The 72,089-nt window shown below is 41.7% G+C and overlaps 1 protein-coding gene across 1 annotated transcript; it reads right to left on the bottom strand.

The window, feature by feature from the left end:
• Window positions 1-28,133: 28,133 nt before the first annotated feature.
• On the bottom strand, window positions 28,134-44,797 carry LOC133792160 (microtubule-associated protein 70-5-like). The gene is made up of 7 exons (XM_062230077.1): window positions 44,672-44,797; window positions 44,228-44,587; window positions 44,022-44,037; window positions 29,115-29,200; window positions 28,927-28,986; window positions 28,610-28,780; window positions 28,134-28,280 (listed from the first exon to the last, which is right to left on the bottom strand). The coding sequence occupies exons 1-7, from the start codon at window positions 44,795-44,797 to the stop codon at window positions 28,134-28,136; spliced, it is 966 nt and encodes a 321-aa protein (XP_062086061.1).
• Between the last annotated feature and the right edge of the window lie 27,292 nt (window positions 44,798-72,089).

Genomic DNA, 72,089 nt, shown 5'->3' with positions numbered 1-72,089 from the left:
ACGAACCCTCGAAGTCAATCACACATGATGTAAGCATGTCCTCCAATACCTGAATCGTCCTCTCAGACTGTCCATCAGCCTGAGGATGAAAAGCTGTGCTAAACTTCAACTGATTCCCCATGGCTCTCTGCAGAGCTCCCCAGAACTTAGAGGTAAAGATGGGGTCTCGATCAGATACAATAGACTTTGGAACCCCATGGAGACGAACTATCTCCCTCACATACAGTTCTGCATACTGTTCCACGGTATAAGTTTGACCTCACTGGTAGGAAATGAGCTGACTTGGTGTATCTATCCACTATCACCCACACCGAGTCATGGAGTCCAACTGTCCTGGGTAATCCTCCTACGAAATCCATCGTAATATCCTCCCACTTCCACTCTGGGATACCCAAAGGCTGAAGCAACCCCATTGGTCGCTGATGCTCAGCCTTAACCTGCTGACATGTCAAACATCTAGATACATACTCAACTACATCCTTCTTCATCCCGGGCCACCAGTATAATGTCTGTAGATCCTGATACATCTTCGTGGTACCCGGATGAAGTGAGTATGGCGTAGTGTGAGACTCATCCAATATCTCACACCTAATTCCCTCATCCGCCGGAACACATATCCATCCCTGATATCGGAGCAAATCTGTCTCTGAAACTGAGTAATCCTTAGATGTCCCCGCTAAGGCATGCTGCCTACTATCCTACAACTGCACATCTGTCAACTGAGCCTCCTTGACTCGCTCTAACAGGGTCGAATGCAAGGTGATATTGGCTAACTGGTCCACCACCAGTTCTATCTTTGCCCTGACCATCTCATCAGCCAATTCTCTCAAGATCTGAGTAGAACTATACAACTGTCCAGGGCCCCTCCGGCTCAACGCATCTGCCACCACATTGGCTTTCCCAGGGTGGTAAAGGATATCACAATCATAATCCTTAACCAACTTCAACCAACGTCTCTGTCTCATATTCAAATATTTCTGGGTGAAGAAATACTTCAGACTCTTATGGTCGGTGTATATCTCGCACTTCTCTCCATACAGATAGTGACGCCATACCTTCAGTGCGAACACCACTGCCGCTAACTCCAAATCATGAGTCGGGTACCTCTGCTCATACTCCTTCAGCTGTCGAGATGCATAGGCTATAACTTTCTCATTTTGCATCAGTACACAGCCCAAACCCAACCTCGATGCATCACAGTAAACCACGAACTTCCCTTCCTCCGAAGGAAGACTCAACACAGGCGCAGAAATGAGCCGTCGCTTCAATTCCTGAAAGTTGTTCTCACACTTCTCTGTCCAGATGAACTTCTGATTCTTTCTTGTCAACTCTGTCATCGGTGAAGAAATCTTCGAGAACCCCTCTACAAACCGCCTGTAGTAACCAGCCAACCCAAGGAAACTCCGCACCTCCGAGGCATTCCTCAGCCTCGGCCAATCTCTAACTGCTTCTACCTTGGACGGATCCACTTTAATCCCTTCTGCCCCAACTATATGTCCAAGAAAGGTCACCTCTGGTAGCCAGAACTCACACTTCTTAAACTTGGCGTACAACTGATGCTCCCTTAACCTCTGCAAAACCTGTCGGAAATGCTGCTCATGTTCTGCCTCTGAACTGGAGTATACCAAGATGTCGTCGATTAAGACAATGACGAACTGATCTAAAAAGTCCTTGAACACCCTGTTCATCATATCCATAAAGGCTGCTGGGGCATTGGTCAGACCAAAAGACATGAGCAAGAACTCATAATGCCCATAACGCATCCGGAAGGCCATCTTCGGTATATCCTCATCTTTGATCCTCAGCTGGTGATAACCAGATCGAAGATCAATCTTTGAGAACACCATCTTACCTTGCAACTAATCGAACAAGTCATCAATTCTTGGTAGAGGGTACTTATTCTTAATAGTTAACTTGTTCAATTCTCTGTAATCAATGCACATCCTCAAAGTCCCGTCCTTCTTCTTAACAAACAACATTGGAGCACCTCAAGGAGAGTAGCTAGGCCTGATAAACCCTAAATCCAGAAGTTCTTGCAGCTGTATCTTCAACTCTTTCAATTCTGCTGGTGCCATCCTGTATGGTGTCCTTGATACTGGTTCTGTCCCCAGTGCTAAGTAAATCTCAAACTGAATCTCCCTACACGGTGGAAACCTTGGTAGATCTTCAGGGAAGACATCCAAAAATTCACACACCAATCTGGTCTCTCCCGGCCCTACCGGCATAACTCTAGCAGTATCCACCACACTGGCCAAGAAACCTATGCATTCCCACTGCAACAAGTCCCTGGCTCTTAACGCTGAAATCATGGGTATGCGGGGTCCAGACACCGCACCCACAAAGACAAAAGAGTCCTCGCCCTCAGGCTCAAAAGTCACCATCTTCTTCCTGCAGTCAATCGTAGCTCCATATCTGGCCAACCAGTCCATCCCTAAGATCATATCAAAATCCTCCAAATCTAACTCAATCAGATCCACCAAAAGTTCCCTACTATCAACCATCACTGGCAGTGCGCTAATCCATCTTCAAGAGACTACCAGTTCCCTTGTAGGCAACAGAGTCCCAAACCCTGCGGTCCGATACTCACTAGGTCTACACAGTCTATCAATCACTCTACTAGAAACAAAAGAATGTGTAGCACTAGAATCAATCAATACTGTAAAAGGAAAGCCAGCACTAGAAAGCTGACCTGTCACTACTGAGGGACTAGCCTCAGCCTCTGCCTGAGTCAAGGTGAATACTCGAGCTGGAGTCAAGCTATCTACCTTTCCTGCCTCACCTTTCTTTACCGTTGGGCAGTCCTTCCTGAGATGTCCCACTGCCCCACAGACAAAACATGCCTTGGCTCGACACTCGCCCAGATGGCGTCTTCTACACCTCGGGCACTCTGGATAGGTCCGCCATGCCTCACCGCCACCCTGACGACCTCCCTGACTACCCCGACCCCTCCTATCAGGACCAGAAGTGGCCAAAGTGTCAGGAGTCTTTCTCTTGAAGTCACTGGGGCCTCCGCCCCTACCTGCCCCTGATTAAGGAGGCATCGCCTTGTGGCCCTCACGCCTCACTGTGCTCTCCTTCCATATCTTGTTCTCCTCTTCCTCGGCGGTAAGAGCCCTCTCAACGGCCTGGGCATAAGTTATTCCTCCAGGTACCGTTGTGATCCTGACATCCCGGGCTATCATAGCATTAAGCCCCCTGATAAAACGATCTTGCCTAGCAGCATCAGTAGGCACAAGATCTGGTGCAAACTTTGCAAGTCTATCAAATTTCAGGGCATACTCAGTAACAGTCATATTGCCCTGTACCAAACTCACAAACTCATTGACCTTTGCTGCCTTGAGAGCAACATTGTAGTACTTCTGGCCAAACAAATCCTTGAAACCTTCCCAAGTCAAAGTGGCAACATCTTTGGTCTGTGATGCCACTTCCCACCAAATTCGGGCATCCTCCCTCAACATATAAGTGGCGCAGGCCACTCTATCCTGTCCCTCAATTCTCATGAAATCCAGAATTATTGTAATCATGGTTAGCCACTGCTCGGCTTTCAACGGATCCGGTCCACCCTCAAAGATTGGGGGTCGCTGCTTCCTAAACCGCTCAAATAACGGTTCCCACTTATTAACAACCTCCCCAGGCTGCACAGCAGGTACCACTGGTGGTGGTAACGCAGGGGCAGCACTCCCTGATGGAGCCTATTGTTGCAGAATACGGATCTGCGCGTCTTGACTCTGTAATCGAGCCTGCATCTCAGCCATTAACTGCTGCCAGTTCTCAGGCACTGGCGGAGGAATCTGGCCCCGGTCATCACCCCTGGTCCCGGACCTAGTGCCGGCTAGTCGTGAAGATTTTCTTGGATGCATAGCTATCCAAGTCAATTTGCAAATAACGACTCAATGGTCAGACCACGATGACAGGGTAAAAGCTTCTCCAAAACTCATCAATAGAACATAATCAATCACAAATAACCAACCCATATAAGCATCCATACACTATATACAATTAATCATCCATATACTCATTTACATGCATGGCAATGTTAATAAACATGCCTCAATATTTTCACACAGCAGTCAAGGGCCAGGCCCTATCAGTACCTCATGCTTCCTAGCAATTCAATGGATAACGACATGCATAACTCATTCCAGGCACATAAGCACATAAACACACATATACACATTACCAAACCCTGACTTGAGCTTGTCTCCAGCAGCGAATGTACATATCCAGGCTGTCTTCAGGAACCCTTAAACCTAGGACGCTTTGATACCAAGTTGTAACGCCCTGGATAGCCAAGACCGTTACGCTGTGTACTTATAAAGGTGCAAGACTCGCTAATCAAGTCAACATTTTAAAAACGTGTCACTAAACATGTAAGAGCTAGGGTTAAAAAGGTTTTGGTCTCAAAAGATTCATTTCATATATTTAAACTGTAATAAACACGGGATCCCATAAGAAAATAGACTTAAAATAAGTTTACAGACTCCCAAAAATACATGAGTATTCACTAGCCATACTAAGGCAAAACAGACAGTCTTCAGGTTTCATGTCCTTGCCCAGACCTCAACCGTGGCGGCCGAGCACCTGGCTATGTACATTCCGCTCGCTGAGCTCTCCAGTCAAGGCTGGTCCAATTTGCCCTTGCCTTTACCTGCACCACGTAGCACCCGTGAGCCAAGGCCCAGCAAGAAAACATTTTAAACAACTCAATCAATGAAAACAGATAATTAGCTCATTATGCATGTATTCCCATCAGATAATCCCCAACAGATATTCAGCGTATATAATCAGTTTCAAGATACATTCTATCACATATAACACTCATATCACATTATATTCAGGGCCGACGACTTAGGCCGCACCCTCTGTTTAACCCACTGACTCCGACCCGCTTAAACCGAGCTCAGTGCATATTAAGCTGTCCTCAGCTACCAGTGGCCGAGCCGCGCCCTGTACGCTAGTGAAACCCTTGGCACTCTTAGGCCGTTGGTTCACTAAATGGCTTGCATGGCATAATACCAACGTTTCAAGCATTTACAATAGGGAGCCCTTAGTCCCGTCACATATATCCAACCGAGTGCAGTTTTCTTACCTTTAGTCTGTGCAGTTATTGGATTATGAGCAACACCTCTCAAGCACGATCCGTTCCCGAGCCTAAGTCTTTATCACCTAGTCACAACCAAGGTATAGGGTTCCATTAATACTCCAATATAGATTTCCAATTACAAAACTAACTCCCGGTATTCCAAATTCCACCAAGCACGATGGTGAAACCAAACCCGAGCACACTAGACCACTTTCTCGTGCCTAAAACCCTCAAAAACTCATGTGTGCAACCAAGGGCTGTGGCCCTTGAAGCCTAGCCGCGTCCCTTCCCTAAACAGAACCAACACCACCCCTGAAGGAGGACATGCGTTGCAGCCCTTGCTTTGGGCGCCGCGGCGCTTGCCTTTGATCGAGCCTCCTTGGCTCATTTCCATGCTAGGGCCGCAGCACTCTAGAACAGAGCTGCGACCCTCCCCTTTGAACCCAGAATTTACACCATTTCAAGGTTCAAAACCTCAGCCACAACCACCCTTAAGCTCCCTACTTCAACACCCAACAAATCCAATACCTTTAACATGACTTAAACAACTTAATTCCATAGAAAACTCAACCCAACACACACTAATCTTCTCTTTTCAATTTCTGATACTCAAGAGCTATGAACATTCAAACCAGCCATTCAAACCCAATCTAAAACCTCTAAACCGTGAGTTAAAGCTTACCTCTTCTGTTGAATCACCTCACCAAGCCAAAGCCAAGCTAAATCTCCAAGTTTCCTCCTTAATTCTTCCTTAAGACATCAAAACCATGTTTGCTTCAAAACTTGACCAAAACCCAGCTAGAACTCAGAATTCAAACACAGAAAAGAAGATTAGATGCTTACCTTAATCCCTATTTTTGTTCTTGATTTACTCCTGAGCTAAACCTCCAAATCCTCTCCACAAATCTCAGAAATTCCAGCTTGTTCCCCTTAAAGTTCACTGTGTTTTTCCTTCCCTTTGTTTTCCTTGAGAGTGAGAGAGAGCTGAGGTAAAAGTTTTAGTCGGTTTGTATTTTCTAAAGGCTTCCTTATGTCTATCTCACTCATTAAGTTAATCCCGAGGCTCGGGGTGCCGGAACCGTCCCCGAGGCCAAAATGGTAAATTCCCCCAATATTCCCGCCTAGACATCCTAACCTCAAATATATCTCCATGTATTTATTTTCATGACCCGATAGTCCAAATCGCTACCCGCTATCTAGAGATACCCCCGACTTATCCAAAGTCATTTCTTAAGTCCCGTTGTGACTTTTCCCGCTATCTGACCCTTGAATCATCTTGAGTCGTGCTCTGTGAACCTGTCCACATAATAATGTGGTTCTCACATATATCACATATTTATTTCATATCACATTAACACATAATATTATCAATTATTATATAAACATTACTAAACATATAATTACTCATTTAAATCACAATTATTCCATTAATGCCCTCTTGCACACTAATCAAGGCCCTTAAGCCTTGTTAGCGATTTTGGGTCGTTACATGCAGTATACTAGAATTTCTGCGAGCTGGATATCTCCTCCAAGCTCATGCTTCTACAGCTATTTAAAATTATGAGCTCGCACTTCACAGCCATTGCATCCTTAGTTTTGGATAAACTCAGGACGCCTTACATCAAGTATGACCACTATGAATCTCGAGTTGTCCACGTGGATAATAGGCGGATATTATTTCCCTTAGTCATTTCTCCATATATTTATCTGCCGGCTGTACCCAAGCTGAGTGCATGGACTCGTGCTAAAATTAGGGTACAACATTTGCCCCCCAAGCTCCTACTCGTGTATGATGTCGTCACTTTCTGACCTACATAGTAGGGGCTTTTAGACTTCTGCTACATAAGACCACGCCTGCCTACTACTCGAGTACTATACACGTGGTGTACTGCAATTGGCATATGTTTGGGTTTCGAGGACTGAAATAATTGTCTTATCAAGTTTTTGTTGCTGTTTGCTCTATTTAATCTTGGCCCATGGATCTTGAACTAAACCAATCAGATGGCCCAGATTAATTCCACCATTTACGTATAAATAGGATGGCTAAATTTCAAACTTCACCACCATTGCATTTACAAATTTCCTTTTTATGAACTTCCAAAACTTCCATTCTTTCCCAGAATCCCCAAAATCGTTCATTGTGCCCAAACATTCAGAAGATTTCCCAAAGCTTCCTGTTGCTGAGTCTACTCCCTCCAATCTGCGAACATACTTTCCTGTAAGTATCTCATTCTTTGGTTTGAAGAGTTTTTTTCCTTGTTTTTTGTTCAATGGAATTTCTGTTCTTAACCATGTTCATCTGCAACACTTATTGTAGTTATTGGTAGGCTATTTCTAAATGTTCATAGGGAATAGGTTTTGATTTTAAACTCCATAAGTGAAACAGAATATCAAGATATGCATAAAACTGGGTAATTTTCTAGGTCAATCTGGGGTAGTTATAATATCAAACAGGTTTAGGAAATACCTGTTTGGGGCATAAAAAATCATAAGGTTTCTAGGTTTAAAACTAGGTAGCTTAAGGGTTATGATTCTTTAAGCAATTTTGCACAAAGCCGCTTTTCAGAGGAAAGTAGTGGCCTGCCGTTTCTGACACACGGATCCCTAAATATTAGGGGACTGTTAAGAAATCGAGGCGCGTAGCCTAGAACATCGTGTGGCATCACGCATTGGGGCTGAGGCTAACTTTAGCCCGTATAACCAAAATAACCGCTTCGTTCTTCGTACTATCGCATCATAGTTTTAGATCATCTTAGGCCGCCTACTAACTAGGTTGTTTTGTCGTTAGGCGATCTGATGGCTCCTCACAAGAAGAACACTCTGAAGAAGAATGCCTCGAGCTCGTCTTCTCAACAGAAGAACAAGGGAAGCAGGTCGCCCCCGAATCTCCCATCCCCCACTTTGATCCAGTGGTGGAGAAAGAGCTCGTGGTCGACCCCAATGCGTATTTCGAGGTTGAGCGTATCATCTCTAAGATCACGACTCAGAGGAGAGTTAATAATATTATGTTGAGCCACAACATAGAGGTCGGAGCTAGAACTCTCCTCGCCCGACTTGCATTCGAAGGGGAAAGGAGTTGTTCCCCTCTCTAAGAAGACTACGCGACTTGGAGTGATGAGCATCTGAAGGTTGGGGCCTTCCTTCCCCTGGACCAGTACTTCGCAGATTTCTTGAATTGCGTGAAGCTGGCTCCATTCCAGCTCCCCCCAAGTTCGTATAGACTTTTGGCAGGTCTGAAGTACTTGTTCCTGAAACATGAGTGGGAGGTCCCCACCCTGGTAGACATATTGTACTTCTTTTTCCTCAAAGCAAGCCCCGACTAGAGGGGACGCAGTGATGGATTTTACTACCTCATGTGATTTCCTAACTCTGCCTCCGTCATTGAGCTCCCCAGCCATCCAAACGATTATAAATATTTATTCTTTATGTCGAATGGCTTCCAAAACTGCGAAGACCCTTACTTCTACTGACCTCGTAAGTCTTCTATCCTTGTAAATCCAGCTCGTGAATTTTGGTTCCTTTTAATATATATATATATATTTTTTGTACATGTCTTGATGGAATTTTTTTCTCGTGCAGCCATATTTGTAAGGACGGAAAAGTCTGTGACCTTCGGGGGTCAGTACGAAAAATTATCCAGACTTCCCCCTGGCGAAAAGGACTATCGCAAGATCGTGAACGATGCCACCATGTTGGCATGCAAGCTGATCAGAGAGGGGCATGCATTAGCTTTGAGGACCTGGGCTCTGCTCCCAACCATCCTCGAGCTTCACGCCGCTCCTCAAGAGGCCTTATTGGTCTGTGAGGAAAGCAAGGAGGAAGAGGCCGAGGTGCCTCTTGTGCAAATAAGATGGGCTCCCGAGGATGTTCGAGAACCCGATCCAAATCGAATTGCGTTAGGGACAACAACCAGTTTTAGGTTAGTTTGGTATAATCTGAATCAGCTTGTCCATCGTCATCCTTCCAACTCAGATCTAAATGTAACCCTGCTCCAGTGCGTAGACCACCTAGTGGTACGCCATGAAAATAGTTATCCTAGGGGCACAATCGTAGTTGACAACACCCTAAATTATAGATTCGCCATTATTGAAGAATATGGGACAAACCGTAGATCTTGGCCTTTTTATGTTATTTCGTACTGTAAAATGCCTTTGTTTGTGGGATTTTTTATTTTTTCACGAAAGGTAATTAAAAGAAAGTATAGAATGAATTTCTGCCTATGTCTAGATCTCGAATAAATGGAAATTTTATTGATAAGACATTTTCAATTGTAGCCAATATCGTATTACGAATAATTCCGACAATTTCGGGAGAGAAAGAGGCATTCGCCTATTATCGCTCCAGGGTGCATTTGCCCCTAGATTCAGACAATATGTAGATGACTCCAGCCCCGAGGAAGAGCCTGAACCCCTTAGGATCAAAGAAGTATTAACTGTAAAATCCCCTTCTCCACGATTAGTTCCAAGGCTGGAGGTTGTGCCTATCCCGGCCAAAACACCCGAGCTGGTGATAATAGACTCCTCCCCCAGCCCGGAGGGTAGGATCATTATTTTCTTTCTTTATAAATGCTTTTTGAAACATAATTTTTGTGAACTAACTCCTTTGGTTCTTTTTAGGCGAAGAGATGGAACAACCAGGAGCTCCAGACCTCCAAATTGCTTTCCAGTCTAAGAAAGTCGGTGCGGGTCCCGTCATGAAGAGGCTAGGGTGGTGAAGAAGACCACCCCTACAACGGGGAACACTTCAAAGTCCCCCGCCTAGAATAAAGACACGAGCTCGACTCGGGAGCCAGCTCCGGTGGCCAATGTCGTTGTTGGGAAGCTTCCTCCTCCCCCACCTCGATTCATGCCTCATCCTCCCCAAGTCATTCAAGCTGAGGACCCCACCGTCCGCATACCAGTAGATCCTCAGAACCTAGAGAAGATCTCTGAATCCTTTCGGGGTATCATCTATGAGACCGCGAGCCATATGGTGGGGCATGCCTACAAAGCTAGCGTGAGGGACCTGAGGACCATCGAGGAACGCAACCCGGAGAATATCATGGAATCGTCCATGGGGATGAGCCTCACCGTGAGTTCTCTTTCCTTAGTGATTTTTTTTACTGTGACTATGTGTATATCTCTGACTTTTTTTGTTATTTTGTAGTGTTCCCTGGCTTAGTACCGCAGTATAGCACGTGCTATGGCCAAAAATGAGGAGCTCCAGGCTAAGCTGGACGCTGCCAAAACTGCCCTGACTGCTGCCTAAGAAGGGGAGTAGGCCGCCAAAGCTGCTTTGACAGCTGCTCAGAAGAATGAGCATGATGTCGAAGCTACTCTCGCCATGTCCCAAGAAAACAAGCAGGCTGAAAAGACTGTACTATTTGCCTCCTAAGCTCAAGCATCACAACTTCAGGCCGAGATTGCTAAGGTCAAAGCAATACTGCTTGAGGCTGAAGTCAAAGCCAAAGAAGAAAAGGCGGCATCATCATCGGCCATGGAGGAGATGTTGCGCCTTCAACCCTGATGGGAACTTCTCTTTCATGGAACCCGGGCTGTGGAATCCGTAACTTGGAAAATTTAAGGCTCGGCTCTTGCAAGAACCGTTAGATACTGGTGATGCATCTAAAAAGGAGGTGGCGAGGAGGTCACATCTTTGGGGTGAGCTAATGGAGCCTAGTGATATCTCTTTTTTATTTGTTTTTCTTTATAATTATTTATCAGTTTCTTGGATATTAAACAATTGCCTTTAGGCTCAATTTATTTGTCCTATCTTAATATATATGTAACTTTTGTTCCATTTATCTTTCCTTTATTATCTTTCATGCTTATGAATCCTTAGACTTGTACATTCGAGATTTTAGCAATCGATTTTTAGATCGGGATAGATTTTATCAAGCTTGGTTATATCCAAGTTTTTGTTTGATTATTTTCATCAAACCTATTATGAATCAGGCCTCGAACCTAGTTATATCCATGGTTTTTTAATGATTTAAACTTAGTTCGGTTTAGGTTCATTGAAAACTCGAGCTTTAAAAAGCCCTTGAATAATCAATTTTCCAAAATTTCCAAGTTTTTTACCTAGTTATGTCCAGGGTTTTAAATGATTTAAACTTAGTTCGCGCTAGGTTTATTGAACACTTGAGCTTTTAAAAAGTCGTTGAATACTCAATTTTTCCAAGCTTCTATGTTTCGGACTTGGTTACATCCAGGGTTTTAAATGATTTAAACTTAGTTCGCGCTAGGTTTATTGAACACATGAGCTTTAAAAAGCCGTTGAATACTCAATTTTTCCAAGCTTCTAAGTTTTGGACCTGGTTACGTCCAGGGTTTTAAATGATTTAAACTTAGTTCGCGCTAGGTTTATTTAGCACTCGAGCTTTAAAATGCACTTGAATACTCAATTTTTCCAAGCTTCCAAGTTTCTTAATCTTATGAAGCAGGCTTAATTTTGCCAACCTCGGGTTATGTGCCCCCCCAAGTAACCAGAAAATAGAAACTTGCTTGGTTGCTTTTACAAATATTAGAGCACGAACTAATACAACCTTAAAAAAAATTATTTAATAATCCATCTATTATTTAATCAAATGGCTTTTATAAATAAGCCTTACATTGATTGTGGTACTACTGATAATACTTTTTCAAATGTAGGGCATTCCAGGTCTGCGAGACTACTTCCCCATTCAGCCGAGCTATCTTGAAAGTTCCTTCACGCAAAACCTCAATGACCTGATATGGTCCCTCCCAATTCGAGCCTAATACAGTGTCCTTGGGATCCTTATTTGCTAAAAAGACCCTTCAGAGAACCAAGTCGCCCAGTCCGAGTCTGTGCCTCTTAACTTTAGAATTAAAATAGCGAGTGATTTTTTGTTGATAATGGGTGAGCTGTAATTGCGAATCTTCTCGTTTTTCTTCAATCAGATCGAGTGATCCATTAAGTAGTCCATCATTCTATTCTTGAATAAATGACATTTGTCTATGGGTGGCTACCATGGCTTCAACTGGAAGCATGACCTCGCTTCCAAAAGTTAAGGAGAAAGGAGTATGCCCTGTGGTGGTTCTGTGAGAAGTTCGGTACGCCCAAAGTACTTGTGGGAGTTGCTCGGACCATAATCCTTTGGCTTCGTCTAACCTCTTCTTCAGGCTCGCCTTAAGGGTTTTGTTCATAGCCTTGACCTGCCAATTGGCCTGCGGATATGATACTGGGGAGAAAATCTTAGTGATGCCATATTTTTCATAGAAGTCAGTGAAGATATCTTTGTCGAATTGTGTCTCATTATCTGACACGATCTTTTTAGGAAGCCCAAACTGACATATAATACTCTTTACCACGAAGTCTAGGACTCTTTTAGAAGTGATGGGTGCTAGAGGCTCGACTTCTACCCACTTCGTGAAATAATCAATCGCCACCACCGCGTTACGAAATCCTCCCTTTCCCATAGGTAGGGAACCTATTAGGTCGATTCCCCATACCGCAAATGGGCATGGGGATGACATCATCGTTAGCTCGACCAGAGCAGCTTGGGCAATTGTAGCGAAACGCTGGCATTTGTCACACTTTTGAACATACGAGATTGAGTCTTTCATTAAAGTGGTCCAAAATAGCTCTGCCTCAATATCTTCAGTGCTAGATTTTACCCCCCAGCATGATCTCCACAAAACCCTTTGTGTATTTCTCGTAAAATGGTTTTTGGCTTCCTCGGGCAGAACGCATCGTAGGAGAGGCAACGAATGACCATGTCGATACAATGTTCCATCCACTATTATGTATCGCGGAGCTTGATAAAGTATTTCTTTTGCGTCCTTTTTGTTGTTAGGTAGCCCTCGTATTGTGAGGTATTCCATTATGGGAGTCATCCAGGTTGGTCTTGTGTCGATCATTTCGATTTCTATCATTTCTTCTGTTACACTCGGACTCTCCAAGATCTCCACTGGCACTACATTCAATGTCTCAACTTCTTTTGTGGTGGCAAGTTGTGCCAAAGCGTCAGCATTAAAATTCTGCTCACGGGGTATCTGTTCAACAGAACTGTACTCAAATTCAGATAGTTCTTCCTTCACCTTAGCTAGGTAGGCCGCCATCTTGGTACCTCGAGCTTAATATTCTCCTAATACCTGATTGATCACGAGTTGAGAATCACTATAGAATTGGACGGCTTTCGCCTTGAACTCCCTTGCCACTCTCAGCCCAGCTACTAAGGCCTCATACTCAGCATCGTTGTTGGATGCTCTGAATCCAAATCTCAGAGCTGTATGAAATCGATGCCCTTCTGGTGAGATCAAGATGATCCCAGCTTCTGATCCGATCTCGTTTGATGATCCATCCATGAATATTTTCCATAACTCCTGCACTGGCTCCTTCAAGAGCTCCTCTTGAAATTCTGTGCATTCAGCCATAAAATCAGCAAGGTATTGACTTTTGATTGAGGTCCTTGGCATGTACAATACCTCCAATTGGCTAAGTTCGATAGCCCATTTTAAAAGTCATCCTGACGTTTCAAGTTTTTGCAAAACCTGCCTTAAAGGTTGGTCGGTCATGACGTTGATTGAATGGGACTGGAAATATGGTCGGAGCTTCTTGGAAGCCAATATCAGACAGAATGCCAGTTTTTCTATCAGTGGGTATCGTGACTCGACTTCGAGAAGTCTCCTGCTTATATAAAATATACTAGTTGTTGAGCACGATCTTCTTCTCGAACTAAAACGACACTAACTGCATTCTTTGTCACGACCAGATAAAGGAATTGAGGTTCTCCAGACATAGGCTTAGATAACACTGGGGCCTTGACCAGGTGCATTTTCAGGTCGAGGAACGCCTGTTCGTACTCCTCAGTCCACTCAAATTTTTTGTTTCCTCTGAGCAAGTTGTAGAATGGCAGACACTTGTCATTGGATTTTGAAATAAAATGATTCAAAGCCACCACCCTTCTAGTCAGACTTTGAACTTCTTTACGCGACCTAGGAGATGGCATTTCTAACAATGATATGATTTTCTCAGGATTTTCCTCTATCCCCCTCGTGTTGACTATGAAACCCAGAAATTTCCCAGATGCCACTCCGAAAGTGCACTTCTGAGGATTCAACTTCATGTCATACCTCCTTAAGAGTTCAAAACATTGTTCTAGATTGGATACATGGTTATCGACAATCTTTGATTTGACAAGCATATCGTCAACATACACTTCCATATTTCTCTCGATCTTATTAGCAAACATCTTGTTGACCAAGAGTTGATATGTTGCTCTGACATTCTTCTGCCCGACGGGCACAACTTTATAACAATATATGTTATTTGGATTCATGAAGCTAGTATGTTCCTGGTCTACAGGATTCATCGCGATTTGGTTATATCTAGAGTACGCATCCATGAAGGACATGAGCTCGTGACCTGCCGTGGCATCTACCAACTAATCAATCCTTGGCAGTGGTAAACAATCCTTAGGACAAGCTTTATTCAAATCTGAGAAGTCGATACAGGTCCTCCATTTCCGTTTTGGCTTTCAGAACAACACGGGATTGGCAACCCAGATCGGGTATTTTGCCTCATGGAAAACCCGTTTAATAGTCGAGCTACTTCTTCCTCAAGAGCTTTAGCTCGGACCATTCCCAAGCGTCTCCGTTTTTGGGATTTCGCAAGCACGTTCTTGTCCAAATTTAAGGTGTGCATGATTACACTCAAACTTATTCCCACCATATCTTCATCTGACCAGGAGAAAACGTCCAGATTCTCCTGTAAGACATTTACCAGCTCCTTCCTTTTATCATCAAGATTCTTCCAAACCTTTACAACTCTTGAAGCTTCTTTAGGGTCAATGTTTACTTCCTCGAGCTCCTCTATGGCTTGGAGTTCTGACCTGTCTTCACCCATCTGTGGGTTAATGTCATCGCGTTGGGTAACGTTACTATCCTCTTTTTGTTGAGGTTCTTCTGTCCCACAATTAACTTCTACTTTTTGGGACTCCTTACCTCTGTCATTTATGACCATAGCTTGCTGTGTGGGTTGTGATTTGGCCTTCATAAAAATGCTATAGCATTCTCAGGCAGTGAGCTGATCACCTCTGATGGTGCATATTCCCGCAGCTGAGAGGAATTTTATTGCTAGGTGGGGGATAGAGGTTATGGCTTCAAACGCCATCACCACAGGTTGGCCCAAAATCGCATTGTATGGAGCTGGACAATCGATTACCACAAACTCAAGTAACTTGGAAACAGTTCACGAGTCTTCTCCCAATGTCACTACCAATTCGATCATCCCGATGGCTGCCGATCCTTCACCAGAAAACCCGTACAGAGTCATTGAGGTCGCCTTCAAATCTGTTACAGACAACCCTATTTTTTTTAAAGGTGGACCTGAAAAGTAGATTCACAGAACTTTCGTTATCTACCAGTGTCCTCTGGACCCTCCGGTTGGCGAGCTGAACTGCTATGACCAAAGGATCGTTATGTGGGAATTGGACGTGCCTAGCATCCTCTTCTGTGAAAATGATTGGTTGCTTTTCCAATCATTGCTGTTTCGATAACTGCTACTCCGGGATGAACTCCACTCCGTTGTGGGACTTCAATTTGTGAATGTACCTCTTCTAGGCCCCGCTGCTCGTGCCTGCTAAATAAGGTCCTCCTGAAATGGTAGTTATATCTCCCCCTAATATCAGAGGAGGGTCGATCTGATTTGCTTGAGGTTTGATTTGACTTACTGGAGCTTTGGACAAAGGGTTTGGTCCAGTGGGCTGATTAGGGACAACTCGATTTTAGGCGTACTGGGCCAAAACTCCTGCTCTAATGAGAGTTTAAATCTCATCCTTCAGTTGTCAAAAGTCATAAGTGTTATGCCCGATGTCATTATGGAATCGACAGAACTTTGAAGAATCTCTCTTCACCCTCTGGTTCTTCAATGGCTCTGGCTTTTTCCATGGAAGGCGAGTAGAATTTTCCAGGAAGATGTGCTCCCTAGTGTCCGTTAGGTCGGTATAAGTAATGTAAATAGGTTTGAATTTCTTCCTAGACTTATTTTTATTCATCCCGCTCTAGTTTCCATCGCCATTTCCCTTCCTTTTGTTATTTCCCCCTTGGTTATTCTGAGTAACGTTTTGAGCCTTAGCTGCATCGTCCGTTACCGCTCCAACCGGCTGGACAGGGGTCTGGCTGGTTCCTGTGATGGAAGCTCACACCTTCTTTAGATTAATCCAATCTTGAGCTTAGGCCAAGAATTCATCCACACTCTTAACTCCTTTTCTTTGGAGTTCTTGCCACAGGTCGCCCTCGACGAGAATTCCTTTCCTCGGTGCATTAACTTAGAGTTGTCATCAGCATCCCTAGCCTGTGGTGCGACATTGGAGAACCTACTTAGATATGCCTTCAACGTCTCACCAGGTTGCTGCTTTAGGTTGGCCAATGAATCTGTATCAACCGAAGCTGCCTGTGAAGATTGGAGTGCTTTTTTGAACTTAGAAGAAAACTTCTTCCACGAGCTTATGGAATGCCTCTTATATTGCTTAAACCACTGTCTGGCTGGCCCGACCAGAGTTGCAGGGAATAAAATACACCTTAGATTGAGTTTGACATGGGCCATCATCATGGTGTTAAACATTCCGAGGTGGTCTGACAGATCTCCATCTCCATCAAATTTTGACAAGTGTGTTATCTTGAAGCCTACCAGATATGTGGACGCCGCAATATTTGGAGCGAAAGGCTCGAGCTTGTCCTCTCAGTCACAATCGTCTTTGTATCTTCCAGATAAAAGCCTCTTCATTTGCTCTTCTATCAGAGCTAGTCTCTCGAGGGTTTGGTCTCTGGTCCCAAGGTTACCTGGGGGCTGTTCAACAGTGCCCATCCTATCGTATGCGTTTGATGGGTTATTGTCCCTCCAAGCTCGAGATTGGTTTTGTGGGGCATTATTCCCATTATCGCATACTATGGACGGAACTCCCTCTTGTTGAGTATAACTAACATCTTCATTTCGACCTGAATTCGTTCTCTGCGAATTCAGATGATCGCACAAATCGGGCTTTGGATCGTACCGAGGGCTCTGTGCTGAACTCAACTGATTTCTTAGGTCACCCTCGGACCTACCACTACGATGAATTTTTGTCTAGTAACTCCCATTTGCGAAGCTTACAGCTCGCGGTTGGGGCCGAGGATCTGGATTTTCAACACATGTCCGTGGGATGTAAGTATTGGCAGATGGGGGAGGATTTCTCCTACTGTTTCCATAAGGTGGAATGTCTCGTGTAGGACGAGGTGGCATCATATGTCTTATAGGTGATGGGGGATGCCTTGTTGGTTAGGCAATCCTTGTTCCATCAAGGCAGACTAAATTAGCCCGCCTATAGTCTACTCCATTGTCTTTAGCTCTGTGCGCCTGACGATTCGATCACGACGTAGGAGGGTTTGTTGGAACATTTTGTATTTGTGAGTCTGTCCTAACCCCTCCTTGTGAAGGAGGCACCGAACTTGGGGTTGCAATTCTAACCGACCGACTGACATGCTGATGACCCTTATAAGGGTCACTGGGTTGAGCATTCTGGTGATCTCACCCTGTAGGTACAAAACTTGGGGTGGCAGTTCTGACTGATCGACTTGGTTTAGATCGATTATTCCTGTGGGACTTGTGAGACCCACTCTGCCTCTTTCCGACATTAATGTCGGTTGTAAGAGGGGGTAACCGAGCCAAAACCTCCTCAATCTGCCTATTTGCCTTAGCGAGATGGCTTCTCAATTGCATGCTTTCCAATTCGACGGCAGTTAGGTAGTTTGGATTTTGATTCGGTGGCAATGACGCCGAACTCCCAGTGTCACCATGACTCGCCGATTGCTTTCACAGACGTTGTTGGATCTCAGGGCCACGCTCGTTCAAAACAACGGTATGATGGGCCTCCTGCTTACCAAGATATTTTATCTAATTATCATGCATTGAGCGAGTGACACCATGATGAGAATCGACAGGGATTTTGCTGAAGCACTAATCAGCTCTCAATGAAAGCACCAAACTTTTGACGCGATTTTTCGCCAACAGTGTATTAATAAATAATAAGGCAGATTAGTGCTTAATAGTAAACCGTAATGAATAATAATATGAATTCACTCAAGAACACCGAAATTTTACGTGGTTCAGTGGTTAAAATCCACCTAGTTCATGAGTCAATATAATTGTTGTTTCTCTCTCTATTTTGGCAGAGTTTTGGTATTACAAAATCATTGTCCCTTTTCCTGTCCAATATTCCCAGTATTTATAATGTTATTCCATGGACAGGTTTGGGTAACCACGTGAATCAATCATGAATTTACATAATAATTACATTTAATACAAATAATTCCCATTTATATTGGGATATGATTTGATAATAGAATAACGGCTTCCCGCTATCTCGGATAATAAATATGACAGCGTAGTCATAAATAACCATATAAAGGGATCCCGAGTCTCTGGGGATTCGCGGGTATGCAGTATACTAGAATTACCGCGAGTTGGATATCTCCTCCATGCTCATGCTTCGACAGCTATTTAAAATTATGAGCCCGCACTTCATATCCATTGCATATTTGGTTTGGGATAAACTCAGGACGCCTTACATCATGTATGACCACTATGAATCACAAGTTGTCCACGTGGATAATAGGTAGATATTATTTCCCTTAGTCATTTCTCCGTATATTTATCTGCCAGCTGTACTCGAGCTGAGTGCATGTACTCCTGCTAAAATTAGGGTACAACACTAAATGACCCAAAAATCATCCATTTAGCCCATTCCTACACACTTAAAGGAAACACATCAAATCAAAATGACAACTTAAGGAAAACAAGCCATAACAAAAGTATAGAATTGTAAATTAGTGCATAAAATACACACCACTTCATTAAAACTATTACAATGCTTTCATTTTTATTAGTTTTAAAATCGTCAAGAAAAACCCTATTATATACTTATGTTGATTAAATTTTTTTATACTTTCTTTAATGAAATTATTGCCATTAGAACTATATGAAAAATAGGTTTTCACACGTCTTTTATGAAGCACGCAAGGAAAATGTTCTTTTGTTGAAACATTCCATGAAGAGCGTCAGCGAAAGATTTTTGAGAATGTAATGTTTTATAAATTGATTAAAGTATTAAAGGGACTTCTCATGATTGGTCCACATCAGTGTACCAAAGATGACAAACAATTGGTATGAATAACTCGATTATCGAACTAGACAGACTCTTTCGACCCTCCGCCCTTAACTCAATCAAGCCTTAGAGGATCAAGTTGGGATAATGTTATGCCTTCTTTAGTTTACCTTCTTCACTTGCTAAGTTATAGTAATTTTACATGATTAAATCAGTAAATTCATATTTAATACACATAAAGACACATTTAATTACATGCGTAAATTGGTTCACACATTCATATAATTTTTTTTCTATACATACATGTAAATAAGTATAAATATATACAATCATGTAGGGTTAGGTTGGGTACACCTATACCTGCATCGGGTACATGTTTTTGTACCCATAGGTAAATGGGCTTCTGGTTAAAATTGACACCCATAAATAAGAATAGATGCCTAAGCTTGCCTTGAGTAAGAAGACTCTGAGTAGATTATGTACACAATTTGTGAAAGTGCTCGAACAATGGAAAGATTCAACACGTACATGTAGTGTTGCACGAAGAATGTTTCAAAGGATAAGAACGCTCACCAACTCGATGCTCGCAATGCCCAAAGTCGAGAAGCTTGCTCGAGTGGGGAAATTACAGTTATCGAGGGACTAGAAGAATCCCCAAATTAATTTGGTATTGATTTGAGACCAAATTTTTAGTAAAATCAACATTAATGAGTTAATGAATGTTTGTCGGTCAAACTGCACCAAAATAGAAAATTGTTTAAGATGTTTTTCCTATACTTAATTTTCTTATCTGAATTAAAAAATTTGAACTATAATAAATCGAGTAATTAGTTCTTTTGATCATAAAACCCTAACACACCATCCACTCTATAAAAAAGAGGGTCATGATGACTATCATGAGTATGTCCAAATATTGTTAGGATTGCATTATAGATTACCAGAGAAAAAAAACAAGACATTAGTAGATGTAGGTCATCTTTTATGGGTTGAGTCACTATAAACATTGTCCCTTTTACTTTTCATAATTTTTTCATCACTACATAAATTGATCAATCATTGACAAAAAATCAATCAACACAATATATATTTTAGAGACTTTTCTTACAATTACTCAAAGAACAATATATGTGAATAAATCGAATTTTCGAAATAAAAAACTTTGAAAAGTTTGTTTTAGAATTTTTTTATAAAGCTAAAATTGATGAAAAACATATAATTCAAAATTTTTGGAAATCTTCTTTTATTTATTTACTATTACATTTTTTATTTCTTAATTACTTAATAGGTTAAAAAAGAGAAATTATCATTTCATTGTTTTTTTTTTTAACTTAGAAGAGTCTATTAATGAAGACTAGGTAAAAAAATAAAATAAAAAAAGTCTCATTATTGATTAGGTAGACATATATAAGACTAGACCAATGAGACATACAGTCTTTGTCCATTTACTTGTCTGTTGATTTGATTTTTAGACAAATAATTAATTAGGATAGTGAGAATTTTTGTGCATAAAACTATTTGTATTAAATAGAATAAAATCAAGGACACAACGGAAGGTGGGGAAGGGGAATTTAAAAAATCATTAATACTAGTCAGGATCAATACATATATGTATATGAAATCAACACATTCAAGGAATTAGAGATTACCTCTTGGAGCCTATAAAGATTACTTGAGTCTTTGTAATGACCCGACTATTTCTAAGACCTCAGACCATTAAAACTACTGTGACATAGCTACTAATTTGATACATACATAAGAAATAACATAACTTTATTTAAACCCAAAATATTGTACCAATTCAAAATAAGGTAAAAATATAAAATAAAATATGATATGGTATGGGATCCCATTGTTTATAAAACATAAAACATAAACTTTAATTGTTCAAATACTAAATGTAGAAATACATCAAAAAATAATTTAAAAGACTTTAAACGACGTCATCCTCGATCTTTACGCAGTCCATTCAATCCATTCATCCTCAACACACATGCCGAGCTACCACGAATCTTTTCCGCCTTCCATATTCATTTTCCTGCATCAAACTAAAAATAATGGAATGAGCCTAATGCCCAGCAAGAAAAATCTACAAACAACATACATCATAAACATAAGACTATAACATAAACATATACTATAAAAAAAAACGTATATCATATAGGACTACAATATTAATGGTCATTAACTCATTAACATGGCATGTGATAAAACCATCTAGGTCCTCTGTCTACTAATCGAGGTAGGTTAGATCACAAGGTAGTATATGATAACCCATCTAGGTCCTCTGTCTACTAATCGAGGTAGGGTAAATCATAACTCTAAACCATGAAAATGATAAAAAATCTTGGGGCTTGCTATCTAAGCAAGTCATATGCCCAAGGACTACAACATATTTATACATATACATATTATAGCATAAAACATATCATAACATAAACATATAAACTCAAATAATCTAACCTATTTTGCTTACCAAAAACCAGGATATTTGGGAACAAGAACTGGATTTGGAACACTCCTAAAACCAACAGTAAGTATGGTGAGCTTCTAAAGAAAGAGATGAAAAGAAAACTAAACCATCCGAGTAGAAACTTATCGAAAAGAACCTTCAGTTTCAACAAACTTAAAACACCTAATCAAGAATCATAAACAAGAGTTAGGTTCTGAAAGAAAATAAAAGACTAAAGAACTATGAAAAACTGAACTTAAGGATAAGAATACCTTGAATGATCTTATGACTTGATCTATACCCCAATGTCGAAATGACTCTATATCTCACTTCCCAAGTGTTTAGAAAAAGCTTAGTTTGGACAAGCTTTTCAACCCAAAACCCAAGTGTTTCTCTCTATAATAACCTTAGCAACTTGGAGGCTCTGAAGAATACTTGATGAATGAAGAAAATGGCTGAGTACTAAGTCCTATTCATAGAGTTCGAGAAGTGAAACTAACCCCTTTTAATTTGAATAAATAAATGAATATAAAATAAAAAAGATTTGAATTTTCGTTCAACAGACGCCCAGAACTCAGTCAAAATCATTCAAAGGCAAGTCTAAGTGGTTAAGGCCGTTTTTAAAAATTACAACCACAAACTTTTAAAAAAATTGCACCAGAGGTGATATATCGCCTACCTTGGGCGATATATCACCTGGACCATTTTCCCGAGCCCCGATCATTTGTTTGTGCGAAGTCGACGTGTTTTTCGTATCTTCCGTAGGCGATATATCGATCCCTATAGCTGCGATATATCGACATACATTAATATATCAAACACGTATTTGCACTTTTTCAGCATATTTTGAATTGATTAAACAAGTTTGACTGAGTCAAAACGTGATCCTAACAGCTGCTGGAAGGTTCTAGAGTTTCTAGATCTTTCTTTTAATTAAATTATTCATAAAAAATACTTAAATCCTTAATAAACATGATTATGAAAAGTGTCACATTCTTATTAATTCTATCTAAACCATAGGTTATAATTAAATAATATTTCTAAGACCAGCAATATTAATCAAACCTTATGTTATAATTAATATTTCTAAACTATAGGTTAAATTTATAAAATTCATAACTGTTGCTATGAGTTTTTGAACAAAAATCCACAGAAACTAACAGACTACAAACTATACTAACTACTATTACTATCTAGCTAAGTAAAATTCTTGGACACGACAGTTTTTTAGTATAATCAATGATCTTCCTATCTTTTGAAGACTCACACCCTAGCCTTCCAAGTCGTTCCTCTAACACACAAGGACGTGTGTGGACATGTAGGTTGCATATGTTGATTATTTAGGTTCTCTAGATATTTTCAACACATAAGATCTGGAGAGTTTGAAAAAGAGAGAATGTTTGGAGAAAGTTCTAGGTTTTTTCCGATCTTAAAATTTGTTATCGATACTTTATCCTGAGAGTCTGATAACAAAGTAACAACTAAAAAAATTGCTTTTTTTTTTATGTTCTTAAAGATAAATAAAACTATTTTTTTAAACTTATTAATTAAAAAATGACTAGTTATTATTAATTTAATTATTTATTTAAATAAATTTAAAATTAATAATTAAATAAAAAATTGATTTGAAATTCAAAATTAAAATATTAGGGATAGGTTAGCACCATAAATGGCGCCACTGTATAGCCTCCTTATTTTTTCTCATTTGTTTGTTTAATTAATTTTAAGACAATATATTTATTCTATAAAATAAATATCAGTTAATTCATAATTAAACTTATCTTAAAATCTATCAATTTGAATAATTATCTATCTAAAAAATTAATCAAAACACTAATTAATATTTATTTTAACTAATATAAAGTTTTTCAAATAAAACTTAATTAGTTAATTAACTAATTAATTAATTGCATGTAATTATCACATAATTATCACTTTTCCCTAGAAAATTATTTCTTTTGCAGTTAGTCACTTTATCTATTAATCTTTTTTGTGACATCCTTACCCTTGATAGTATAGGACAGGGCACTACAACATTTTTGACCAAATATTATGACAAAATCTTACATAACTTTAGAAGTGTTATTAATACATGCAAAAAAAAAAAAAAATACACGGACACAGTATAGGCGCCAAATGAAAAGTAACAGGCGCCAAATGAAATTTTACTTAACAAATAAAAAATGAAGAATGGTTTTCTCTATTATCTCGTTCTCTCAGTTTGAATCCCTAATCTCTCTCAATCTCTTCCCTTTCTCCCTTAGGCTGAGACCCTTCATCTTTGAGCTTCCAACCCATTCCCCTTCATCTTGTTCTGTCCGAATAGTTGAGCCCAAACGTCATTCATCTCTGTTCTTGAAACCCAAAGCCTGTTCTACGAGCTTGAACCCAGATGGGTCCATCTCTATTTGTGAACCTAAACATCTCATCTCTGAGCTTGAATCCAAACACCTTCATCACCGTTCACGAACCCAAACGCCTTATACCCAGAATACCATCGTTTGATTTCCAAGCCACCGCCATCCATTGTCCAAGCTGCTGCCATTCGTGGGTGTTGTTTCTGATTTTTCTTCTCTGATGTGTTGTAAATCATTAAAGCAGAAAGGCAAAAAGAGACCATGGCTTCTCCTTCTCCTTCTCACCTCACAGCTATCCCACAATGCCTCTCAAAACCCTCCCTTTCCCACTGTAAGTAAATCTCTCTCTTTCTCTCTTTATATATAATATATATATACGTATATAAATGACACTACTAGTACCCTTAAGATGAACCCTTAAGATGAACTAGTATGAGAAATAACTTAAATCCTTAATTTCATTGCTAAATTTGGTAGTAAACTAGAAGCCAGTCGAGCTCCGTGTGAGGTCGAGTTTGGAAAATGAGAGCAGTGGCACTGAGGATTCTGGTCACTCATCATCAAAACCTCTGAAGGTAAGGGCTTCATGCATTTTGGTATCTAGCTAATTATCTCTGATTATATTGTTTATTATCTTTTACTTGCAAATCACTTATGTTTTCTTAAGAACATGGTCTTAGTAGCTAGTATTGGGCCATGTTATTGTGCTATTTTGGGCAATTTTCATGTTGTTTAAACTTCATGATAAAATTTACTTTTGATGTTCTGTCTTCTTTGTAAGATGGTGTAGATTTTCTTTCTCATGGTCATGATTTAGTCTTTTGGGGAATTTTAGTTGGCACTTCAGATTTGATTGGCTTACAATATTCTTGTACAGTTAAAAAGTACACAAAATTTGAACTCAAGGGCTTAACTTTCTCTTGGTACTTTAGATTTAATATGAAAATTTTGAAACCATAGACTTCAATTTGAGTCCAATATGGGCTCCTTTCTGACCACAGGGATCTCAGCCAGCAATCAATCAGATTTTGTCTGGTCCCTGACACAATAAAATATAATTGTGTGTACTACTAGCTACTCTGACAATCAGGTTTTGTCTGATCCCTTCTTCATAACTATCAGACACATATATCCTTATTTCTAATGTGTTACAAATGATGGTTTATTTTCTTCTACTCATCTATTAGGATCACAAGGCTCATGAAGCCATCTTCCAAGCTCTTAACCTTCAAAGGTTTGTTGGATAAGTTTGAATCTCTTAGCATATAGGAGTAGGTCATATTTTTGGTTCATTTTATAGTAGTTAGAATCTACCTCACACAAAAATATGTTGAAAAACTTACAGCATAGCTAGAGAGCTTGATTTGGAGGAATGAGCTTCCAGGACTGAAACTGCTAATGTGCTGCATGAGCCAGTATGTCTCTTTTCTTCTCATCTCATCTTGCAAGTCATTTATAATTTAAGTAGTTTCTTGTTCTCTAGAGTTAATTATGAGAAATTCATAAACATTGTTTGGTAAATGAAAATTGTATTGTTCTGCTTTACTAACTCTGTTAGATCATTCCTTTTATTCTGTTAACTTTCAATTTTATACATATTTGTAAAATTTGGGCCCCTTAATCTATTTCTAAAATTTAAAATGTATTTGAATGAATTAGTTTAGTGATAGTGCTAGTTCTCTCAATATCCTATCTTTCCATATCAAGTTTGAAATTCATGTCTAGATCATTTCACTGGTAGTCCTGTGCATATTTTGTAGATGCATTCATACTGATATTGATTGGCATTGTGGCTGTTAAGTTGTCAGTTGCAATTTGGTACAAAAGAATAATGCAATTTGGTACTCGTTAGCTTGCTATAAAAGTATAAACCATGCACGAATATAATATTTATGTCCTTTAATATTAATAGTGCTTTAATATTGTTGTTGTTTAATTTGGTGATGTCATATTGCTAATATATGTATCTATCTCTGTATTTTTTTCACCCTAGCTGAGCTTTGTAGCTTGAAATCTCACATGAGTCATGGCCTTGATATTCTCGTGTGATTTTCTTCTTTTAATAGAATTTTAAAAGATTGATGCTCTATATATATATTTTATGTTCACTAGCAAAAGGAAAGTGGTATCTTTGAATTTGGATTACAAGCCACTTGATAGATGTAGTTTATTCTTGGAATTCGATTCTTTTTGACATGTTTTTGCAGAAATAATAATTTTATCATTAGAATAAGCAAAAGCCCTTAAATCAGCTTTTTCTACAGTTTATCTTTACTGGTTTGAGCAGAAATTAGTCACCATGTGCATAACAACACATTAGAAACACTATATTGAGGAAGTTATCTTACTGTTTGTCCCTGTTTTGAATATTTCTTGCTTAATTGAGGAAGTTTTAATGTTCACCATGTTCATGACTAGAATTTTCATGTATTAATGATCTTATTGTTTGAATCTTGTAATCGATCCCTATGTGTCAGAGCAACTTAACATTTTGATTTTGGGATTGGGGTCGTGAGTTATTCTCACTGCTGTCTGGTGTTGTTTTCTGGTTTGCTGGTGTAGTTTTCCTTTTAACAGGGGTATGCATTGTTGTAGGCATTGTGAAAACCAATATAGAAAATTATTGAGGTTGGGTCTTCTTAATGTTTGTTTTCCAATTGAACAGTTCAATCTTCATATGTTTGATTTTGTTTAAGTTATGTGATTGTTGAAAAAAAAAGTTTTGAGTTATGTGTTGCATATTTAGAGTGCTTTTCTAGTAAAATGAACTGTACTAAACTTAGAGACAAAACATTTGGTATAGGTGCTGCTTAGAGATCCATTCGATGACAATGTAATCCCCATTGTAGAGGAACTTCAAAGACATTTACCTTTAACAAGCGCCAGTCCTAAAGGCCATGGTGAAGAAGAAGAGAAAGCCTCAGGGGTACGAGATGAAACTAAAACCATCGAAGAAAAAGGTATGCCAATCCATAAGGAAATTATGGTTTTATGCTTAGTTTCCTTGTCTATTTCTTGTGCTTACATTGAACCTTGAATGTGGCATTGCTAGAACAAGTGTTAGAATACTTATATAGTGCTTTCTTTTTATATTAAGCTATTTGTGCTTTCTTGTTATCATTTTAGATAATCGCTTGAGCTTAATATTTCTGATGGTTTTGGATACCTTGAGTCATGCAATGCAGAGTTTCCATTCGAATTATGGGCCTTAGAAGTTGCACTAGAAGCTATGTGTAGTTGTCTTGATGCTCGCACAAGAGAATTGGAAGCTGAAGCTTATCCAGCTTTAGATGAGCTGACCTCCAAGGTAACAGAAAATAGTTCTTTTGCCCAAAACATAAGAAGCTAAATATAAGTGACCATAATTTATGTGCCATTTTGAAAGGTTTTTAGCCTAAGCTCTTTCTGTCCTATTAGTGTATTCCATTGCCAGAGCCAAACCGATTGTTTTCTTAAATTATGACAATAGAGTTGTCTAAGATGATAGTGGGAGTTGTAAAAAATTGTAATGCATGATTCTTAGGTCATGTTTGGAATGTGAAATTGGATTGGATTAAAAAATATAAGGTAAAAAACATAAAAGAATGAATAAAATAATCATTTCTGAATGATAAATTAGAAGGAAACAAGTTGGGTATAAAGTTGTAATTTTTTTTCTTATCATTGAAATATATGTAGACTAGGATTAGATAGATTGAAATGATCTCAAGATCTTACTTTGTGCATTTGATTTCTTGTTCTTTTCTATTATTGGGTATATATTAATGTATTCATTATTGATGAGATTTAAGTGTTGATCATATGTAATTATTCCATTCAACTGATACAATGTAAACCATGTGCTTGTGAAAATACCTCAAAGAACCATGTGTGTGTTGCTGCTTCTACTTTTTGAAATTATTAAAAACATGTATAATGTACACTTTGTGAGATGTTTAGATTTAGTTGTTTGTCTGTACTAGCTTATCTATTTTAATTTATAACTAGAAAATATTATTATATTCCATATTGAGCTTTTACTTGATCTCACTTTTATTTATTCTTATAATTTGAACTTGTGTAATGGCATACAAGCTACTGGTTTAATGGCATAGAATATGTATTTTGCTATTGTGTCAAATGTAGGATTTGTAGGAAATTTCTGAGGTAATCAAACTATACCTACATAAGCCTTCTTTCTTCCAGCCACTGCTTAACTGGCATAACTTTATCATTTTCGTCCTTCCACTCATTGGCCACCACAGTTGCTATGCAGTTTGCTGAAACTTTTGCTTTTGCAAGTTCTCGCTCTAGAGTCCTCTTTTCCTCCTGAATTTTTTACTCAAATGAGGTTAGCATACCATAATTTTCAAAAAGACAACAAGTAAATTTATCTAGATTCACATTCAATTCTTCTATCTGTCATTTGTAATCATGAATAGCATTGACTGCAACTCCTCCAGCTAGAACAACCTCCTCAAGTTCTTGCATGGTTTGGCTAAGCTTTTCCACCTCCTAAACCTTTTGGCAGTTTGTTTTCTCAAGGATTCTATTTTCTTCCTACACATGTTACACATGTCAGTTACCTTGACAATTTAGCCTCACCATATGTATATGCCGAACCAACAAAATAGAATCTGGTGTGATGTTATAAATACCTGGCAGATCTCAATCTGTCTCCTCAACTCAAATTTCTGGTTTTGAACCTCTTCAACTATCAAAGCTCTTTCTAAAGCACTTTGCAAAATCCTTTCTGCTTCAAGCAGAGCTGATTCTTTTGACTTGGTGTGGCATTCCAAAGCCTTCTTATCTTCTTGGAGGGCTACAATCTGATGATATTAACAAGAAAACAATTGAAAAAAAGTAAGGGCTTGAATTCTGGCCATGACCTGTCAAAATACAAACACCTCCATTAGATCTTATTTGAAGTACACTCATAATGTTTGAAAATATCTCATGAAACACCATAACTCACCTTGTGCTCAAGAAGATTTTCCGTGACAGAGACTTTTTCATCCATTTTTTCAACCTCGTTCTTGAGTTGGAAAGGAAATAACAACACAAAAAAACTAACTTTAGACACAAATTAAGTGTTATAATACTGAATTTATTGTATGTGAAACTCAAGTGAATATAGTAGGCTGGCAGAAATTTCTTCGGTACCTCTTCTACTGCCTTATCTTTAAGAGTTTCAGTTGCTCTCAGTGACTTGATTTCACTGTGAGCAACCCCCAACTCCCTTTCCTTTTCTGCAAAATGATGGAAAAAAATAGTATCACTATAAATGCCTCTTGGTTTACTTACAGGATTGTATGAACTCATTATTAACTTGTTGAAACAGTAAAATACAAACATACTGATAATACATATTGATATACATTCACTGTATTCTCTTAATGGCAGCAAGTTGTTTGACAAGTTTGATTTTATTTGCACTGTGTTCTCTTTTCTTATTTATAGCTTTGGTAAGTTATAGTTTATATGATAGTTATGGGATTGGCTTTGCATTCACTTGTTATATTATTTATTTATTTTATTTTTCATCTTGCAGTTGTTCCCAAGCTTTGTTTGAATCTTCATTTTGTTTTCTATTATGCTTATTTATATTTGGATTTCTGAATTCTGTTTTGTTCATGTAGATTATAGTCAGTAATGATTTGGATTCACACAACCGTAGTTGCTGATATATTAATTAAGATGTGGATTCCCTTGTAATTCTTTTTGGAATTAAGATATGGATGAATATGAATCATATGAGATACTTGTACGTATACTTTTACCAAAAACTCTTTCCACCAAAGCATAACTTCAGTTGCATTTACTAAATTGTTATTTTGGTAATTTTAAACACAATATCTTATGGTGCTCAAGGCCCTACAATCTTAATTCTATGGAACTTAGTGAAGCTATAACAGATGTGATAGGAATTGCAGAATAAAATATTCTTAAATGATGCTTGGTAAGGAAATTAGTTGCAACTCCTTTCAATCTATAGAAGAAATGTGAAAAATATATATTCATATATAGAAATTTGCATATATTTTAGAATGGATATGATCTTATTCTTAATAGTGCCTACCCTAAAGTGAGAGGCTTTTTCACTAACCTCTATTAAAAACTAACACATCAGTGTAGATAAAATCAGATTATCACCCCCACTTAGTTAGCATGATAATGTTTTCCTGAATTTTAGATCCTTCTCTGGCAAGCAACATGCATTGGGTGTGAAACTGGAAGTACAAACTAGAATTTGAACACTAAACTCTAAATGTGAACTAGTTGTAGTTTTAATAGATCTTTATGCTACTTAAAGTCTTCCATGTACAGTTTTGAGATATTGTTGCTCATGTTGGTCTAATATATATGCTCTTGCTTGCTGATTTTTGTTTAATTTAATTAACTAGCCATTGATTCTCATGGTCTTCTAAAGTAGCATCTTTCTGATTATAATGTATTGTATATATATATATTTATATGTTTGGTTGGTGTATCATTTGCATTTTCATTTCATAATCATAAAGTGTTTGAGCTAAATTTTCTAATGAGTATTTTACCAAGCATAAATCTTCAATCTTTCATGCCTATGTGCTATAGTTAGTGTAATTGCATGGCCAGTTTATAAAGTCGTAATGAGTTTATTAACTTTCTTTCTTTTTGTACTATTTTAGTTTATTATTAACTCTAAGTTTAAGCATTAATTATTTAAACTCTTGTGTAGCTAAGCAAATCAACTTCACAACAAAGACAAGTGCACAATGGAATGGATGATGAATTGGAGGGTGGAGCAAGCTTCATGGTTTACTTTTTGTGTATCTTGTTATGTTTCTGATTTTTACTTTTGAAGCACAAGATGTGCAAGACTATAGAATTTTATTATGTATGCTTTCAAATTCAAGTTAGAACTAAGAACTTTTGAAGTGGACATTGTCATGGTTTGAAGCAGTTTGTCTTCAAATGTAAAAATACTCATGGTTTATCATATATATTGAATATTTTAAATTTTTTGATCTATTTAATATTACACTTGTGATCAGTTGTGATTTTTTTAGTCAAAATACAATAATAAAAACTTTTTATAACAATTAAAAATGCATATTACAAAATAACAAAATGTTATTACTGGGAGAATTTACAATAATTATGGTTGTTTTGTATAATATATTATAATTGGGACAAAAAATTATGATTTATATAATAGAATGAACTAAAAACGTTATAAAATGATCAAATATAACAATTTTCATAACTGTTGGAAAGTGTTATGCATAAAGTATAAGATTATACTCCAAATTTATAATCAAATACTCTAACTAAATATTATTATTTGAATATTATAGCAACTAAAAATGTGTTATTGAATAGTTTAAGATAACATCGAACATAACATTCGAATAGTGTTATAGAAAAGATGAGACTTTTAATAATAGGGGCTATGTTAGCGTTTTCAGAAGCGTTATCAATACTCCCGATTATCTGTTTTTAAGTGTTATGAATACTGTTTTTTCTTGTAGTGCCCGGGTACCATGGACCTATAATATGTTGCTGACTTTTTTATTCATTATATATGATCTTAATTCTCTCTTACGCACACAATATCATATTCTCATAAATGAATATGAATTTTTTTTATATTTATATAAATTATTAAAACAATAATTATAATGTTCAAATATAATTAAAATGTACGTTTATTTAAATCAAAACGTCTTTTCACATGCTTTTAGGGCACAAACTATTGTGTTTTTGATCATGTGATTGACAAGGCAGCGGAGGGATGTGATAACATTTAAATGCAATAATAACAATTATTAAAGAATGGGATCGAATCACTCTAGCAACCATAACTAAAATGGTATCTTTCTCATGCTACATGAATCTGAATAGAATAGAAGATTATAGATACCTTTCCTATATGTAGAACACATGTAGATCAAAGAACGTCTTAGCCTCCTAACCCACCATCTTCCATACTATGACTCACACAAAGAGAATGAGACAGGTGGATGTAACGCATCTACCTTAGAGCCGTTACCAAGTGAGTTTTAAAAGAAAACTTTGTGCAATTCACTCGCTAACCGAAGTTTTTAAAACAAAAGTGTGACTGAGCAAAAGTTGTGGCTGTAATCTTTTGAAAATGGTTTACTTTATTGAAAACTTCAAGTATTTAACATTTGGGATCCCAAGATAAGGTTTGAAAACTATTTACAACTTAAAATGAGTTTACAGTCGATAATTATCAACATCACAGATTATTACAGCCATTTCTCATATAAACCCCCAACCAAAGCAATCGGGCAGGCCAAACATGTACGCGTCGCTTCATGCTCTCCGTACTCATGGTTGGTTGACTCAGTCTTTGCCCTTACCTGCAACACAGAGCACCCGTGAGTCGAAGCCCCGAAAGAAAACTCATGCAGTTCATAACATATGCAAATTATACAGTTAAACATATCAGATAGTCCACAGATAAACAGGTCAAACATTAGACTAAGCAAACACGGCCATGCCGCCCCAGAAGCCTTACCAAAGCCTGGGGTTTCGGTCCTCACCGTAAGGATATCACATGTATCCACTGGGTCCTACCCTGACTATAAGCATCCCATGTGCTAAGTGTTACTTCCGGCCCCACTGCCGTTCTCGGCCTTTCGCCGTTCTCGGCTCTGTTGCCGTTTCATTTCACCATAATCACATATAGCATAGCTCAAACAACATTAAAAAAATATCAATTCATTTAAGTCTGCACCCTAACATGTAATGCAATATAGGGCCGTGTCCCGAAATCACACTTGGGCCCATGCCCTATCCTACGGGTGCTATAGTTTTCTTACCTGTCAATTCGATAGCTTTCAACACTTGACTCCTTGAGCACGATCCCACTCGAGCCTTAGCGCACACCTAGGCACAAACATAGGTCAAAGTCAATACCGAACCCCAAGTCCGAATACCTAGCCTCGGGACCACTCCCGAGCCCCTGGGAAGTCCTGGATCCCCAAAACAAAGTGGCGGAATCGAGCCCCGAACCCTAGGTCAAAATCCCTTAGCAAAAGCCCAAAAATCCCCTTCTGTGAACAGTGCAGCGCTACAGCGCTCTAAAGAGGGCGCTGTAGCGCTACAAGCAGAACCACACCCCCAGAAGCAGGGGCTAGCGCTACAGTGCCCACTGACTAGCGCTGTAGCGCTAGTTGCAGACCAGCACTACCCAAAATCGCCTCCTGCGATTTCCTTCTACCATTTCAACCCCAAACTTGTCCAAATCATTACCAAACTCAAAACCAAGCATATAAACACTCTCCATTCATCCCAAGCATCCCCAAATATCAAAACTCAAGCACACACATCCCAAATCTCAAGATTCACCATAGATGAACCCTAAACCCAGAAATTCAGTCAAACAACAAAGTTAAGGACTTAGAAATCATACCATTGATGCAATTTTGACATTGATTCAACCCTAGGCCTCCTTAGCTTGCTCTCCTTCAAAGCTTGCCCAGAAATTCCCTAAAGTTCCCATCAACTCGGCTCAAAACACAGCTCAAACCAGCAAAACCCTTAAAACTGAAATCTCTAAAAACTTACCTCAAAAGTTGATGTGTTCTTGCTAATCCTTGCCAAATCTTCATGTCCAACTTTAAGATCCTTGATGCTCAGCCTATCCTAGCTCTCCACTGAGCTTTGCCCCAAGAAAAATGGAGAGAAATGGTGCAAGAATGCACAAACCGATCCTTGAGAAAAACCCCTCTGTTTTCTCTCTTTTCTTTCTTTCCTTTCTCTCCACAGCCAACACACTTTCTCTATAAATCCCACTAAGTGTAAAGCCTTATAAATAATTCTCTAAAAGCCAATTGACCAAAATGCCCTCCCTAATAGTTCAAATCCCTTTTTGTCCAAGTAGGGCCATTTTAGTCATTCACCCAATTCCCGCTAATCCTCAAGTGTCTCTAATATTTTCCCGTTGCTTTCCAATACCTGATAAATCACCAATTAAGTATTCCTCGATATCAAAATAAACCCCAATATACTCACTAGCTTCCTATTTATACCCCCAGGCTCGCCCCGAGCTGGGTATAATTCTCTGCCTCGACTTTCCGCTAGTCCGCTCACTGTGATCGTCTCGAGTCACAAATCACAGATATATCCACATCACAGTGTGGTCTCAACAATCATCGCATATCAATACAGTTATGCCCAACAAGGCCAAAATTACAATTATGCCCTTCTAACACAATCAGGGTCTACATGCATACTAATACACATAGTCATGCATCTCAAATAATAAAAAAGTCATATAACATACTTTAAATCATAATCATGAATTTAACTCATAAAATCACACATAAATCCCATCATGCCCTCCTGGCACGCTAATCAAGGCCCTTAAGCCTTATTAGCGAATTTGGGTCGTTACAACTATCCCCTCCTCATAAAAATTTCGTCCTCGAAATTTATCCAAACACATCAGTCAGGAACCCGCAATACTGACCATAATTTCCAAGGTCCACCGCCTTTACTTTACTTTTCAACAACACTCTTACAAGAGTAACAATCTTGCCACTCAAGATTTTGTCTAAGCCAAACCCTTGCTAGCTTCTTGTTTACACCGCAACCCTGCTGAAACTTCAGAGTCTGCTTAAATTACAATGATTACCTCGCTGCCTAAATCCCATTTCCAGAGATACTCATAAGTCATCACCCCTACCAGGTGGGATCAACTTGTAGGCCCCGCTGCCTAACCCTTGGTACAACTTCAGAATCTATGCTGAATCACGAGTCAGAACTCTCCCTTCTTTCTTTGAACACCATAAAAATCCTCGTCTGTTAATACGTAGAGATACAAATCTTTCCTTCCGGAACTCTATTTTCCCAAAATTTAGCAATTTACAAGCTCTTCCTTCCTTCAAATAGGCAGACACTCCTGCCTTAAGAGTTTCAACAACCTCTTTTGACTTTCATTCTGAATCAATGCCAAACTGTAGTGTTCACTACCTTTCACCCCTCATCATGACCTGTGTCGTGTTACATTAACAAGACGCCAGCATTCGCCACCACGACTAACTTATCAGGGATTACACTTCCCTTAATACCTCAAGTATTCGCATACTCAGCGCTTAATTCTTTAAGATATCTGATAAACTTTCCGACTGCCATTTCCCTTGCAATCAACTGATAATTCCAGATTTCCACTTTGTTCCTTTCGTTCTCTAGATCCATTCCAAAATTTAAAATACTATAGGGTCTCAATTCAGTATCATCGACGTTCTATCCTGAAACCAGTTCTCTTGACCCAACTGCATTAACTCCATCAACTGAGTCAAAACCTGTTATGTCCAAACACCTTACTTAAGGTCTAACGTGGCCTAATCCCATGACACACCACCACATCACTCAACCCCTCGGGGTCCAAAGGAAAACTCTAGATTCTGCCACTCGCTCCACCCTCCCGGTACTATGTACCCTAGGAGGTGGAATGATATCCATTCAGAATTCTCATTCATAAACCAAATTCAAATGGGATCCTTCACTCGATCCTAGTATCCTAACTTGTACCACCTTGACAGGGTCCTTCCCTGCTTCAACCAAAGTCAACACTTCGGATTCCATAGTTCAGTGACACTCACCGGTTAATCATACCTACTGCCGTTACGCCAATCTCAGTCGTTGCCTTGTCCACTCTGTGGACGCCCAAATTCCACCAAGGCCAAATATGAGAGTCACGAGAGGTCCTCGGCGGCCGTGCGCAGCGCCTCCTGGCCTCGCTCGGCCCCTGCGCATGGAGCCCCATGGCCTCGCTCGGCCCCCGCGCACGGAGCCTCCTGGCCTCGCTCGGCCCCCGCGCATGGAGCCCCATGGCCTCGCTCGGCCCCCGTGCACGGAGCCTCCTGGCCTCGCTCGGCCCCCGCGCATGGAGCCCCATGGCCTCGCTCGGCCCCCGCGCACGGAGCCTCCTGGCCTCGCTCGGCCCCCGCACATGGAGCCCCATGGCCTCGCTCGACCCCCGCGCACGGAGCCCCATGGCCTCGCTCGACCCCCGCGCACGGAGCCCCATGGCCTCGCTCGGCCCCCACGCATGGAGCCCCATGGCCTCGTTCGGCCCCCGCGCACGGAGCCCCATGGTCTCGCTCGGCCCCCGCGCATGGAGCCCCATGGCCTCGCTCGACTGCTAAGCCCATGCCACCATCTCGCATTAGCCGCCTCGCGTCTAAGGGCCTCGCCATAGGCCGAGGTGACCAAGTGGCCTCACCTTCTAAGCCGAGTGGCTCCGCCTCATAGGCCGGAATGGCCTCGCCCAAGCATAGCCTTGTTTGGCCTCACGAGGGGATAGGGACCTCCTGAACAACTAGGGAGCCGCGCCGTCAAGGGAGCCACAAACAGGGCGTCTCGTCACGCGTCCTTAGACGTCTGTTAGGGCCACATACCTATCACCCAGATTTGCGAGTGACCTTGGGAGGCTTCAGGCATCTCGCGCCAAGGACCCAAGATCTCCACCTCGCACCGAGGGTCCCATTCCTTACACCTTGAGACCCCTATGCTTAGGAGGTCCCGTACGGGTCGAATAGGGACATATTTGTACGACCTAGTATTGAGTACGGATATCAGTACCAGTAAGATTGCTGGGGTAAGAGTCATGGTCCGTACGTCTACAGCCATAGGACAGAGCTGACACCACGACCTCCTGCGCCACTACGCCTGCCACCACGCATCAGAGATGGGTACAGACAAGTAGTGGAGATATCGTACTGACACCTGCTCCTGTACGGGATGTACGATCACCACCTCTGGAGCCACTCCCCTAATACAGTATGTATGTACCTCTTGGTCCCCTGGACCACTATGTACCTATGGCCATTAGAGCCAACTATAAAAAGGATTCTAAGACCACCAGGAAAGGGGTTGGAAATTTTACTGTAGCAGAGGCATAAGTGTGAATGAAAGACTGAATTCTCCATTGTTGTTATATCATTGTTCTTGAGTTCTTGTTCAAGTTTTCACAGTTTTCCAATTAGCAATTTTGATTTGATAATTTTTCCAACTTAACTTCGTTGACGAGTTCTCACCGTCAACAGTTTGGCGCCGTCTGTGGGAACGTTAGTTTCAAGATACTGTTGCACCATTGTTTCCGACAAGAAGAAGATGCCAAGATGCTCAAAACGACTGAGGGAGACGCGGGAGGTAGAAGTTCACCTGAACGGAGTCCAGCTGAAGGCCTCCATGAAGGACGCTCCTCCACCCAGGGACGTGGAGCCCCCGAAAGACCCTGAGGTTCACGGACGAGACAGGGTGGCCTCATCACCGGCCGCTCCACCTGGAGGGAGTCCTCCCAGAGCACCACCGGTACACGCTGATGAGTTCCCTCCTCCAAAACCGCCGCGGGCACCGAACTCCGGCCGGCAAGACCCGGGACCTTTTGCCCATAGGCCTGACAAACACCCCCGGGTCCACTCCGTGAGCTCGAGTTCGAAGTCCCGATTTTACGAAGAGGAGATACGTGAGCTCCACCGTAAAAACCAAAGGTTAGAAACTACCTTAGAACACATGCAAGAGGTCCTTAACGGCCTACTGCAGGGTAAGTCCAGCATAACCTTGCCTAAGGGAAAGGAGAAAGGCAAGGATGGGGTGGAGACCACTATGCCGGTAGATGATGCAAGAACCCGACATTCAACTAGCAACACCCCCCGCGCGAAGCAACATGATCACCTCGAGCCGCCTGAGCAGGCCCCGAAGCCAGCACCGAGAACCAACGCTGCCCCTCGCCATGAGGATGAGGTCACCTCCAAAAGAACACCCCCGGACTTGTGGGAGGAGCTCAATAAGAAGAGAGCGGGCAAAGGGACCACGCCCCCTGTGGCACCTCGAGAAGGCAAGGGAAAGGCAGATCTTAGCCCGTCCACTCTGAGAGACACCCTCAGTAAAAGGAGGCAGGACCTAGACACGGAGATGCGGAGCTTGCGGAGCAAGATCGTCACCGCGTCGGGTGGCCAGGCCTTTGAGGAGGACTTTGACCATGAGTCGCCCTTCGTGCGAGAAATTCAGGCAATCCGGCTCCCTGCCAATTTTAAGGAGCCCAATATGACCCCTTACGAAGGGAACACGGATCCAAAATACCACCTGGATGCGTTTAATGATCTGATGAAATTGAGGGGGATCGGAAGTGGTGCCAGGTGCCATTGCTTCGCTGTTACTCTGAAAGGACCCGCCTACAAATGGTTCAAAAGGCTAAGGCCAGGGTCCATCAGGTCCTGGCAGCAGTTCTCTGACGAGTTCCTCCAACAGCACCATGCCGTGCGGGACTACACGATGTCAGGCACCAGCTTGGCCAAAGTGAAGCAAGGGGAGAAGGAAAGCCTGAAGAGCTACATTCACCGATTCAATATGGAGGCCGCAAAAGTGGGGAGCCTAACGCACCGGGAGTTAAAAATGGCCATTACTGCTGGAGTGCTACCAGGAAGAAAATTGTGGGACAACATGTTAAAGAGGGAAGTCACTGATCTGGATGACTTCTATGAAAGAGCACAGAAGTACATCCCTGTGGAGGATGGCCACGCAAACCTGAAGGCAGGGAAGGAGGAGCCCCACGCGAAGTCCCCAACTAACGACGGGTCGAATGTAGCAAAGAAGAAAAGGACGTACGATGGGCCGAGGGATGACCAGCAGAGGAAGACCAAGCGAGGGGGTGATCATAGGCCAACAGCCTATACTCATTATACGAACCTCACAGACACCAGGGAGTATATTTACATCACCAACGAAGATCGAGTGCCCTTCAAAAAGCCCCCGCCAATGAGAAAGGATCGGTCCAAAAGGGACCCCAGTAGATACTGCCAATACCACAAGGACATCGAGCACACCACGGCAGAGTGTATCCACCTGAAGGAGGAAATTGAGGAGCTTATACGCCGGGGGCACTTGGGCCGCTATGTCAGGAGAGAAAGACAAAGGCCAGAAGACGAGCCCACAGCACCCCAGGCGCAAGAGCGAGCCCCAGAAATACAGGGGGAGGTCCGAACCATTTTTGGAGGTCCAGGATTTGGGGGAGACTCTAGGAAGGGGCGAGATAGGTATGCAAGAGAGGCTCGGCGAAGTCCGCCTCCCTGCGTCATGAGTTTAGAACAACGACCCCCAAAGAGTTTTAAGGGGGAAAAGGACTCGATAACATTCACTGAGGAAGACGCATGGGGAGTACACTTTCCCCACAATGATCCGCTGGTGTTAACAGTCCAATTAGCGAATATGCGTGTGCATCGAGTCCTAGTGGACAACGGGAGCTCGGTGGACATCTTATATTGCCCGGCTTTAGAAAAGATGGGACTGGGTATTCGTCACTTGAAGCCTTGCCAGTCATCCCTATACGGATTTACAGGGGATTCGGTGCAACCCCTTGGGATGATCGAATTGACACTTACCATGGGGGAGCAACCCCGCCAAACTACAGTCATGTCTAACTTTGTTGTAGTAGATTGTGCATCAGCTTTCAACGCGGTATTAGGGAGGCCCTCCCTAAGAGAATTGAAAGCCATAACTTCAATATATCACTTAGTTGTCAAGTTCCCGACTCCAGGAGGGGTCGCAAGTATGAAAGGAGAACAGAAGGAGGCAAGGGAGTGTTACAACACCTCACTCCGCACGCCTGCAAAGCTGCGTGAGCCAATGGCCATGGTGGTACATGAGGCGCTGTGTATGCCCACGGGGGGTCCGCAGGAGCTGGACCCTCGAGTCGTGGATGAGGCAAGAGCAGAACCAGTAGAAGAAGTGGAGGAGGTTACGGTGACAGAGGAACCCTTAAGGAAATTGAAGATAGGGAGAAGCCTACAAGGTGACGTGAAGGAGGAGTTGATGAAATTTTTGAAGGATAATCTAGACGTATTTGCATGGAGTCATGAGGACATGGTGGGCATAGACCCCAGCGTGATGTGCCACCACTTGAACATCTCCCCAGAAGCAAGGCCCGTCAGGCAAAAAAGGCGGGTGCTAGACCCAACAAGATACGCGGCGTTAAAAGAGGAGGTTGACAAGTTGAAGGCTAACGGTTTCATCCGTGAGTCTTTCTACCCTGTGTGGGTATCGAACCCAGTACTCGTGCCCAAGCCAAATGGAAAGTGGAGAACTTGCGTCGATTTCACGAATTTGAATAAAGCTTGTCCTAAGGACAGCTTCCCACTTCCCAGGATAGATCAGTTACTAGATGCAACAGCGGGGCATGAGTTGCTAAGTTTTATGGACGCCTACTCAGGATACAACCAAATCCCAATGAACCCGGCAGATGAAGAGCACACGTCATTCATTACAGATAAAGGGCTATACTGTTACAAGGTGATTCCCTTCGGGCTCAAGAACGCGGGAGCCACCTATCAAAGGCTGGTGAATAAAATGTTCGCCAATCAGATAGGAAGGAATATGGAGGTGTATGTGGATGACATGCTTGTGAAAACGAAAGTAGCAGCAGAGCTCAACAAAGACCTTGGTGAGATGTTTGACATGCTCAGGAAATACCGGATAAAGTTGAACCCAGCCAAGTGCACCTTCGGGGTATCCTCAGGAAAATTCTTGGGCTACATGGTCAATTCCAGAGGCATCAAGGCCAATCCTGACAAGATAAAGGCACTCATAGAAATGAGCCCGCCAAAGAACAAGAAGGAGGTGCAGTGCCTGACAGGAAGGGTGGCGGCCCTTAATAGGTTCATATCAAGGTCCACCGACAAGTGCCTCCCATTCTTTGACATCCTCAAAGGGAGCAAGAAGTTCGCTTGGGATGAAAGGTGTGAGGAAGCATTTGTCAGGCTAAAAGAGCACCTGGGGAAGCCGCCCCTGTTAGCAAAGCCAGAGAAGGGCGAGAAGCTGTACCTGTACTTGGCAGTGTCTGAGCATGCCATCAGCGTAGCCCTGGTTAAGGGAGAGAAGAAGCAGCAACAACCCATATACTATATCAGCAAGCGTTTGGTGGACGCGGAGAGCCGGTATCCAGAGATCGAAAAACTGGCCTATGCGCTAGTAGTGGCGTCAAGGAAGTTGAAGCCTTATTTCCATGCACATACAATCGATGTCTTAACAGATAGTCCTTTGAGACAAGTGTTACATAAGCCAGAAACTTCAGGGAGACTGATGAAATGGTCAATTGAGCTAAGTCAGTTTGATATTGTATACACTCCAAGGGCTTCCATCAATGGACAGGTGCTGGCAGATTTTATAGTAGAACTCACCCATCAGCCGAATGAAGGAAGGAATGAAGAAGGAGAGCAGCCTGTTACAGAGGAGGAACTAGGAGGTTCAGAGGAGTGGAGTTTGCACGTTGATGGGGCGTCGAATGAAGGAGGATCAGGAGCGGGCATCATGATGACAGGGCCCGAGGGACACAGATTGTACTGCGCAGTCCGATTTGGGTTTGAGGCCTCCAATAATGAGGCAGAGTACGAGGCGCTCCTGGCTGGCCTGCGCCTAGCCCAGGAACTGAGAGTAACGCGCCTTCATATCTTCAGCGACTCGCAATTGGTAGTATGACAGGTAAAGGGGGAGTACCAAGCAAGGGGACCAAAGATGGCAGCCTACTTGGAGAAGGTGAATGGCCATCTGGGACGGTTGGCGGCATATACTATAGAGCAAATCCCCAGAGAGAAGAACACCCATGCCGATGCACTCGCGAAGGTGGCATCTACCAAGGATAGTGATGTCTTGGAATCAATACCCGTAGAGTACTTACCAAAACCCAGTATCGAAAGCGCGGATGTGCACATGATTAGTGTCCCGAGGAAATCATGGACCGAGCCAATCAAGAGGTACCTGGAAGAAGGAACCTTGCCTGCGGATAGAAACGAATCCCGGAGATTGGTGTACAAGGCCACAATATACACCCTGGTAGATGGGGTCCTTTACAAAAGAGGATTCTCAATGCCCCTCCTGCGGTGTGTAGAAGAAGAGGAGGCGTTGACAGTGTTACAGGAGATACACGAGGGAGAATGCGGCAACCACGAGAGCGGACCCTCTACGGCTAAGAGGGCCATGAGACAAGGGTACTACTGGCCTTCCATGGAGAAAGATGCGCATGACTTTGCCACGAAATGCGACAAGTGCCAGAGGCACGCCAACTACCCTCGGAAACCCCCAAGCGAACTGACCAGCCCCTGGCCCTTCGCTATCTGGGGGATAGACTTGATCGGTGCTCTTCCTACAGGCAGGGGTGGAGCAAAGTACGCGGTGGTGGCAGTAGATTATTTCACTAAGTGGGTGGAAACGGAACCCCTTGTGAAAATCACCGCCAAGCACATCACCTCTTTTGTCAACAAATTCATTGTGTGTCGATATGGAGTACCCTACAAGATTATTTCTGACAATGGTACCTAGTTCGAAGGAGGAGCCTTCGATGAATACTGTAAGGAAAGAGGCATAAAGAGGAGCTTCTCCGCGATGGTGCACCCCCAGGCCAATGGGCAAGTGGAGGCCATCAACATGGTCCTTAAGAAGAATCTGAAGACAAAGCTGGAGAAAATGAAGGGAGCCTGGGTAGATGAGCTACCAAATGTGCTGTGGGCTTATAGAACCACCCCACGCACGACCACAGGGGAGTCACCATTCTCCTTGGCCTATGGGTGCGAGGCTGTGCTCCCAATCGAGATGCGAGTCGTGTCCCACAGGATACAGGCATATGGAGACGAAGCCAACTATGCAGCCCTGGCCGAAAGCTTAGACATGCTGGAAGAAAAGAGAGAAAAAGCCCAAATGAGGGTGGCGGTATACCAGCAATGCGCTGCAAGGTACTACAACTCGAGGGTGCGAGAGAGAACTTTCAGAGTCGGCGACCTGGTGCTGAGGTAGGTACTCCCAAACACGCGAGACCCAGGCGCAGGAGTGCTGGGGGCGAATTAGGAAGGGCCCTACCAGGTTGCTCAGTGCATCCCCCCGAACACTTACAAGTTGGCTCGCATGGACAACACCATCATACCCCGGGCATGGAACGCAGAGCACTTGAGGAAGTATTACCAGTAAAGCGCCCATGCCTGATGGTAAAAGAACAAGTGTGGCACGCTGCCTTGATATGGTAGGAAGAAATCGAAGAGGTTACCTAGATAACCTCCTAAGTAGGTGTGAGTCTTTTTATTTTGTTTCATATGAAAACCCCCTATGTACCGTTACAACTATGTGTATGAGACTATTTATTATGAATATGATGAATGGAACGGCATGTTTTGAGAAAAACTGTTAGCAACTTCGTGTGTTATTTTTCTTCGATACTCGGGCATCAGCCAAAGTGTCCGCCGAAATAAATTTCACCAAACACTTGGGGGGCAGGACAAGGGGCAATAACACAGCCAGCAAGGGGAACCTAAAAAGGGCCCTCTAACGGAGGATCTTAGAAAGGACCCCTCGCCCTCCTAAAAAAAAAAGAGGCTCCTAAAAAAGACCCTCTAATAAGGGATCTTAAAAAAGGCCCTCAATTAGGAGTAGCCTAAAAACGACCCCCTATGTGTCAGGAGGACCCGAGAGGGATCATGACCCTGAAAAGGACAGTTTAATGGGAGATCCTAGAAGGAACCCTTATATCGGGGCCCTAGGCGAAGTCCCTAAACACAGAAAACAGTAAAAAGACCTTGTAAGGCCTCCCCTGAGTTTACAAGGATTAGCTACCCTTGTGAGTATCAAGGAGGCCAAAAGGCCTCACGAAAGAAAAATATATATATAGTGACAACACTAATAAGTCTAGAGCGGCCGCCAAGCCGTCTAGCCAAAAAGGGTCCTAAAAGCGACCCTTGTAGAAATAGTACTATGCATAATGACGAGAGGGACGCTTCTCGCAAAGAAATAATAAGCGCGCGCAAGAAAAACATGAAAGGATAACTAAGACCCAAGGGGTCAAAATATCCTTATGAAAGCAACCAAGAGGCACCAAAAGAGGTCCCAGTGAACCCTTACACATGGGCTCCAAATGACTCCCAGCCTGATAGATAAAAGAGGGGAACCAACTAAACCCCCTTCACACAGGCTTAAAAGGGCCTCCAATGCAATAGAACAAGAAATAAATAAGCAACATATGTATTTATACATTAAAAGAAAAAAAAGGAGTTCTTAAAAGAGTACAAGAGTTACCAAAAGAGAAGTAATACTGATAATGATGTTACATAGTAAAAAGAAAACAGAGGCAAAGCATGACTACTTCAAGGCTTCTTAATGTGGGCACTCCATAGGGCCGCTCGAGCAACGGCTTGTTCACCAAAGGAGGAGAAGTTGAAGCTGGGATCCTGCTTCCACACATTATAGAGGACGCGGTCTATGGACCTTCGCTCGGTGCTAACCTTCCCCGCCTCCAAGGAAGCACACCTCTCCTGCGCTGACTGGAGATAAGCCCTGAGGGCCTCGACTTCGGCCTCCAACAGGGTAACTCTCTGCTGCGAGGCGGCCGCAGTGTCCTTGGCCTCCCGGAGTTCACGCTCCAAGCGAGTAACCTTGCCTTCTAGTCTCTTGGTCTTAGCCCTTATTTCCTTCCTCTTCGATGACAAGTTGGAAAGTTTTGTCTGGACCTCTGACAATTTAGCATTGGTTTCGTTAAGCTCTCCCTCAAGCTCCCGCACCTGAGCTGTAAGGCAGTTCCTCTCAGCAGCAGACAAAGAGAGGTTGTTAGACGAGTCGACAAACCGCATAGCCAATGTATAGGTCTGCACAAAAAAAGAAAGAAAGAGAGAGAGTATATGAGTAAACGCCTATACATAATATGACCAGCACGAGGAGCAAAGACTCACCAAAGCCATGGAGCGCCTTAAGTCCTCCCCAAGGTCTGCCTGAGCCAAATTCCCAAGGCCACTCCAGTCGGACACGGGAAGGGCCGAGGCAAGCTCGATGTATCGCCGTCCGAATGACGCCGCCATCCGCGTCACCCAGGGCGTCCCATCTGTACCAGGGGAATCTGGCTGGGTGGGGATAGACGACCCACTTGCCGAAGTGGGAGGGGGCGCGGTGAAAGTGGACGGCAGAGGCTATGATGCATTGAAAGGGGGGTCCGAAAGACCGACGTAATCAACCCCCGGCGATCCGAGGTCGAGATGAGCCTGAGGGGAGGAGTCACGACCCTCAGCGTCAGGGTAAATACTGCACCCCGGAATGTCCTGCTGGTCTTGTGAAGGAGGGGCTATGTCCGGACCATAAGGAGCACATGGAGGACACCCCCCAGGAGATGGAGGCAGCTGGTGGAATCCCCCGCGGTCAAGGGGGGCTTCATCTGGCCCTTCCTCATCTTCATCGTCATCTGGGCAAGGCTCACCCAAGGTCTCCTTCATCTTCGTAGACCCGGAGATGGTCCACAACAACTTGGGGTCAGAGACGGGAGTTAGCTTGTAGCGGTTCAACTTCTTTACAGTGAAAAGGCGCGCCGCCTCTTTCCTGGCGGGATCAGCTTTGAGGAAACGTCTCATGTCTTTTGCTTCAAACCCGACGATGGAGGGTTCGGCGAATCTCTCTGCGCAATATGGGCCATAGTCGGTGTGAGCATAAGGCACGAAACCATAAGTTACACAAAAGAAAAAGGGGAAGGGAAACAATGCTCAGAATACTTACTGGGAGTGCTCCAGAAAACCTCGCGAACAGAGAGTGGACCTTCCACGAAGAAAAAGTCTCGCTTCCAAGCCCCCGGGTTAGACACCGAACCTTCTATCAAAGAGGCCCCGTTGTTGGCTTTTTGTAGATAGTAAAAGCCTTTTGAATTGTGGAGGGGCATGAGGTTGTAGAGGAAGTGTACCTCGGCGGCCGTAGGAGCCCGTTTCAACAATTTCATATACGCAAGGAAAAGACAGCTCAAAGTCAGCCAGCCATTGGGTGCCAACTGAAGCGGGGCAATGTCGAAGTAGTTGAGGACTGCGACGAAGAACGGGTGCAGCAGAATGGTACCACCTGCCTTTAGGATTTGCTCGCTGAGGGCCACGAAACCAAGTCTAGGGCGGTCGGCCCGGCATGCCTCCAAAGGGGTGTACAGAGCATAATCTAGAGGGACGCGATAGTCATTCACGATGTCCATCAGTTTGTTGTCGGACACGCGCGACACCAGCTCAGACGCTAGTAAAGGGGCGTCGACATCCTCTTGGGTAGATATCTGTCGGCGCGCCTTCGGCATATCTGCAAAATCAAAAGAAAAAGGTGAGTAAGAGATAGAACACTTGACCCTCCATTTTTTCTTCCTAGCAAGAGTCTTCCATCGAGGAAGCGACTGCGGAAGCGCTAAGCTGGGACAAACTGAGACCAAGGGCTGGGGAGAAACAGAAACATCCCCCTGACAGCCATCAAGCGAGGATGGGCTGGAAGGTTCAGGCGGAAGGTGTCCCTCCATAAACTCTAACTCCCACTGCAATTCAAAGAGGGTCATCCTAAGGCTCGCTACGTGATCACTAAGGTCTGGGGGGGAAGGTCCTCTGTCTCCTCTTGACACCGAGTCAATTTCACTCTCCACCACCCAAATTTTACGCCTAAGTTCGGCCATGTACTCAAGGTGGCGAATGCGGGCTTGCCTTAAGGAGTCATAGTCCTGGTGAGGGTTCCCCTCAGGGGACTCTGAGTCCGAGGACAGGTCAATAAACTCAGGCTCGGGAGGCATGTCGGACGGGCCGTCACTGGCCATGAAACCACGTCCCAACAGCAAAAAGGGTTCACGTATAAACGAGAGAAAGGCTACAAAACACAAAGGAATAGACTTAATATCTCTAGATGCAAACGCCCTAAATGACCCCCTACAGGATATAAAAAAAAAAAAAGGAGAGGAGGGGCGTGCATATGATCGAACTCACTACAAGCTCAGGCTAAGGTACCCCATCCCATGTACTGCTAGTTTGAACCCGACAAAAAAAAAAAAAAATATATATATATAAAAGGGAGAAGGAAAGAAAATATACCTCAAGCGAATGAGAGGGCGAAGTTGGAGTCCAAAGAAAGTCCAGGAGCGAAAAGCACCACGGGGTGAAAATGGACGTCTGCAAAAGTAAGCAAAAAGGATGTGTTAGTCACAAAATAGACACACCATAAAACTAAAAAAAAAAAAAATGAATGAAATGAAATGAAACTATGGAAAAAATGGGGTTGTGGAGGATTGAACCTCTTACCTCTTGAAAAAGGAAGAGTTCTCCAAACCACTAAGCCAAGGAAGTAAAGTGAAAATATTAGGCCATGCATGAAGGCCTATTTATAAGAATCAAGGTGAATAGTCTACAAGAGCACCTGAAGGTCCTCTTCTAGACTGGGGGGCAAGTGTGGACGCCCAAATTCCACCAAGGCCAAATATGAGAGTCATGAGAGGTCCTCGGCTGCCGTGCGCAGTGCCTCCTGGCCTCGCTCGGCCCCCGCACACGGAGCCTCCTGGCCTTGCTCGGCCCCCGCACATGGAGCCCCATGGCCTCGCTCGGCCTCCCCGCATGGAGCCCCATGGCCTCGCTCGGCCCCCGCGCACGGAGCCTCCTGGCCTCGCTCGGCCCCCGCGCATGGAGCCCCATGGCCTCGCTCGGCCCCCGCGCTAGGAGCCTCCTGGCCTCGCTCGGCCCCCGCGCATGGAACCCCATGGCCTCACTCGGCCCCCACGCACGGAGCCTCCTGGCCTCGCTCAGCCCCCGCGCACGGCGCCTCCTGGCCTCGCTCGGCCCCCGTGCACGGAGCCTCCTGGCCTCGCTCGGCCCCCACGCACGGAGCCTCCTGGCCTCGCTCGGCCCCCGTGCATGGAGCCCCATGGCCTCGCTCGGCCCCCGCGCACGGAGCCTCCTGACCTCGCTCAACCCCCGCGCATGGAGCCCCATGGCCTCGCTCGGCCCCCGCGCACGGAGCCTCCTGGCCTCGCTCGGCCCCCGCGCATGGAGCCCCATGGCCTCGCTCGGCTCCCGCGCACGGAGCCCCATGGCCTCACTCAGCCCCCGCGCATGGAGCCCCATGGCCTCGCTCGACTGCTAAGCCCATGCCACCATCTCGCATTAGCCGCCTCGCGTCTAAGGGCCTCGCCATAGGCCGAGGTGACCAAGTGGCCTCACCTTCTAAGCCGAGTGGCTCCGCCTCATAGGCCGAAATGGCCTCGCCCAAGCATAGCCTTGTTTGGCCTCACGAGGGGATAGGGAACTCCTGAACAACTAGGGAGCCGTACCGTCAAGGGAGCCACAAACAGAGCGTCTCATCACGCGTCCTTAGACGTCAGTCAGGGCCACATACCTATCACCCAGATTTGCGAGTGACCTTGGGAGGCTTCAGGCATCTCGCGCCAAGGACCCAAGATCTCCACCTTGCACCGAGGGTCCCATTCCTTACACCTTGAGACCCCTATGCTTAGGAGGTCCCGTACGGGTCGAATAGGGACATATTTGTACGACCTAGTATTGAGTACGGATATTAGTACCAGTAAGATTGCTGGGGTAAGAGTCATGGTCCGTACGTCTACGGCCATAGGACAGAGCCGACACCACGACCTCCTGCGCCACTACGCCTGCCACCACGCATCAGAGATGGGTACAGACAAGTAGTGGAGATATCGTACTGACACCTGCTCCTGTACGGGATGTACGATCACCACCTCTGGAGCCACTTCCCTAATACAGTATGTATGTACCTCTTGGTCCCCTGGACCACTATGTACCTAAGGCCATTAGAGCCAACTATAAAAGGGATTCTAAGACCACCAGGAAAGGGGTTGGAAATTTTACTGTAGCAGAGGCATAAGTGTGAATGAAAGACTGAATTCTCCATTGTTGTTATATCATTGTTCTTGAGTTCTTGTTCAAGTTTTCACAGTTTTCCAATTAGCAATTTTGATTTGATAATTTTTCCAACTTAACTTCGTTGACGAGTTCTCACCGTCAACACACTCCATTACAATCTATGGCGTTAATCCCTGACTGACACACGCCTCACAGTTAGGCGTTCCGCCTCCAATTAAACTTCCCCTCGCTCAATCGAGGATTTCAAACACTGATCACCCGTCTGCTACTTTTCACTACATCTGGGTCTCAACTTTATCTTTCTTACTACTACTCAATATTCAAGTACCTTATGATATCCATAACTGTCAACTTAACGCTCCAAGTATATCAACCATGTTCATTCTTTCCCTCCCGCAAGGTTCGATCCATCCTTACGTCCATTTATTCCTGGGCGTGCCCAACTCGTGGTGCACTCCCACATTTCCTCATCCTTACCATAGATCAGGTCCTTTCTGCCATCACCCTTTACTTAACCATAACACACATATTCCAGCATCACCAGATACCAATCAATTCTTACCTTGTCCTCTGAATTTCTTTCTGATTTGACACCACTCAGTCCGTCTAACCTCAAGTTTTACTGTTCTCCTCATCTCTGATGTGGCTGTCCTCGGAGATACTTATGCGATAGATGACGCGCATACCAGTCTTGTTATGCTTTCTACTCTTCAAATAATCTTCGTTAACTTCTTTGTGGCTTTAGATCAAATCTCCTTACCTGTCCTTTCTTCTTGTAGCCCTACTCTGAGTACTCCTAACGAAACCCAAACTGATTTTCCGTAGAACCTTACCTGTGACTCTGCCTTCTGGGTACAAACATCTTCAGCATAATCATTTGCTCACCATTTCCATCTGGGAGTAATCCACATACCTTGCTCATGAGTTTGAAGGGGACTTGCCCATACCGTTCCTGCATTCTCTGCCTAAAGAACTTACCTGTGCTGCTGTAGCTTGAACCATTCTAGAATCTTTGTTACCAACTCCTCACACCCTACCCGGTGCAAAATAGAAAAATTCACGAAATGTCTCTATCCTTGGTTTCCAACTGGTACTAACCAGGTCATAGATCAACTCTTGGAGACATCGTCCCATCCTGTATCCAACATTGTACTTTTCATTCTAACCCGACGAAGCTAATCAATCCCCGCAGTATAACGCTCTGGCTACTCCAAGGTCAAATTCCTTTGATTGTTTCAGTAGACTTTCTTTCAGCCAATACCGTCTCTTACAACGTTCTTGATACCAATCCTATCTGTAGTCTGACCCTGAAGTACCCCCAATCTGTAACGACCCAATTTTGCTAATAAGGCTTAAGGGCCTTGATTAGCGTGCCAGGAGGGCATGATGGGATTTATGTGTGATTTGATGAGTTAAATGCATGATTATGATTTAAAGCATGTTATATGACTGTTTGTTCATCTGAGATGCATGACTATGTATATTAGTATGCATGTAGGCCCGGATCGTGTTAGAAGGGCATAATTGTAATTTTGGCCATGTTGGGCATAACTGCATGGATATGTGATGATTGTTGAGACCACATTGTGATGTGGATGTATCTGTGAATTGTGACTCGAGGCGATCCCAGTGAGCAGGCTAGCGGAAAGTCATGACGGGAATTTATACCCGGCTCGGGGCGTGCCTGGGGGTATAAGCAGGAATTTAGAGGATAGATTGAGATTAATTTTGATGATGGGGAATATTTATTTGGTGGTTTATCAGGTGTTGGAAAGTAATGGGAAAATATTAGAGACACTTGAGGATTAGCGGGAATTGGGTAAAATGACTAAAATGGCCTTATTTGGACAAAAGGGCTTAGAGTTAATAGGGAGGGCACTTTGGTCATTTGGCTTTTAGAGATTGATTTATGAGGCTTTTTACACTTAGTGGGATTTATAGAGTAAGTGTGTTGGCTGTGGAGAGAAAGAAAGAAAAGAAAAAAAAAAAAGGGAAAGAAAGAAAAGAGGGAAAAGAGAGGGGTTTTCCTCAAGGTTCGGTTTGTGCATTCTTGCACCATTCCTCTCCATTTTTCTTGGGGCAAAGCTCAGTGGAGAGCTAGGATAGGCTGAGCATCAAGAATCTTAAGGCTATACTTGAAGATTTGGCAAGGATTAGCAAGAACACATCAACTTTTGAGGTAAGTTTTTATAGATTTCAGTTTAAGGGTTTTGCTAGTTTGAGCTGTGTTTTGAGCCGAGTTGATGGGAACTTTAGGGAATTTCTGGGCAAGCTTTGAGGGAGAGCAAGCTAAGGAGGCCTAGGTTTGATTCAATGTCGAAATTGCATCAATGGTATGATTTCTAAGGCCTTAACTTTGTTGTTGATTGAATTTATGGGTTTAGGGTTGTTCATGGTGAATTTTGAGATTTGGGTTGAATGTGCTTGGGTTTTGAGTTCTTGGGATGCTTGGGATGAGTGTGAGGTATTTATAAGCTTGATTTTGGGTTTGGAAAAGGTTTGGATAAGTTTGGGGTTGAATTGGTTGAAGGAAATCGCAAGATGCGATTTTTGGGTTCTGCTGGGCTGCAACTAGCGCTACAGCGCTAGTCAGTGGGCGCTGTAGCGCTAGCCCCTGTTCTGGGGGGGGGGGTGTTCTGCTTGTAGTGCTACAGCGCCCTCTTTAGAGCGCTGTAGCGCTGCACTGTTCACAGAAGTGGATTTTTGGGTTTTTGATGAGGGATTTTGACCTAGGGTTCGGGGCTCGATTCTGCCGCTTTGTTTTGGGGATTTAGGACTTCCCGGGGGCTAGGGATTGGTCCCGAGGCTAGGTATTCGGACTTGGGGTTCGGTGTTGACTTTGACCTATGTTTGTGCCTAGGTGTGCGCTATGGCTCGAGTGGGATCGTGCTCAAGGAGTCAGGTGATCTAAGCTATCGAATTGAAAGGTAAGAAAACTATAACACCCGTAGGATGGGGCATGGGCCCATAGTGTGATTGCGGGGCACGGTCCTATATTGCATGTTGCATGATGAGATGATTGCAGGGCACGGCCCTATATTGCATTACATGTTAGGGTGCAGATTTAAATGAATTGATATTTGTTTGAATGTTATTTTGAGATATACTATATGTGTGATTAAAATGAAATGAACGGCTATGGCCGAGGGCGGCAAGGCCGAGAACGGCTGCGGGGCCGGAAGTAATACTTAGTACATGGGATGCTTATAGTCAGGGTAGGACCCGGAGGCTACATGTGATATCCCTACGGTGAGGACCGAGACCCCAGGCTTTGGTAAGGCTTCTGGGGCGGCATGGCCGTGTTTGTTTAGTCTAATGGTCGACTTGTTTATCTGTGGATTATCTGATATGATAAACTGTATAAATTGCATATGTTATGTTCTGCATGAGTTTTCTTGCTGGGCTTCGGCTCACGGGTGCTCTGTGTTGCAGGTAAGGGCAATGACTGAGTCAACCAACCATGAGTACGGAGAGCGTGAAGCGACGCGTACATGTTTGGCCTGCCCGACTGCTTTGGTTGGGAGTTTTTACGAGAAATGGCTGTAATAATCTATGATTTTTATAACTAATCAACTGTAAGCTTATTTCAAGATGTAAATAGTTTTCGAACCTTATTTTGGGATCCCAAATGTTTAATACTAGAAGTTTTAATGAAACGACGCATTTTCAAAGATTACAGCCTTAACTTTTATTAGTCACACTTTTGTTTTAAAAACCTCGGTTAGCGAGTTCATTGCACATTGTTCTGTCTTAAATCTCACTTGGTAACGGCTCTAAGGTAGTAGGGCATTACACAATCTTTCCTTACATACCCACATACTTTTCCCACTGGTTAGCTCAGTTCCACTCAATCTCATTAACATACTCCGGATGATGTCCTTTACAATCCATTGTTATCCCTTAACTGATTAACTCTCTCATTGTGACTCATGCTGAGGCTCCCATGAGACAAACTCTGTTGTTATTATTATGCACTTCTTGATCACTTGCATCTCAATTCATCTGCCAGAAGTTTCTAATTCCCTCTCAAATAGGTATTACTATCATCAGCCTCTCGAACAGCACCCTTGAGGCTACCTCCCTATGTCCACCTCCCCCTCGGAACATTCTCAACACCGAGTTCTTCCCGTTCGTTACATGACCAAAGCATAAACCAGTCAGTTAAATACTCATCCTCAAAGAATCAGCCTCGAACTTGAATGTATCGGTGCATTCTAGTTCTCCATTCCTTCACCATGGGAAATCCATCCTAACTTATCGGGTCATTCTATGTAGAAGTCATGCCCTCTCCTGACCTCCTCTCAGGGGGCATCCTTTCCCTCATGTGCATACCAAATAACCTCCCTAGTTCCTGTCACCATCTTGATAACTACCTTTTCAATCAGACTTCTTTCCAATCTCGATTTAGGTGCCCAATCACTGTCTGGGGTCCTTCTACCTCGAAATTGAGAATCTGTCCTTGTTGCATTCTATCAATACAAGTACCATCTTATCAATCAGACTTTTCCCCCTTCTTGGCAAAACCAAAAGCCACAACACTATCCGGGGTTCTTTTAACTTGATTATCACGAATCTATCTTTACTAATTCCATCAAAGGAAGCACTGCCATTGCGGCTCTAGCACTCATGCTCTAAACATCAACCATCAGTTCCTCGAACAACATGGCCCTCTCCGCCATCCACATACAGACGATAAATTCTTACATCAGAGCAACCCAAATACCTTGGACTATCCCAGAGTCCTGTCTTTAAATGGGTCACCATCAATTCCGGATACATCCGTGAGTATAAATTTCCAAAATGAATTACCCGATTCACCAAACCCATTGATTTACACTGTTGTTACCCCAACAGTCCAAACCAAACTCATAAGCCCACCAATCTCCACGGTTCAAACCATGTCTTTATAACCTCTTCTACCAATCACCAACTGAGTTCCTTTCAGCCCATTAAGCCAGTACCTCAGCCCGAGTACCATTTCCAGGTATCTCTCTGCCTCAACATTTAACACAACCCTCTAATCAGGATCTCTCATCCTCTTAACCAAGGGTGGAATTAACTTTGCTCGTCTACTGATAAATTCTTTGTCAACCCGAACTTTCCTCAAAACCAGAGGATAACACCCTTTAAGCCTTTCATATAATACCCTTATCTGTCCATACTCTCTCAGTAAACCAACACTGGTAACCCTTACTGTTAAAGCCTATAAATCAGCTATTTTCCCCAGAGAAATCCGCTGTTCTTCTGTTCCATCTCAACTAACAAACTCCACAGCTTACTCACACTAGTGACCCTCTGCTGCTGCTTTTCGGGATAACTGGAGATCTCAACTCCACTTATATCTAGAATCCCCCTTTCAACACAATATCAGGTCCACATAACCCTTCTAGGAACAAACAATTCGAGTTCATTTGTCAAAACTGACCAAACTCCTGAGCTCTGTGGTTCATACTCCGAACCAAACCACAACTAGATCCAAATGACCATAGATATCATGCAAACATAAAGCATATATAGGCCAAATCCACAATGATATACATTTAGCTACCAGATTTTAACATCACCAAGTATACCCAGGTCTCAACATGCTTCATACAAGCCAATAAACAGATAATACATACGAATTCAATTTAAACAGTTAACCACATAAACTCAATATGTAAACCATTATGCCAATATTCATCCACATGCATAATAATGTTGTTCAGCACGCATCAATCTCAACATGCAATAGTCAAGGGCCCAGCCCCAACAGTATCTCATGCATATGTCAACTCATTCCTCATGCTCCATATAAATAAGCAGGCAAACAGGGCATTCAAACATATGTTCAAACATGTCTATCAGTCATACCAACCAACCCTGAGTCGAGCTTGTCACTGACAGCGAGCGTACATGTTCGGTCGATCTCCACAACCAATAAACCTTGGCTCGCTCTGATACCAAGTTGTAACGCCCTACTACCTTAGAGCCATTACCAAGTGAGTTTTAAAAGAAAACTTTGTGCAATTCACTCGCTAACCGAGGTTTTTAAAACAAAAGTGTGACTGAGCAAAAGTTGTGGCTGTAATCTTTTGAAAATGGTTTACTTTATTGAAAACTTCAAGTATTTAACATTTGGGATCCCAAGATAAGGTTTGAAAACTATTTACAACTTAAAATGAGTTTACAGTCAATAATTATCAACATCACAGATTATTACAGCCATTTCTCATATAAACCCCCAACCAAAGCAGTCGGGCAGGCTAAACATGTACGCGTCGCTTCATGCTCTCCGTACTCATGGTTGGTTGACTCAGTCTTTGCCCTTACCTGCAACACAGAGCACCCGTGAGCCGAAGCCCAGCAAGAAAACTCATGCAGTTCATAACATATGCAAATTATACAGTTAAACATATCAGATAGTCCACAGATAAACATGTCAACCATTAGACTAAGCAAACACGGCCATGCCGCCCCAGAAGCCTTACCAAAGCCTGGGGTCTCGGTCCTCACCGTAAGGATATCACATGTATCCACTGGGTCCTACCCTGACTATAAGCATCCCATGTGCTAAGTGTTACTTCTGGCCCCACTGCCGTTCTCGGCCTTTCGCCGTTCTCGGCTCCATTGCCGTTCTCGGCTCTGGTTGCCATTTCATTCCACCATAATCACATATAGCATAGCTTAAATAACATTAAAACAAATATCAATTCATTTAAGTCTGCACCCTAACATGTAATGCAATATAGGCCCGTGCCCCGAAATCACACTATGGGCCCATGCCCTATCCTACGGGTGCTATAGTTTTCTTACCTGTCAATTCGATAGCTTTCAACACTTGACTCCTTGAGCACGATCCCACTCGAGCCTTAGCGCACACCTAGGCACAAACATAGGTCAAAGTCAATACCGAACCCCAAGTCCGAATACCTAGCCTCGGGACCACTCCCGAGCCCCTGGGAAGTCCTGGATCCCCAAAACAAAGTGGCGGAATCGAGCCCCGAACCCTAGGTCAAAATCCCTTAGCAAAAGCCCAAAAATCCCCTTCTGTGAACAGTGCAGCGCTACAGCGCTCTAAAGAGGGCGCTGTAGCGCTACAAGCAGAACCACACCCCCAGAAGCAGGGGCTAGCGCTACAGTGCCCACTGACTAGCGCTGTAGCGCTAGTTGCAGACCAGCACTACCCAAAATCGCCTCCTGCGATTTCCTTCTACCATTTCAACCCCAAACTTGTCCAAATCATTACCAAAATCAAAACCAAGCATATAAACACTCTCCATTCATCCCAAGCATCCCCAAATCTCAAAACCCAAGCACACACATCCCAAATCTCAAGATTCACCATAGATGAACCCTAAACCCAGAAATTCAGTCAAACAACAAAGTTAAGGACTTAGAAATCATACCATTGATGCAATTTCGACATTGAATCAAACCTAGGCCTCCTTAGCTTGCTCTCCCTCAAAGCTTGCCCAGAAATTCCCTAAAGTTCCCATCAACTCGGCTCAAAACACAGCTCAAACTAGCAAAACCCTTAAAACTGAAATCTCTAAAAACTTACCTCAAAAGTTGATGTGTTCTTGCTAATCCTTGCCAAATCTTCATGTCCAACTTTAAGATCCTTGATGCTCAGCCTATCCTAGCTCTCCACTGAGCTTTGCCCCAAGAAAAATGGTGCAAGAATGCACAAACCGATCCTTGAGAAAAACCCCTCTGTTTTCTCTCTTTTCTTTCTTTCCTTTTTCTTTCTTTCTCTCCACAGCCAACACACTTTCTCTATAAATCCCACTAAGTGTAAAGCCTTATAAATAATTCTCTAAAAGCCAATTGACCAAAATGTCCTCCCTAATAGTTCAAATCCCTTTTTGTCCAAGTAGGGCCATTTTAGTCATTCACCCAATTCCCGCTAATCCTCAAGTGTCTCTAATATTTTCCCGTTGCTTTCCAACACCTGATAAATCACCAATTAAGTATTCCTCGATATCAAAATAAACCCCAATATACTCACTAGCTTCCTATTTATACCCCCAGGCTCGCCCCGAGCAGGGTATAATTCTCTGCCTCGACTTTCCGCTAGTCCGCTCACTGGGATCGTCTCGAGTCACAAATCACAGATATATCCACATCACAGTGTGGTCTCAACAATCATCGCATATCAATACAGTTATGCCCAACATGGCCAAAATTACAATTATGCCCTTCTAACACAATCAGGGCCTACATGCATACTAATACACATAGTCATGCATCTCAAATAATCAAATAGTCATATAACACACTTTAAATCATAATCATGCATTTAACTCATAAAATCACACATAAATCCCATCATGCCCTCCTGGCACGCTAATCAAGGCCCTTAAGCCTTATTAGTGAATTTGGGTCGTTACAGTGGATGTCTATGCTATTTGGTAGGATACACAAGAACACACTTTTGAATTTAAACACATGAGAGAATGTTTTTTTCACAACATAGAGAGAACAATTATATTTCTCTCTTGGCAAATGACGTGAAATGCATCTGTTGTCTTATCTTCTCTCTTGATGTTATGTTCTATTTATATAACAATAGAAAGAAACTTAGCCCTAAACCCATTAGGCCTATGCGTGGGCCACAATCCATTTGGACTGTGGTTGGCGCCAAATGCAGGGCTTGGGCCTTGTGTTATTTTTTCTCTATAAAATGTTATTAGTAGGGCCTTTATCACATTATTTTATGTAGCATACAATTATACCACAATTTAAATATGATTAAATTAATTTTCAATAAAAATTAATTTCATAAAATTATCAATATAATTTTATTTTCCATTAAATATTATTTCATAAATGTCACAAATAGTTTTAATTTGTGAGATTGAAAATAATAATTTCTTATTTTTAATTATTTTCTTTTAATACCAAATCCTACCTCTGTGTTACCGAGCTAGTATGGGGATAGTATGGACCCGTAGTTCTAAGCTCCAATAATTTAATTAATTTCACTTACTCTTAGTTCCATTAATTAATTTATTAAGTATGAATTATCCACTAGAAATTCATAGTTGAACTCTCAAACTACAGTCTTATATTATTAGAAGCTATAACTGTAAAGTTGTCAATTGTTTTAGTCATTACATGAGTTATGACCCTTTGTTAGTTGTTCATAATTAATGTTAGGTCTTAATTTCTGCTAATCTCATAATTATGTTTTTATCAATTAGTTTCATTGATCCTCTAATGAAAAATATTCTATAAATTTAAATACAAAATAAAATTTATGTTCTCTAACAGAAACTTAGCACTCTATGTTCAAGCCCCTAATCAACACTAAAAGGAACAACTAATCTGCTTTCATTTAAGTAAGAAGAGTAGATTCCATATCTGTGAAGTATGTTCCCAGCCACATGTAGTTCTATGACTCCATGATATTAGGAATTCGGTCGAAGGAATATTGAATCTTACTCGTTAAGTCAAAAGTCAAAAAAGCAGAAATAAGAGTTAATTACTCACTTCATGATTGAGGTCAAGTCTCAAAGGACCATCGATTGATGAATGTTTAACTTCAATATTTTAACGGATATTATCATGAGTTCTTTCTTTCATCATGTCCCAGTCCAATACAATCTATATTGTATGCGGTAACTCTATCTTTTTGTGTCGGTCCACTAACAGTCTTGATAAACTGCTCTGTCTGAAACAGAAGATAGACCGTACTCATAATCTTTCTTAAATAAAGCTCCCACTTTATTTAGCGATTATGAACAATTTTTATATTTTTATCTTGAATTAAATCCTCTTGTATATATATCATTACACATATACTTAATTCAAGACCACATCAATAATATTTGATCTTCATGATAAATGGCATGTATAATTAAATACAAATATGAGTGTAGAATATTAACTTTATTTAATTAATTGTAATCGTTCATACAAAAATACGCTTTAAGGGCACAAATCCCAACACAAACCCTAACAAAAACTTTGAGAGAATCTGTAAGCAATAAACACATGAGCAAAGACACGTGGTTTATAGTGGTTTGGCCACTAATGACCTACATCTACTTAATGAGTATATTAATTGGTATATCTATTACAAAGAGTAAATGCTCTTATGTACAATTGTTAGTTCAACCATTAATGGTTTCAAACTGTAGTATATATAAATATATATATAGGCAAAATGGTGGTGGAGCTTGATGGGAAAACTCCATTCCCACCATAGCCTAATTCATGCGAGAGTTAGAACATCCCTGACAATGCAGTTGCCAAATATGGTAATGTCCGAAGCACACGTTTCCCATACGTGGGCTGGGAATGTTGATGTTGTTATTGAATAGAATAATATCAAAATACGCTGGAAGGTATGGGATGTGATTTTCAGAAATTATTAATACTAGCCAGTATCATACATATACATATACATTAATTCAAAATTAAAATACCAGGAATAGGTTAGCACCATAAGTGGCGCCATTGTTTAGCCTCCATAATTTTTCCCATTTGTTTGTTTAATTAATTTTAGGAAAATATATTTCTTCCCAAAAATAAATATTAGTTAATTCAAAATTAAACTTATCTTAAAACTATCAGTTTGAATAATTATCTCTCTCAAAAATTAATCCAAACACTAATTAATATGTATTTTAACTAATATAAAGTTTTTTAAAGGGATAATTGTGGCAAAAGTACCCCCAGATTGGGTTTTGTACGCGTCATAGACCCAATGTTTATTTTTAGTGGCAATAGTACCCATAGTACCAAAAAGTGTTATTCCGTTTGGTTTCCTCTGTTGGTGGCATCTGGGTGTACACGTGTACGCACCATAAAATTTAGAGTTTTCATTAAATTTTAAACCTTTTTTTAAAAAAAATCTATTTCCAAAATAATTAAATTAAATGTATTTGATAAATCGAATAAAAGTAATACCTAATTAAGTTTATCACTTTGCTTGAGAAAATTAGGTACTGGTTGATCAATAGGTACTATGTGAAATGGGAGAGTGTAAGCAAATGGGTGTAGCCTGTGGGGAAAAGGATCATGAAAAGTGATAGAGAAGAATAAATCAGTTGCCAGGCATTGTAAATGCACCAGGGCTGATGCTCATAGGTTCCAGGTGTAGTATAAATACTTCGAGTATTTTTCTATGAATCTGGTTGAGAAAGTCTGTACTTATAGACTTTTCCAACTCTCTGGGATATCATGTGGGCATGCCTTGTCTGCCATATGTAGTGGTAATCTCAATATCATGGACTTCATTGATGCTGTTTATAAGAAGGACACCCTTTTGGCTCAATACATTGGCATCATATAACCAATGCCCTCACTTGATAAATGGACAGATGTAGGCCAAAATCCCATATACCCACCATCAGAAACTGTGTTTCCTGGGAGGCCAAAAAAATCTTGAAGGAGGGAAACAGATGAGCCTCCACCATTCACTGCAACTAAAGCAAGAAGGGTAGGGTAGCCTAACCATTGCAGCAACTGTGGGTCAGTAGGGCACTCAAAGTGTTATTGTAAGAATCCAGCAAAGGATCAGGTATAAATGTTTAAATCTGTTAAGTTATGACTGTAATAAATTATGAAGTGTTCATTGCTTAAATGGGTACAATCTGGTTTAAATCTGTTAAGTTATGACTTTACTAAATTTGGCCTTGCAATTTGGGTTGGAAACTTGGAATTTCATGGTTTCACTCTAGTTAAATTTGGTTTGTATGTTAAGTTCGAATTAAAATATGGTTTCAATGAGTGAAATCTAGTTTGTGTGTTAAGTATATATGAAATTATTGCTTGTAATTTGGTTTAGAAATCAGATATGCAATCTGAAATATGGTATCTTATTGCTTTTAATTGCTATAGTCGCAACAATCTAATGCATCAAAATAGAAGGGCCACTAATGTTGTTACCTTTCATACTCATGCAAAATGTTAAAGGAAAAAGAATGGGAAGGACACCGAAGACAAATCCAACCCCATCAGCTATGAAAAGAAACATGAGAAGAGCTAAGCAATGGGCAGGGGAGGTTGCACAAGGTGGTTCAACCTCACAAACCCAACCACAACAATCTTAGCAACATTAAAACCATATGGTGTGGCATAAGAGAACTATTCAGAAGCCAGTGCTCAGATCTTCTTCGATTGAAAGGAGTTCAATCAAGTCTACACATGATAGAGTGGTGGTTGAAGATGAAGGGAGGGAGGACCCCCCAGAGGAGGTTTTCGCTGATATGGTTGCTGATTTTTCAGAGGTTTGGGAGGGCCTTTCTCGGGCGGATTGTGATGGTTCCAAGCCTGGGAACTCTTCAGGGCCTAGGTTATGGGAAAATGAAAAGGAGGCGAAAGATTTCCAGGAATTGGCTAAGGAGAAGTGGGCAAACTTTTAGGAGTCATTTGCTTCTCATGGTGGTGCTCAGCTCAATTTTGAGGAACCCTTGGTCAGAGATGGGAAATTGATAGCTCAAGTGGATAAGGAGGAGATAGAAGTGGAAGCTTCTTTCTAGCAATCAGCTATGGTATGTGTTGTTTTAGATGCTAATCCCCCTTTAGCTATGTTTGAAGGCTTCATTAATCGTCTTTGGGGTAAGCTAGGGATAGAGAGAATTGCTCGTATGAATGTAGGTCACACTCTAGTGAAATTTCGGGATGAAGCAACTAGGGATATGGTGTTGGAATCTGGTGTGGTTCATTTTGACAGGAAATCAGTTTTACTAAGGCCTTGGTCGACCGATCTTGATAAGATGAGATTGGTAAAATCTATACCTGTTTGGATGAGATTTCCAGACCTGGGACTTCAATATTGGGGTCTTAAAAGTTTGAGTGCTTTGGTTAGCACTATTGGTAAGCCTATGATGATGGATAAGGTAACTAGGGAGAACTCTATGGTGAAATTTGCTAGAGTTCTTGTAGATGTTGAGATTTCAGATCAAGTTCCTCAATGCAAAAAATTTATCAATGAACGTGGGAAATTGATGGAACAAGCTATAGAATATGAATGGCTTCCTACTCGCTGCTCGTGTTGTAAAAATTTAGGCCATACAACTACTAGTTGTAAATACACTCAGGAGACTATTTGGAAACCAAAACAGAAAGTTGCAGGCCCGATCAGTGGAAAGCCAGAGGGATCTTCTGAAAGGGGTGAGATAATAGTTGTGCCTGGTTTAAAGGAATAGTCTAATCTGGGTGTTGGTTAGGCAATGCAGCAGGATTGCAAGGGAGAGCAGCCAGCTGATTTGGGTGATAGGCAGGGTGGGAAATCACATAAGGATACTACAGATGAGGAGTTGGGCTCTTCTATAACAGGTCAGGAGATGCATTGGTTTACCCCTAAAAAAGTGGGAGGGTCAAAGCAAATTCTTCCAACAGCCATGACATTGAAAGCAAACAAATATAGTCTCTTACAGGAGAAACAGGCAGAGAAGTTGCAGAAGTGTAACATAGAGAATTTGGAAACTAATGGAAGGGTGTAATATTCTGTGTTGGAATATAAGAGGCTTGAATAATAGGAATAAGCAAAGGTCCTAAACTGAAAAGGAACAAGATAGAGGAGATGATGAGCAATGTATTTTTGGGTTGGAATTGGCATAGTAATATGGCAGTGGAGGGAAGAATAATATTAGTATGGAAAGAGGATGTTGTTTCAGTTACAGTAACTTAGTCTCAAGACCAACTTATAAACTGTGAGGTGAAGATCAAAGGTATCTGTAAAAAAATTTGTTTGTCGTTTGTTTATGGTAGGAACACGATGGAGGAGAGGAAAGGCCTTTGGGCTATTTTAGCTGGTTCTTAGTAGGTTGATCTGCCTTGTTTGGTGGTTGGGGAATTTAATGCAGTGCTTGATTTTGATGACCGCATAGGGGGTAGACCGGTTACTAAATTGGAAGTGGAGGATAGTAGTCTTTGGAGGGCTAATGCTATGTTGTCTGAGATTCATTCGAATGGCTCTCATTTCACCTGGTCTAACAAGAAAAAGGAGGGATCTAGAATTTTCTCTAAATTGGACAGATATTTTGTCAATGAAAAGTGGATAGATGGTCTTCACGATTCTGAAGTTCCAATTAATTGGGACACTATTTCTGGTCATTGTTTTTGCATTATCAAAACTGTCCATTTTCATATTTCAGGGGTCAGTCCCTTCAAGTTGTTTAATACGTGGACTAAGCATAAGGATTTTAGGAATGAAGTTCTTAGTATTTGGGCTAAACAGACTGGTGGTACTGGTTTATTTTAGATTACTCAGAAATTAAGGAGGCTTAAACCCATGTTATCTAAGTTTAATCAGAAGCAAATTGGTGATGTTGTTCAGTTGTATGCAGCTGCTAAGGTGAATTATGAGAAGGCCCAGCTGTTATAACAGCAATCTCCTGAGTCGAGAGTTCTGCAGTAGGAAGAGCAAGAGGCTCATGATGATTTTGTTAGTAAGTCTAAAATGTATGAGAGCTTTCTTTGTCAAAAGAGAAAAATTAATTGGCTCCGTTTTGGAGATGAAAACACTGCTTATTTTCATGCTAATCTTAAGCAGAGGAGGACTAGGAACCGCATTACTTATTTTTTGAATTAAGAGGGTCAGATGATTGATAATAATGAAGAAGTGGTTGCTCATTTCTTCAATCATTTCAAAGGTTTTCTCGGCAAGGGAAGCTCAGCAACCAGTCGGGCAGATAAGTCTTGTTTCCAGCAGGGGTTTGTTCTGAACTTAGAGCAGCAACTGAATCTGATCCAGCCTTTTTCTAAGAAGGATGTTAAGAGGGAATTATTTAGTATTTCTTCGATCAAGAGCCCGGGTCCAGATGGTTTTGGTTCTGCTTTTTATAAAGCTCTTTGGAAAGATTTAGGGGATGACATCTCTGAGGCGATATTGCAATTCTTTGAGCATGGAGAGATTCCGGCAGAGTTGAATAGCACCATTTTGTCCTTAATCCCTAAGGTTGATTGTCCTGTTTCAGCTGTTGATTATAGACCTATAGCTTGCTGCAATACGCTTTATAAATGCATATCAGAGATGCTTTGTTTCAGGTTGGCTAACGTGCTTCCTATGCTAATTCACCAAAATCAAGGAGCCTTTATCAAGAATAGACAACTAGCTCATAATATATTAATTCTTCAAGACTTACTACATGGCTATACTAGGAAGAATATTACTCCTAGGTGTTTGATTAAAATTGATTTGAGTAAGGCTTATGATTCAATAGATTGGGTTTTTTTTAGAGGATATATTGGCTGCTTTCTGTCTTCCTAGTAAGTTTATTTAGTGGATCATGATTTGCTTGACTGATACTTCTTATTCTTTAATGATGAAGGGGAGATTACAAGGTAGCTTTGCAGGGAGGAAAGGCTTAAGGCAAGGAGATCCTATTTCTCCTTTGCTCTTTGTGTTGGTAATGGAATATCTTACAAGGCTCCTTAACCAAATTGCTCAACATAGAGAGTTTCAGTTTCATCCTATGTGTAAGAATCTTCAGCTTGTTAATCTCCGCTTTGCAGATGATTTGATCCTATTCTGTAAGGGAACCTTCAGATCAGTTAAACTTCTAATGGAGGGTTTTTTGAGATTTAGTCAGAGTTCGGGGTTGTCTGCTAACCTGACCAAATCTCACATTTACTTTGGGGGTGTGGCAGCTAATGTTAAGAATAACATTCTGAGTTCAATTGTGATTGAAGAAGGGCATTTTCCCATGAAATATCTGGGAGTTAACCTGAAACCCACTAGATGGCAAGTTGCTGATTGTAGTGAGATTATCAAGAAGCTGCAAGCTAGACTCCATGTTTGGGCAAGTAGACACTTATCCTTTGCAGGGAGAACTCAGTTGATTTTCTCGGTTTTACTAGGTATCCATAACTATTGGATGCAAATTTGTATGCTTCCTATTAGTGTTATTCAAGAAATTGATAGGATTTGTCATAATTTTTTATGGGGTGCCAATGGCCATCGCAGTAAGTTTCATTGCTCCTCTTGATCTCAAGTTTGTCTTCCTAAATCATTTGGTGGTTTGGCTTTTAAAGAGGGCTCTAATTGGAACAAAGTTTTATTGGCCAAGTTCATTTGGGCTGTGTCTTCGAAGCAGGATGTTTTATGGGTGAAGTGGATTGATTCTATTTATCTTAGAGGTCAATCCTTTTGGTCTTATCAATTGAAACCTGATGTGAGCTGGTACTGGCGCAAGCTTTGCTATTTGAGAGAGGAATTTTCTGAAGCTAAGGTATTGAACTTTGTAGTGCATGGCAAATTGAATTTGAAGTCTCTTTATCTAAACTTGCTTCAAAGAGCTCCAGTGGCGTTTGCTAAGGCAATTTGGAGTAGATTCACAGTGCCGAAGCATCCTTTCATTCTCTGGCAGTCGGTTCTTAGCCACTTACTCACTAGAGATAATCTGATCAAGTGCCAGATTTCAGTGAATTCTAGCCTATGTCCGTTTTGTGAGAGAGCTGAGGAATCTAATCAACACTTGTTTTTTGACTGTAGCTTTTCTCATTAGGTTTGGGAGCTGACTAAAGGTTGGTTAGGCTTTGCCATTTGGCCCAAGACATTTGTTCAATGGAAGTTGTGGTTAGAAGGGAAGCCCAAAAATCTTGTGCATCATATTGCTGTTGCCTCCTTGGCTGCTGCGGTCTATAGCATCTGGTGTAACAGAAATTCTTGCTATTTTTCTCATTGCTCCAGCACTCCTGTTTGTTTAGTTAATATGATGAGATTGAGTTTGAAAGCTAGATTTTTTGGCCGTTTGAGTCAAAAGTGTTTGGTTAAGAATAGAGCAAGTGCTGAGTTGATTAGGAGTTTATGAGATGGCTTATTTTTAGGCTCTTTTTATGAGTGTGCTGTAAGTTTGGTTTTGTTTCAAAACTGGCAGATGTAAGTTGTTTCAGTGTTATTAATATCCTCTTTTCGATCAAAAAAAAAAAAAAAAAAACCAGATGGAATTTTTTTTTTTGTAATCAGCATCTGTTTTATGCAATAGCCTAATTTTTTTGTATCTGTTTAGTTTTATGTAATCTGGTTTTAGGCAATAGCCTTTTTACTGAACTATAACAGATGTAATAGATGACTTATCTTATTACGCCAAACCTATATATTTTCTAGTTTGTAACCAAAAACATCATGTTTCGCTCAAGAGGAAGTTAATAAATATTGCATTATCTTTCTTGCAAAAAATCTTTGTTTAACATTACAGGAGGTTGTTGAACATCATTAAAAAAAACTACTAATACACTTCTTTTCTCTGAGAAATAAGAAAACCAATTTGCAAAATAAATAGCACTTGAGTTTTTATCTAGTGCACCAAATATAAGGACTAACAAGATTCACCAAATTGCACCAAATTGCATTCATTAAATACTAACATGATTATAATACAGAGGCCAATAAGGATGCCTCAAATGTTTATTTTACGAACCAAACACTAACACTACTTTAGGATCCATAATATAACTAATACAAATTAATTTTCCCCAACTAATAATCACTGTTACACCATTATTACAATAAGCACAAAAATTACTAGCAACATAATTTTTAACATGGATTCCATCCTCTGCCTCAATCCTTCTCACCCATCCTGGAACCATACCTCTTTGAGATGATGAAGACACTGAATCGACCTACAGAAAGAAATCACAACCCCCATCAGACTGTAAGATTGTTAAGAACAAAAAAAAATGAAGATAACTATAACAACAACCTCCAAAAAATACGTTTAAACATATGGCTTGTAATCTGAATTTGGTTTTGGTCTTAATGCTAAAATCTGGTTTTACATTTCAGTATGCTCTTTTGCTTCTTATTGCTACAATTACAGCAATATATGCAACAATTTAAAAAATAGTAGGAAAAAAGCACCAACCTATTGCAGTAGGCAAAAAAAATTCCAATAGAAATTGGGGTAAAAGTCATGCTCCTTTGCCATAAAAAATATTTTTAAAATAAAAAAAGCAAACCAATCTGTCTATTAACAATTCCATCAACCAAGCATTATGAATTAAAGTAAAAAAATACAAAATTGAAATTTACTTTCACTCTGGAGCAAGTTCTAAACCTTCTCCCAGGATTCCGCTTGGTCCATGAAGTCTTGACGACTGATTGCCATCCACAATTGCAGCTCACACGATCAAACTCATCCATATTCCTTCCTCGACTGTGCACACCCGAAGAAGATGAAAATGAACCTTCCGCTGCCATTTAAAATGCCACGGACCCTCGACCGATGGTTTCTTCAAGGAGCTTTAAGTCGACGACAATGGCTTCCTAAGCCTTGTTCGAATGGTTTTTTTAGGGCTTTTTGTTCTTCTTCCTCTGATGTGAAGGGGAATGTTTAATTTATTTAGGTCCAATTTATTTAACTATTAAAATGTTTTAAATTTAATTAGGTATTATTTTCATTTGTTTTAGCAAATAGATTTAATTTAATTCCGTTTGGAAATAGATTTTAAAAGGTTTTAAATTTAATTAAAACTCTGAATTATCTGATGCGTACACGTGTACACCCAGATGCCACCAACGGAGGAAATCAAATGGAACCAAACAGAATAACACTTTTTGGTACTATGGGTTCTATTGCCACTAAAAATAATCATTGGATCTATGTCGCGTACAAAACCCAAACTTTGGGTACTTTTGCAACAATTATCCCTTTTTAAAAATAAAAAAAAAAAACTAATTAGTTAAATAATTAATAAATTCAAAATTAATTAATTGCACCTAATTGTCACATATTTGTCATTTTTCCCTGGAAAATTTAATCATTTGCAATTCAGCCCTTTTATATATTATTCTTTCTTATGACATCCTTACCCTTGACAGTGTAGCACAATGGCGACCCGGGTACCATGGACCTATAATATGTTGTTAACTATTTTATTCATCAGATATGATCTTCACACTCTCGTATGCATACAAGATCTGTTGACACATTTTTTCGCCAACAGGGGATTAAGATATCTGCTTTGAGAGACTAAGCTTGTTAATAAACCGTAAATATAATTCACCAAGTTTCAACGTGGTTCAGTGGTTAAAATCCACCTAGTCCACGAGTCATTCTTATTCTTGTTCAGGAACTATGGAGGAAATCGTTTATGATAATTTTAGCAGAGTTATGGCATACAAGATGTCGGTCCCTTTACTGTCAATTTCCCTTGTATTGATAGGGAATTGTGATGGACAATAATGGGTAACCGTACAATAAATGGTAACATATAGAATTGGGCAATTTTCAAAATAAATGGATACGTAAATAACCTAATTAAGCCTATTGTCATTTACATTGATCAATAAATGTATATAATGATTATACGCACTTATTGTGCATATTGGGCATCCGATATTCATCCATATGCGCATCCTTGAACCACCTCGAGATAAACGACACTCTCGAACTGGATATGATTGGAGCAGGACAACTTGACTAAGATAACACTCGGTCTTGATGAGGGTGATTTGGACACTGGAAACCTCGATTTTAGTCATTGGCATTTCAAACAATTTGGAAGATCCTGGGCTGTCCTAGACTCAGTGACACAACCTCAAGCTGTTTTGATTGGGAGGTAACAAAAACATCTCTGAAGTCTTGTAAGATTTATTTATTACGTGCCAACTGTACCCTGAGCAAAATAATTGAGCTAATATTTTTAGGGTACAGCATTTTCCCCCAATGTCCCTGCTCGTGTATGATGTCACTTCTGACACGCACAGTAAAGGCTTTTATGCTTCTATTGTGGGAGAAGGTGCCCACCCACTCACTCAAGTATGGGACACGTGTTGTTTATTGTATGTGCCTGTTTATGTTTTGAGTATTGTGATAGTTGTCTTGTCAATCTTTTTCCGTGTTTGGTTCATTTAATTCTGACCCTCAGATCCCGAACTGCTAAATCTTGTGGTTTAGGTTTGTCCTCGAGTTTGACATATAAATAGGAGAAAAAATTATGAACCTTACCACCTTGGCATTCATAATTTTTCCTTTCCTTCTTTCTTCTTAAAATCTCTCAAACTTTCTGAATCCTCTCTTTCCCAGTTCCCCTTTCGACGATCATCTTCCAGTTGTCTTTGCAATCTCCATCATTTCCAGTTCTTCTTCACAACCTCGATCAAGAACCACTTAGTAAATACACTTCATCTTTGGTTTAAATTCTTTTTTTGCTCGTTCTTAACTAGTTTGTGAATTTTTCAAGTGGTTGAATCCTTATTTTAGTTTCGCACAGGTTTAGTTTGGGTTACATTAGGCCAAAACGTATAGAACTAAGAATGGTCAAGTTAAGCACATAAAAATAGGTAATTTTTCAAGGTTTTCTCATTTTAGAAGATGAAAATATGAGTTTTTGGCCTGAAAGTTCAAGGGTTTTTGTTTGAATCTAGGTAGCCTAGGAGACATGGTAGAAAGATGGTTTTGCATTAAACCACTTTTCGAAACCACCAAGCCTGACACACGAATCCCGAAGTTTCAGTACCTTCCCGAGAGTAAGGTGTGTCAATTAGGGCATGTGTGAGACCACACATTCAGGTATTAAGCATGAACTTAGCAAGATGATACCTTAGGTCGAGTAATGAAACATTAAAATTATAAGTCTCCATTTCTTTCGTAACAAAAACTAGGTTGCATCCCTAGGTCACCTTTAAAAACTCATTTTGTAACCAGGCAAACTAAAAGCAATCATCATGGCCCAACAAAAGAAAAAGATTGTTGTAGGCTCTTCTTCTCAAAGCAAGGATAAGCAGGCTGCCTCCAAGACCCCCATCTCCCACTTTGGTCTTGTGGTGGAGAAGGAGGTCAAGGTAGGACCTGATAGTTTTTTCAAGGCCGAGAGGATCATGTCTCGTATTAATTCTCAATCCAAGGTGAATAAAATAATGCTGAGTCATGGGCTCAAAATGAGTCCCAAATTTTACGCTCCACCTCTATTGGAGGGTGAGCGGAGCTGTTCCCCGTTGAAGGACGATTTCGGGGCTTGGAGTGATGAGCACCTGAAGGCAAGTGCCTTCCTTCCACTTGATCAATACTTTGCGGACTTCTTGAACTATGTGAAGCATCCCCCATTTCAACTCCCGCCAAATTATTTCCACCTCCTTGCGAGGTTAAAGTATCTGTTCCTCAAGAACGAGTGGGAGATCCCCACCCGAGAGGATATTTTATATTTCTTTTGTCTGAAGGGCAACCTAGACGTTAAAACCTGAGGTGATGTTTTTATTACCTCAACTGGTTTCCCAAGTCCGCCAGTACGATTGACATCGTCAACCATCCAAGTGACTTCAAAGACCAATTGTTTATGTCAAATGAATTTCGGAACTATGAACACCATTACTTCAACCAACCTCGTAAGTATCTTAGCTTTTAAACTATTCATCTTAATTCCTTACTTTTGCTATGTTTCACTTATTCTGATCGAGTTTTTATCTCATGTGGCTATTTACAAGAGGATGGAGCTGTCTGAGACCCTTGGGGGTCAGTACAATACTCTGGCCAGCGTTCTTGCCGAGAAGAAATAGTGCAAGTCGGTGGACAATGCTGTCACCATGGTGGCCTGCAAGCTGATCAGGGAATATCAAACCCTGATCCTTAAGCCTTGAGGTCCTCCGAAGAGACAACCTCTGTTCATTGAGGAGGTCGAGGAAGAGGAGGAGGTCACGCCATTAGTTCATAGGAGAATTGCTACTGAAGGCGGGCAAACTAATAACAACCAAGGCCGTGACTATTTAGGGGCAGCATCTGGCACCTCCGGCCAAGGGAATATTGATAGGGAAATACACTGACCTGCTGCCAATTTTATTCTAACCTGATTCAATTCGAGGAAATCGTAAGAAAACATCCCAAAGACTCGTACTTGGATGTAACCTCGCATCAGTGTGTCGACCACTTGGTTTTTTTCCTTGACCTAGCCTATCCTACGTACACTATACTAGTAGATAACACTTTTCACTTTAGGTCCACCATTTTTTAACATTATGGTACAGACCTCCGATCATGGCATTCCTTATGTCATGGTACCTTTACCCAAGGAATTAGGTAGGCCAAATATGAGCCTAGTCCAAATGAGGAACCCAGACCTAGCGAGTCTCGTGAAGTAGTAATGTTAGAGTCTCTCCCTCCCTAAATATTCCAAGAGTTAGAGGTTGTGTCTAGGCTAGTCCATAATCTGGAGCTTATCGTAGTAGTTTCCTCCTCGAGTTCAGAGGGTAGGATTCTTGTTATTTTTACTTCTTGTTCTTTACATAGTTAGAATTTGTCTAACTCTTTTTTGATTCTTTTATAGAGGATGCATGGACCTAAAAAATGTCTTTAAGACCTGTTATGGTCCCATCATTAAGAAGCAGTGGGTCTCGAAGATGAAGGAGACCACCTTCTTGTAACCACAAGCCTCAAAGGTAACAACTAAGGGTGCTCCTCCCCCAGCTCCCCGGGTGACTTATTCTACAGTTCCCCAAGTTATGCAGGAAGTTCCTCTAGTTGCCATCCCATCATATCGAGGTGGGAAAATTTCCCAACAATCTCCAAGCTCTATTTCAGGGCATTGCCAATCTAGTGGTTGCACATCTTAATCATCTCTCCATTAAGGATATGGAAGAGATTAAAGGAGAGCCCGCCTTCTCTATTATGAACTCTGCTTTGGGGATGTGTCTGACCTTGAGTTTCATTGCTTATTTCTTAGAATTTATCCAACATTTTTCGTATTCTAACCCTTCATTTATATTCCAATGCAGTCATGTTTTTCCCAAATCCAGGTTGGAGAACAGAACTGTTCTGCCCTTCCTATGGCAGAGTAATCTTTGAAGGAGCTTGATGAGGTCAGGGACAAGTGCAAGCAGATTGAGGATGAAACTTCTAAGGAACTGGATCAAGCTCGCAAAATGTTTCGAGAACTTGAGGCTATTCTAGAAACTTCCTGGAACAATGAAAAGATTGCCAAGGCGTAGGCCATGGAAGTGATCCAAAGCCACGACCAACTCCAAGGGAAAGTCGATGAACTCCATTTGAAGGTCAAGAAATTCATTGCACAAGTTGAGGAGCTCAAGGTGAAGGTTACTGGAGCTGATGCGAAGGTTGTAGAGTCCTTGGAACAAATGTTTCACAAGGTCTGGTGCTTTAACTAGGAAGGTGACTTCTTCTTCCTAGACGCCGAGGTATGGGGGCGATACCTCACAAATTCCAAGATCAGCTGGCTAAAGAATCGACCGAGACAGTGGACACGACCTCGGGGGTCGGGGAAATGAAGGGTAGAATGAGATTTCTTCTCATGAGCATGTTGCCAGAGCTCAGAGTTGAAGGCCTCGTCCATTTATGATTTATGTGTTTTTCTTTTTAGAGATGCTTCCATCCCTTGTAATTGGGCTTTTTAGGTTGAGACAATTGCAATAGGACACTACTCAAGGTTAATTTTTCTCGTTTGTTTATATATACTTTCCTTATATATGTTGGTTTTTTTATGTTTGATCTTTCTGCTCCCCCTTTCTATTAACTATTATTGTGTTTATAAACCTTGAAGTTTTTATACACTTGCATAGTTGTAGGGAGTGCATGTTAGATTGAAACATGTGCCT

The sequence above is a fragment of the Humulus lupulus genome, chromosome 7 (genome assembly GCF_963169125.1).
Source record: "Humulus lupulus chromosome 7, drHumLupu1.1, whole genome shotgun sequence".
NCBI classification, from domain to species: domain Eukaryota; kingdom Viridiplantae; phylum Streptophyta; class Magnoliopsida; order Rosales; family Cannabaceae; genus Humulus; species Humulus lupulus.
This window is presented reverse-complemented; position numbering and strand designations above follow the sequence as displayed.

What these genes read in the sequence shown, in the direction of transcription:
- LOC133792160 (XM_062230077.1), bottom strand. Translation starts at nt 44,797, where the DNA reads ATGGCGGCGTCATTCGGACGGCGATACATCGAGCTTGCCTCGGCCCTT. An exon ending in AAGATAAGGCAGTAGAAGAG is followed by an intron (nt 28,987 to 29,114) that starts GTACCGAAGAAA and finishes TTCCAACTCAAG; the next exon opens with AACGAGGTTGAAAAAATGGA. An exon ending in GACAGATTGAGATCTGCCAG is followed by an intron (nt 28,281 to 28,609) that starts GTATTTATAACA and finishes TAAAAAATTCAG; the next exon opens with GAGGAAAAGAGGACTCTAGA.